At 45.1% G+C, this 71,735-nt stretch overlaps 1 protein-coding gene across 1 annotated transcript; it reads left to right on the forward strand.

Annotated features, from left to right (window-relative positions):
• The first annotated feature begins 1,631 nt into the window (after positions 1 to 1,631).
• On the forward strand, positions 1,632 to 47,194 carry SETD7 (SET domain containing 7, histone lysine methyltransferase). The gene is made up of 8 exons (XM_044268055.1): positions 1,632 to 1,750; positions 9,444 to 9,573; positions 21,365 to 21,566; positions 26,075 to 26,264; positions 30,381 to 30,462; positions 33,325 to 33,442; positions 36,927 to 37,084; positions 41,429 to 47,194. The coding sequence occupies exons 1-8, from the start codon at positions 1,711 to 1,713 to the stop codon at positions 41,607 to 41,609; spliced, it is 1,101 nt and encodes a 366-aa protein (XP_044123990.1). The 5' UTR covers positions 1,632 to 1,710; the 3' UTR covers positions 41,610 to 47,194.
• The last annotated feature ends 24,541 nt before the right edge of the window (positions 47,195 to 71,735 follow it).

The raw sequence follows: 71,735 nt of genomic DNA on the forward strand, positions 1-71,735 counted from the left end.
CCCAGGGCCCCGCTGCAGGTGAGCTGCACCAGGACCCAAGTGTCCTAACTTCTGGTCCAGGACCCTTCCCTCTGTTTCTAAAGCAGTGAAAAGGGATTGAAATTCCTGGCAGTGTGTGGTACGACTGTCCCTTGCATTGTTCTTTTTTCCACAAAGGGAACATGAATTTAAGGAGAAACTCACAATACTCGGTAAAAATATCTAGCATTTAAGCACAAAGCCAAAAACAAGGCGTGGTCGCCCGGGTGCTGGAAGTACGCTGAAATCCTGAAAGTCTCATTTGTTGTTCAGGAAACAAAATGGAGCAACTTTTCTCTGCTCGCTCCTGTCCCCTCCTCCCGTGGCTGTTCCTGGCAGATGCCCAGAGCAGCACCCTGTAATTCCACGGGACATTGTGTACATTTGCATCCGCTCAACCAGCTATTTACAGCCGCCCTTTACCGCCACCTGTAAGAGGCAATGCCATAACGAGTCTAAGTGGCTGGGCCGGGAACTGGGTGCCCCGTGACTTTCTCCACTTGAAGAGCCCGAATCTATGGAGTGGTTGGCCCTTGGAGGAACAAGGAGACAGCTGGGGCGTCACACGTACAGGGCGGAAGGCGCGAGAAGGAGGCGCGCCAGACGAAGGGTCCTTCCTCGTTAGCTCCGCTCGGCGGCTCCTTTTCCATTACCGCAGCCGCGAGGGGGAACCTGCCGGGCCTTCCGCACGGCGTGTTTCCTGCCTCATAGCGAGCCCTCTGCCGTGTGGATTTGCTGTATTTCTGAATCACACGAGCCGCCCGACAGTCCCGAGGAGGGTGGGGACTCGGTGCGCTGGGGTGGGAGCCCCAGTTCGGCGGAATCGGGGCTGGATGTCACCCCCTGGAGTCCAGGAAACCTGTTCACGGATGTGATGCCGCGACGCAGGGACACCTGCGCTCCCCTGCGTGCCGCACTCGTGCAGCTCCGGGTGGCAAACGGGGTGAAGTGGGGGCGAGGGCGAGAGGAAGTTGCGGTGCTGGAGCGTCAGAAACGCTGCCTTGGCTTCCCCTGCTCTTCGGAGGCTGTCCCGAGGCGGGGCTGGAGGGCTCTGCACGGCGGACTTCCAAGTTGCCCCCGCACAGCTGGAGGTCGGGAGTTCTAAGCCCCCCGAGGGCGGTGCCCCAGCGGTCCCAAGTACCCGCGAGAAGCCCGGTGCACCCGACCGCGTGCCGCGCTCGGAGCGCACCAAGCCGAGCAGAAGCAAAAGATAAACCCCGCTGGGCCCGGGGTCTGGCCGGCTGCGGCGCAGAGTCAGCGCGGACCCGGAGCGCCTTTCGTTTTAAGGAGCCTTACTTCTGGGAAGGGACAGGGAACTGTCAATCAGCGAGGGAGGGAGCGCACCGGCGCTGGGTGATGTCAGCGGATCATCTGCTCGATAACAAAGAGGGGGTATTACAGGAGAAAGTTGCAGCGGCGGCGGCGGTCACGGCGGCACCCCGGAGCCTCCGAGGCGAGGGGCCAGCGGGCGAAGGGAGGGGGGGTAACGGCTGCTGCCGCAGCAGCTCAAGACCAAGGAATTGAAAGGGCTGTAGGGGGAGGCAGTGCGAACCAGCCCCGACTGCCCCTCCTCTTCCTCCTCCTCCTCCAAACTCGCAGGGTTCAGCCCCAGCGCTCGCTCAGCCGCCGGGAGCACCCGGACGGACGGGAGGCAGCCGCGCGGCCCCGAGCTGGGCACGGTCCCCAGCCGCCATGGATAGCGACGACGAGATGGTAGAGGAAGCGGTGGAAGGTACAGCGTTTCTCTGGGGCTGGGGGAGGAGGCGCCGAGGGTTTGGAACGCGGAAGGAGTGGCTGGCTGCGACCGGCGCGGCGCCGGGGCCCGCGGCCCCCACTGTCCCCTAAGCGGGTGGCCCGCTGCCCAGCTCGGGCACGGGCCGGGCGGCCACGGCCACGCCGCCGGGAGCGCGCACTGCGCGGCGGAGCGCAGGCCGGGAACTGGGTTCCGCCGGGCCGGGGCCCCCGGCAGGGTACGGCCGCTCCAGCCTTCCCGGCCAGCGCCCGCATTCGCCTTCGGAGTTGCGAAGCTGCCCCGCACTCTGGCCTCCCCGCTTTCGGGGATGGAAGGTGGGGGTGCGCGGGAGGATAGCCCCCTGAGACCCGCAGCCTCGCGGAGCGCTCCGTTCCGCCCGGCTTTGGCAACCCGAGCCCCTCTCCGGCTGCCAGCCCTTTCCTTCCGCTCGCCGCTGCGACCTGCGGTGACCGCGGCCGCGTCCGGGTTCGTCCCCCCGCGCAGCGCACGGGGCCGACCCAGGCACGTGGCAGCCGCGGCCGGGGCGGCCGGTCTTCCGAAAAGATGAAATCATTGCAGGGCAACCACCACGCTCCGGACCCGGGGCCTGAACGCACGGCGACCGGGAAGGCCCTCCCCTCCTCTGCCCCCGAGCGAACTCAGGCAAACCGCCCCTCCCCCTTCCTGCTTCCAAGCTCGGGTGCCGCCGCCGCCGCCGCCACGCTGTGCAAGCGCGCCGCAAGCCCTGACCGAAATTGCTGGGTGACACTTAACTTTCTGAATTCCATGCCGTTGGCTGTGGGTGATATCACCGCCTCGGTGTCGTGTTTCTCCGCCCCTTCTCTTCTAGCGCCCCTCCCCCGACTTTTCTCGCCACTTTGTTTTGCTGAGTTTCTCCACCTCTTTTTTTTTTTTTTTGCTAGTTCTAAAAAGCGAGGTGGGGACGTTATACAATCTAGTTGTTTGTATCAGGAGATGTTATGATTTTGTAACAGTGAGTACTGGAAAATACTCTTTAGCATGTTTACTTTTTTGGTTCCACCCCAGACAGCACGTCGTGATGTTTTGCAATGTTGTGCGATATTATTCCAGAATATTTTAAACCAAGCGTCCAAGTAAATAACGTTAAGATTTTGGTTGAATCTGATTTCTATCTAATTTGTATAAACAAGTTGTCACAAAAGGTAATGAAAAAGAAAGTAGCAACAATGTACAAATGCATAAGGATATATAGTTATTGCTACACTGGGAGAAGAAATCAATTTTTATGTTTTCATAAAACATAATTGATTCCTCTTGCAGTGATCTCGAGGTCTTACGGTGAGATTAAGTATAATAATAATTCTGAATTCTCTGGAAGATATCCATCCTGATGTAACTGTTAAAACTTCTTATTTCTCTAACCAGCTTCGAAGAGTGTTAGTTGTTGTTGTTTTAATTTCACAATGTTGTGAATTCTCAGAACTCTTTATCTAATAATCAAATTCGATGTTGGGGGCTTCTGGCCCCAGAGACGGTGACTGAGAGGGTCCACTGGAAGCCTTCATTTAATTTAAATTATTGACTTCTTGTGCCTTCATGTTTCGAAAGATAAACAAAAAATGTGCTCTCTTCAAATTGTTAGGGCTTGTTCTCATTCTTCAAAGCTTACTTTTATTTGTAAAAATTTAATGCAAACCTCTGATCACAGGCAGTGCTCCCCAGGTTAAAAACCACATTCCTTTTTGAAGCTGTTTAGAAACATAAGGCCCAGTTGTTCATGGTCCCTGGGTTCCTTGCAGAAGGTGACCAAGCAGATCTAGAAATGTGTCTATTGGTTAGTCCTTTATTTAAACAAGGAAGAATCTGTTACATAGGACCAACTGTATGCCTTACTGTCCTAAATCAAGAATATGCTTGAGGGCGAGGGGCTCACTAGTAATACTCACGCTGGCACAACTAGTTCAAGCCTTGAATGTTTGGGAGCAATCCAGGACACATGGTCACTCGTTGTACCTGACAGTAAACAATGAGAGTAGGACAGAATCTTTTAGAGTCCTTAGAAGCATTTAAGGCTCAAACTCTGCCTAGCGGGTGTGTGTGTATACATGAAGTGAACTGTACCAGTGGGCTTTTCTCCAGCCAGTGTTGGCCTTTCTAGTGCCATCGGTAACAGTCTTTGCTTACCATCTAACATGTCCTTGGGAGACTGGTAAAAGGCTGCATAAACAGAGTCTTTGGTCTCCACAGTTCCTTTGACTTCCCTATTATGATCATTGCTATAATTGTTTAGTTCTTACTGTGTTCAGACTTTGTGCTAAATGTTTCACACACATGTTATCCACTCAGTCTTATGAAGTGGGCACTAATAGTATCCTAATTTTACAGGGGAGGGAACTGAGGTACAGAAGAGTTCAGAACTAATCCAGGGATACTCAGCAAGGTAGGAGATAGGCTTAGACCTCCAGAATCTCACTCCACCATACCAGACTGTCTCCCCACATTTTTCCTTTTTTTTTCTTTTTTTTTAAGTTTTTAGTGAGCCAGTCAAATATATGCAATACTCAGTAACTAGGTTTGGAAGCACTATTAGCACTAGTTAAGTACTATGTCAGTATCAGTTTTTATCACTGGAGAGCTTGGTTCTGACAGAGTTCAGTTACTTTCAGAAAAATGTATTTGGGGGAAGAGAATTTAGCTGACAGCCTCTCCAACGGACATCGTTATTCCTCTTTTTCCTCTTCCTTAGCAATTTATACTGGGGAAGAAATTGGTCTTTGCAGGAGTAGAGTTGAAATGCAGGAGTAGAGTTGAAATGTTGGTTCTGTCAGGGTGGAACGGTAGCCTGGGTGAAGTTCTAGGCTCTGAGTGGATGAATCCCAAGGGGAGGTGGCCAGTGGAGGGAGTAGCTGTTTATTGCTGCTGGGTAGGCAGCAAGCCCGGGCCTCAGAGGGCCCAAGAAAGCCACCTGAGATCCTGCCGTGGCTTTTTAAAAACTCTTCCAGGCTCATTAGTTCAGTAGGAAGTAGTGTTTATTACTAGATTTATTTCTTTGTCTACCCGTAGATAACAAAGATGAATACATTGTGGTCTCTAATAGAATTTTAAATACATCTATCCTATCCAAACAGATGAATTATGGTGGTTGAGAGGAAGTAAAAATTACTTCCAGCTTGGGGAGGGAGATGGAGAAAGATTTCCCAGAAGAGGTGGTATGGAGTTGATTCTAGTTGAAAGGGGCCTCAGTGAGCGAACACAGAGGTTGGTACCTTGTCATTATGGAGGCACATTCAGAGACTAAACATTTGGTTCTGCCAGAACAGAGAGCCTGGGAGAAAAGTGGACAGTAAGACAGGGGAAGAGGCTGTGTATCAGAGGCTGAAAATGTGGATTGTGTGCTGAAAGCCATAGGAGGCCATGGGGGCTTCATAGAGCTGGGAATGACAGGAGCAGAGTTCTGCTCTGGGAAGGCAAACCAGCAATGGTGAGCAGGATAAGGAATCACCTAGAAGATTCTTTGAAATAATCCAGATATGTGGTTAAGCAGGGGAAAAAAAATGGAAAGGCTTGGATCAATATAGGAGATGCTGAGGAAAAATACTCAAAAAAAAAGGAAGTATCAGAATGTCTGAAAGTCAGGAGCCAGGATGAAAACAAGCAAGCCAGTATTCCACTGCCCGCAGCTTCTCATCCTGTCTCTTAACAAGGCAGCCTGTCTCTAACAGCCTGTCTCTAACAGGCTCATGCTCTGTATTTGGAGAAAATGCATGCCAAGTGCACCGGTAGCACCCTTTCCCCATGGGCCACGCACTAAAATTATGACCCTCACAACTAATAACTGAGCTCTCATGAAGAATTACTCTCAAAAACCAAAGTATGCTTTTAACACCCAGTGTAAATGGATCAGCGTGAGGGGCCTGTTCTTTGCACTAAACAGAATCAGTTTGCCTTTTATTATTATTACTTTTTTAAGCAGCTCTATTCTACAAAACCACAAACAAAATCTTGTTCTGAAGGAAACACACGAGACTCAGGCGTGTGCACATGCGCACACGCTCACACCGCACACACGCGCACACACACACACACATACACACACACAAGCCCTACTCAGATCTCCTGTGGGTAAGCCTGAGGCAGTCAACAGCGGTGTGTCTGACCCAGAGGGAATTTCCTTTGCGGAGATGGACCATCACCTCCCAGAAGACAGGCCTGGCTCTCATCAGATTAAGAAAAAAGCTCAGAGGTTACTGGAGGGGGAATTTTTAACTTCCTAACTGTTCAGTAGATAATGATCTTTAGGACAAAGTGAAAAAGTAAAAGTATGAGACTGTTACATTTTTTCCTTCTCTAACCTCTATAAATGTTTAAAATCACTGCTGTGGTTGGATGTACAGCACGTGGGCTGGGATGGTATTATCAACGCAGAATAGTCATTCCAGTGAATTTTCCTGTTGTTTGAGTCTGGTGTTCAGCCTCTGTTTATCAGAAACTGGCCCAGAAGGCTATTGGCTGACTTGGAGCATTTTTACAAATTGACCTCAATCAGAGCAAGGAGGACTAGTGTTTCTCTTTGAGTTAGGTAATGCTTGGAAGTGGTAGGAATTTGCAAGCAGGACATGCTGTTGGAGATACTGGTGTTTTTGTTTTGTTTTGTTTTTTTGGGAGAAATATCGTAATTCCATGGGCTTCTTCCACTTCTCTTCCTGGGTCCCAAGAATACCTACCTCTTTAGGGATACCTTCTTCCACCAGCAGTAGGAAAGAAAGGGTATGCTGCTAGTTTGCTCTTATCTGGAGAGAAAAAGATGGAAAGAATTGGGGAAGGGGCTTTCAGTATTCATTAGCACCGTTCAGAGTGATTAATATGTTTCTCAGGTGCAAGGCATGGGCTTCCTCAGATGAGGGGATAAGCTTAGAATGTGTGGTCTTGTGGTGAGGTGTACTTGAGATAACAGGAAAGGATGCCCTCCATTGCCAGATGCCTAATAGGCAATGCAGACTTTTTTCTTCTCTGTAGAGCAGCAGTATTGACTAATACTGACCAGACAGCTATTCCATGATGCTGTTATCCATGTGGTGTTTGAACAAGAGCTATACCAGATCATCTACAGAAGCTCTAATGTTGAACAGAGGTGGGAGGGCCAAACAACCAAATCTCTTCTCTTCCCTACGTTACTTTCTTCGGAACATCTCTTTGTTGCTGTTAACTGTTGGGGTTGTTTCAGATACCAGGTTCTACTGCTAGGAAAACCACTCCAGGCTATAAAATATTCAGGGTGGAATTCTCGAATGATCACAGGACTTAATTTCTAGCTCTTTTGAATTGATCCTGTTCATTGATAACATCGTCCTCCTTTTGGAAAGATGAGAGGAAAACAAAACAAGCCAACAACTGGGGCCTGCTGTGCACTGATAGAGGGAGAGGGGAAATATCATGCATCTGCATCTTCCCAAACACACTGTGTTACCCAAGAAATGGCTTGTTTTCTGTCCCTATCTTAGCTAGGGGCTAAGAAGGTGTTGGGATGACTTTTCACGGGCCTGTTGAAAGACACACTGACATAAGCATCCTTCATGGGATGGGATTGAATGTTTTTGCTTTCATCTCCATTGGGATCAGTACTGCCCCTCAGGTGCTTTTAGCATGTTCCATGTGAAGTGTCCACATGACACTTTAAATTTTCTCTAATTTTCCACCGCTGGGGATGTACCTGCAGTGTTTTATTCAGAAATAGGACAGGACTGTCATGAATGAGGGAAGGTGGAAATGAAATTTTTACACTGGTTTTTTCCTCCTTAGTGTTCATGTTTACTATAATAGATCTCTTCATCTAAAGTACCATAAAAATTTTCATCAAACATTAACATTTTAAAGTCTAAAATATATGAACTTTTTTCTGTGGGGAAAACACTTTCAACTAATTAGTGACCACTTCAATATAAGGCTAAAATGATTATTCTGATATACCTAAATCATAAGTAGAATGCTAAATCCATAGAAATGTTAATCCCAGCATTTCATAGAAGCAAGCTTTCAGCTATACTTGGAGTGTGTTTTTTAATGCAAAGGAAAAAAGTATATTTAATTTATTTTAATGAGAGAAATGTCACCAGTACATATTTAGAAAATAATTGTCCAAATTATATCATATGACTTGAGTATCATTGAACATGCCGTGTATAGTTAATTTTTGAGTGAGAAGAAAGCAATTATGGCCTGGTTGCTTTCAAACCATTAATTTCCTGGCCTTTTGTAGAAAAAAATTTGTGCTAAGAGGAAAGGAACCATATCAATTTTGATTTAAGTAGTCACGTTTTATTGTAATATTCTAGATAATTCATTCTATACAGAGTCAAGTGTAGCAATAAAACAGTGTATTTGTTCATTGTTATTTTATGTTTATAATCAATAACACAAATAGAGAGCTTTTTTGTTGTTCATAATAACGCTTACTTAACCTCTCTTCTAAGGGGTGATTTTTTTTTTTAATCATGTTGGAAGAAACCATTTTAGGAGACTAAAGCATTCACTGTGGTGGTATAGTTTGTGTTTTCCTTTATGTCTATGAGCCATCTAGAAGCCTCATTTAAGTGTTTAATGTCCCTGTGTTGCACACCATGCTTAATGCTTTCATACTTTTTTCATTCATGACCCAGGTCATTAACCCAGGAAAAAGCCAGGAGATTAACTACTGCCTTCATTTTCACCCACCTCCATAAAATTAGCTCTCCAGAATAATTGGGGAGATACCAATGAGGTGACTTCTGGGTTTTGTGAAATATGTACATAATAATAAAAACCTAAACATTGACTGTAAACTTAAATATTGGAATATACGAGTCTGTGACCCAGGAAGAACCAGCAATTTAAAGATCACAGTATAATAAGAGCTGTTGATGTTCAAAATCACTATTGAAATGACCACATGGATACTTGCAGCTGCATTTAAAGCGCAAACCCTCTGAACGTAATGGGAGAGGGTAAATGACAAGGTTATTACTAAACATTCAAAGCTGAAAGACATTGTAAAGGAAAGCAGTAAGTTCAAGTTTAAGCTGAAGTTCAGGCTTAGAAGGACTCTGAGTTCTTGTGTTAGTACAATGTTAGGTGTATAAATATTAGGGCAGTTTCAGAGACATGGCTGTGTCCCTTGTTGTGTGACAGAGCAAGCAGTATGGTTTTCGAAAGACACCGGTTAGCGGTCCTCCTCATCTTCCTACATAATGATCTGTAAAATTATATCGTATACTGAGTTCTACAACTAGATAACTTATTGCAAAGCAAAGTACCTTATAATAGACGATAAAATGGGGCTATCTCAATCTCATTTCTGTTAAGCAAGAGAGTTTGGGGGCATTGATTCCAAATATGAGCAGTGCCATGTAGGGAAGTACTTGGTAATTGCAACATGCAGATGTTATTATTGGGAATAACTTGTAGTCCCCAGTAAAATGCCAGCTCGTTTGTGCTTCCTAGTCTGAAATCTGTTTAAGTCCCTCTGCTGTAGCCCCCACCTGTTCACAACGTGTACGTAACAGATCAGTTGATACTGCTGATGCAGGCGCAGAACGCTTGGTAGGTGCTCTCCCCCAGGAGGCAGGCAGGGGGCCCTCCGGCTGCTCAGGGAACGAGCTGGCAGGATCTGAGTGCAGACACGGCGGTGGGAGCGCACTAAGATGTTAAGCTTTGCTGTGTGCTTCCCTTTCTCCAGGGCACCTGGATGATGATGGATTACCACACGGGTTCTGCACGGTGACCTACTCCTCCACAGACAGATTTGAGGGGAACTTTGTTCACGGAGAAAAGAACGGCCGAGGGAAGTTCTTCTTCTTTGATGGCAGGTAGCCCTCACGGTTTTGTTGAGTTCCGTCTTGTTGTGGGGGTGGAGGGGGGTGTGTGTTACCAAATTACTGTACTTGAAGGAATGATACAAATGACAGAATTTAAGTGGATGTTTTGGTGCCACTTACAGAAGAGGCAGAAGTCACCCCAACAGCTGTACACTGCTTGGGGGACCCAGGGAGTCGTTCGTGCTCCTCTGGGGAATCAGCCTGAGGCTTAGGTCCCTCATCGCTGCCTCCTAGGCTGTGCTTGCCACAGCTCCTCTGTCGTGCCCGAGTCAGGGAGCTCCCATCACGCACACATAAGTTATGGGGCTCACGCAGTTCTTCGATAGATTTCACCTGCTTGTCCACATAATGAATCCCTGTGAAGTCACACAGATGGGGGTTGTTTTTGTCAGGGCCCAGTTTGGGCAGCTTAGGTAGCGACTGATTCTTACTTCTTTTCAAGGACAACACACACTCCAGTGCACACAGCCCTCCCTCTCTCTCTGCTGTCACGGTCTGGTTCCTTCAAACACTTTGAAGGATGATGCGGCCCCCTTATGGGTTCCGCAGCTTCGTAATTTTCTCAGCATATGCCCTGTCCTCATGAGACGGGTCAAGAAAACATTTAGCAAAGCTCTTCAAAGCTGCCTCATCGCAGGTCAACCAGGGAGACACGGGACAGTTGACACTGGTGTTCAACTCCAGACTCCTGGTGTTTGACAGGCTGCCCTTTGGGATGACCGTCATTAGGTGTGGTCCTTCCGTGGGGATGTCACAATTGCTACCTTTGATGCTCTGCCTCTAGCTAATATATGGTCCATAGCAGGGTTCTTGTTATTTTGCTTTCACCTCCCATCTGAGAATGCCATGAGGCAGAAGCTCCTTACCCTCTTGAAATAGGTGGGAATGACCACAGGAATGACTTTCTCTTTCAAGAAAAGATGGAATTGTAGGGGCATAGTTTTCCTACCGTGACACTTAAACCATGTCAGTTTCAGAAACAGAATGACCATGTGAATTTCTCAAGCACTGAGAGGAATTCAGAGACACGGGAAGGCCAGCTCTCTTTCTGCCCGCTTGATTGAGGAATAGGGAAATGGATTTAGCTAAGGCAGATTCTAAGATTCTGCAGGGTACAGCGCTGCTTCTAAGCTCTGGACATTAGTAATAAACCAAAGCTTCCTATGCCCGGGAATTCCTCTGGGAAAGGAAATGTCGAAGCTGACAGTTCAAGGGTGACAGAGGGACTGGCTTGTGACCAGAATGCCTTTTCTGTAGATGGAGTGGGTTGTTTTTAAAGTTTTCAACAGTTCTTCAGGCCCTCCGTTATCTGATACCATGAGGAAAGTAGCAAAAACCTATCACAGAACGTTTGTACAATTTCATTTTCCATATTGATCCCAACCTTCTCTTTCCTGTGCTCCCCAACCACACACCACATCTCTTTTCAGTGAGCTTTGCTTACAGACTGCACTTTTTTTTTTTTTTAAGATTTTACTTTTATGTAATCTCTATACCCAAAGTGGGGCTTGAACTCACAACCCTGAAATCAAGAGTTGCATGCTCCACTGACTGAGGCGGACAGGCACCCCACAAACTGTACCTTTTAAATGGCCGGATGCTTCACTCTCTTTCCTTTGCCCCCCTGCGGATGCCTGATGGACACCCGAATCCCACACAGGACTCTTCCGAGATCCGGTATCAGTGCTTGCTTCTCTCACGATTCCTTTAGCCTGTCCAGAGGGAAGCTGCTCCTGCTCGTTCTCACAGCAGCTTAGTTATACCTCTTTTCTGGAAAAGTGTTACTTCTCTCATGTGGCAGTTATTCTTTTATTCATTCAACAAATGTGTATTTGTGCAAATGTCTTACTTCCCCTAGAGGACAAAGGTTTCCTTAAGGACAGAAGCTGTTTGACCTGCTACGCTTCATGGCACTTTCCCTTAATTTGATACTTAAAGAAAAAAAAAAGAGAGAGAGAGAGAGAGTCTTGCTAAATGAGTCTGGAAGTGGAAAGAAAAGGTAGTATTCACCCAGAACACCCACTCCGCCCCCACCACACACACACACACACACACACACTCACACACACTCACACTCTATCTCTCCATCTCTCTCTCTCATGCTTTCTGGTAGCTGATGTCTGGTAAGCTGATGATCCCACCTGGTCATTGACTCTGGGGAGACAGTGCAGCAGGGTCAGCTGATGGGAATGTTGCTGACTTGCTTGCTCCCCAGACCTGACATGCAGTGTTGAAGGGCTAGACTTCTCTTCCGCACCAGTGTACCAGGAATAAGCTGTGTTGGCTCCAAGATACTGATCCTGTTGGCTGTGGGAGGAGCTGAGTGAGGCCGGACCCTTCCCGAGCCCTTCCCTCCCTCCCTCTCTCCCTCTGTCAGGCGGGTCACTTCTAGCTGCAGCTCAATTTACCACGTACCCTTGCAGCCCTGCGCATGCGTGTCCCAGCGTGAAAAAGCTGAAACCCTAGGTCCCATTGAACCATGAGGCCAGTACCTATCAATGGAATAGAAATTGATTGCCCTTTTTTTTTTTCCTTTTTGAGGCACTAATTCACTAGTTTTTATATGTGCCAGTCAAACATCTGGAGAGACTTAGGTTAGATAGAATCAAAGATGATTGTATTAGCACAGACCTCAAGAGGTTACTGTTGGTGCCCTTCTTTGGATAGATTGGGGCTAACACTGGGAGGGGAGAGAGTTGTACCACTGCTTTTGTGATGTAGCAGTATGGTGACAGGTGCTCAGAAGGTCACCATCACCTCCTTTCTTCAACTAATACTGAGCATATTATGAGACATCTGTTACAAGGATATGCCATAAACATGAGTGAGATAATCTTATGACTGAAAAAAAGGCCGTGGAATCTACAGGGCCTTTTTTAAGGAGGGTGCAGGATGTGGTCATAGAGAAGTCAGCTGTTTCTCCATGAAATGGTACCCTAATTTAGGTTTGTCTATTAATTTTTCTCCCTATTAACTGCTCCTGATTTTTAGGGTCTGATGTATTGAGTAAAACAAAGCAGGGACCCTGTGCTTTCACTGCCAGTCAGGAGCTTTAGTCTGAAAAAATTCCCCCCAAAAAGGCTGAAATCAAGGTTTTAAAATAGCAAGTGAGGAAACAGAAAGTTTCTGTGAGAGTTTTTAAAAGCTGTCCAAACCTGTAATGCAGGCTTATGTTCCCATCAGAGGATTTGGTTGCAATTGCCAGAACCTGTCTGGAAAATTGCAAAGTGTCGTGACAAAAGATTTGGCCTTGGTGTGTTCTAATCTTATGTGACACCTGAACAGGGCTGTGGGATTTCTGTAAGCAAGCTCACTTACAGTACAACTCACATATAAATGCACTTGGAGGTAAGTATATCTTCATGAAACCATTACCACAGTCTATGCCATAAGCGGCATACATGATTTATGAGAGGGTTACAAACAAACACAGATTTATAGCTGGGAGATTCTAGAATCACTTTTCTATTTTATATAGACTATGATAATCCTGAATAAGAATTTTAAATATTAAGATCACGAGGAAAAATGGCCCTGTTAAATTTTTTAGGCAAGTTCCTAGATAGAAGCAGAATATTTTTCAATTGCACATAGAGCAAATACTTGGTAGAATAACAGGCTTTAAGAAATACACCAATGTGGGGTTTCTGGGTGGCTCAGTCAGTTACATATCTGACTCTTGGTTTCAGCTCTGGTCGTGATCTCGGGGGTCCTGAGCTTGAGCCCAGAATGGAGGCCTGCATTGGTCTCTGCACTCAGCAGGGAGTCTGCTTGTCCCTCTCCCTCTGTCCCCCGTGCCCCCATGCGCATGCATGCTCTCTTTCAGAAGGAAGGAAGGAAGAGAGGGAGGGAGAGAGAAAGGAAGGAAGGAAGTCTTTAAACAAACAAAAGAAGAAATACACCAATGTAAAAAGTGAATATGCCTCCCCTTTTTCTGTGCCCTCATCCCCCACATCACAGGGGTAACCACTATTGGCAGAGAATTTAAGCATATTAATTAAACATATTCAAGGTAAAATAAGGAAGTAGCTATTTATTTCTAAATCAGTTTAAATAGCTAAAATGTGCATTGTACCTTATTGTTATCTTAGCCTGAGAATGTTTGCTAGTTTTGAGATCTTCGACGGTGGGTCTCTTCGTTTATTATATGACAAAATGTAGAACAGAAAAACATTAAAACTGGCTTACGTCAGACCAGTCATTCTTTAACAGATAAGTTATCCCAACAATTAGGAATGAATGGAAAAATCGACCTTATTTTTTAAATTGTCTTTTCAAGCAGTTAGTGTTTTCCATTTTCTTCCCCTTTGTAAAGAAATGAAGAAAATGTCCTGAGACTAAGATTAGGTCATTGGGACTTAACATCTGCTCTGGTCCTGAGATGAAGGCATTAATGCGGTGAGACGAAGGGGATCTAGAAGCTTCATTGCTGTGGTTCTGGGGTCTCTCTGGCACCACTGGACTGTGGTGGGGTAGGGAGCATATTGGGAAAGTATTCAGCGTGCGGAGTACTTTGAGGTACACATCTCAAATTTTTATACTAATCCCAGTTCTGGATGTCCATTTCAGTGCATCTTTTTTCTGAATTGTTCTCATTTCAACCAAGATTTATAGATACAAAGGTAATTTTGCAGAACTACTTGAAATTTTAGGATGATAACAAGAAAGAGGTATTTCAGCTTGCTTTGGGCTGGGTAATATTAGGGAATTTATGTGGTTTTTAGTCTGATTATGAGATAAAGGTGAGGTAATTCACTTAATTACATATTTTTTACATTATTGATTCTTCCCCTTAACGTACCAGTTAGATTTCAAAGTATTATTTACTTCTTCTAGTGTTGATTGCTACGTTCATGTGTCCAGCTGAGAGGGCCTTTTTTCATTTATCATTGGCCAAATAATGTAAGCGAAGCTGTCCATTCTATGAGCCACTGAGAAAGGCTGACATTTTCCCGGTGACAAGCCCATGCGTGATTCCTTGTGTTTGGATTTTGGAAGGTACTTGGTCACATTTCAGGAAAATTGGAGCCGAAATGGACTTCTGAAGTCATGTATTCCTGCCTCCCGCACAAGTCACAGTTCTTTCTATATTCCTGACAGTCATCCAGCTTTTGCCGGAACCAGGCTCAACAAATACATTTGTCTGTATTCTAATGAACTGTTCTGATTAAGGCAGAATTTTTTGTGACATACAGAAGGAAAGGGAATGGGGGAAAATGGATAACTTTGAATACCTATCATCTGTTCAACACTGGACACGTTCCCTTAGGGACAAGCTGTATAGTAGGCTTAAAATCCTATTCTGCATAAGAAACTGAGACACAGGGGCGCCTGAGTGGCTCAGTGGTTTAAAGCCTCTGCCCTCGGCTCAGGTCATGATTCCAGGGTCCTGGGATCAAGCCCCACATGGGGCTCTCTGCTTAGCAGGGAGCCTGCTTCCTCCTCTCTCTCTGCCTGTCTTTCTGCCTCCTTGTGATCTCTGTCTGTCAAATAAATAAATAAAATCTTCAAAAGAAAAAAAAAAAACTGAGACAAAGAGTGGTTAAATAACTTGCCCAGTCACCCATCAGTGAGTGTTGGAGCTAAGATTCAAGCCAAAGTGAGCTCAATCCCAGAGCCCTCCTTTCCTCACTACAGCCATCTCTGTCCTCCAGCGAGGAGCCAGGAAATAGCCCTGACCCCGACTGCCTTGCTTGCTTGCTTTAAGTTTTCTTGAAGTCACTCATGAGCTGTCATTTGTGAAAAGTTCAAAAGAGTGCTGGGGTGAATTTATTTACTTCCTTGTGAGGCTTGACCAACTTTGGTAGGAGCTTGGCAGATTGATGGGAAGTTTGCTTAAAGAAGCAGCTCAGAAGAACTCTGATCTGTGAGCTTGTTGCCTCATCTGTAAAGTGGGGATAATTAGACTGACTTCTCCAAGCTGTTGTGAATGAAGATTGAGTGAGAACACCCGTAAAGACCTTGCAGCAGAGGAGGGGACCTAGGAGGTACATATGGGAAAACATGGGTTTGTTTCCTGTTGCTCTGTATCTACATTTTTCCAGCTTCATTGAGATATTATCAACATATGATATGTGTAAATGTAAGGTATACAACATGGTGATTTGATACATTTTATATGGTGAAGTGATGACCACAATAAGATTGGTTAACACCTCCATCCTAAAAGGTCATATAATGACCTTTTTATTAATGGTGATATTATTGAAAGATCTACTCTCTTAACAACTTTGGAGTACGTGATACAGTATTGTTAATTATAGTCATCATGCTGTACATTAGATCCCCAGAACTTATTCATCTTATAGTCTGAAGTTTGTCTCCTTTGATGAATGCCTCCCCTTTGCCCCCAGCCCCCAGTCCCTGGCCACAACTGTTCTGCTCTGTTTCTATATGAGTTAGGCTTTTTTAGATCCCACACGTAAGTCAGGACATACAATATTTGTCTTTGTCTGACTAATTTCTCTTAACACGATGCCCTCAAGATCAAGGATGGATTTTTATTATTATTTCTCACTATTACTGTTACTATTATTTGTCAATAACAATAGCTGGCAGAGTTTTCTTAAAATTATTCATTTGTTTATTTTTAGGCGAGGGGAGAGAAGGGAGAGGCAGAGGGTGAAGGAGGGAGAGAATCCCAAGCAGACTCCCCGCTGAGCACAGAGTCAGACGAGGGGCTCAATCTCACAACCCTGCGATAACGACCTGAGCCAAAATCAAGAGTCCAGTGCTTAACTGACTGAGCCACCCAGGTGCCCCTTAGGATTTATTTTTAGAGAGCAAAGCTCAGTTTCACTAATTGCTCTTCAGAAATGTTACTGTCATCTTGAGCCTTTATAAAAATCAGATCCTGCAGACTCACAGATCTTCTACTAAAGGATAAAAAAAACTTTCAAGATAGACAACACACTCGATCACAGGGAAGGCGTGGTAGGGCTCCATTCAGCTTGCTTATCACACCTTGTAAGTAGTTGACGTTTTTCTCAGAGAGAGCCCGAGCAGATGGTTTGGGTTTGTGGGGGATGTTCTTTATCTTTACTTACTGTTCAATATTTTAAGAGCTAATGTATAATATAATACTGTATGTCAATTATATCTCAGTTTTTTAAAAAAGGTAATATATATTGTCACAAAATAATTGTTCAATGTTTTAATACTAGGAGTCACAATTTAATCTGGTTCGAAGTGGGAATTTAAAGTAGAATTATGATTCATTTAAAATTTCCCTCTTGATCGCTTCTCGGCCTTTTGGCTAAGATCAAGTGTAAAATTTCCCTCTTGATTCTTATACAGCTGATGACAGGAAGGGAACAGAGTTTATGCCTCACAAGAACAGAGTTTATGCCTCACAAGGTGGAAAGCCTGGTCCCCAGAATACCAAGGAAAGGCCAAAGCTGTCACATCTCCTAAGAGCACTTTTGTGTATTCAGATATTAAAGAGAATTTTAAAAAGAAAATTTAATAATATTTGAGTAAAATGCAGATGTGTTAGCCTAGATAAATAATTATAAAATTTCCCTTCTTTTTAAGCTAGATTTCCTAATTTAATTTATTACAGACATTTAATTTCAAGAGCTTTGATAAAACAGGTAACAATGGTCTGTGTGTATATGTACAGAGAGAAATTTAATTAAAGTTGATGTTTTAATTTTCTCCACATTTTCTGGTTACTTGATTCGATGCTGGTGCCAGAAAAATCTAACAGTCGAAAGACCATTTTTGAAGTTTCTTAACATACTAAAGAATCTGCCAAGATGTTGAAAGAGACTTCAGGAAATAACAGTCAAGAACACTATATATAATATGATCCCATTTTCATTAAAACAGAAACAACAAAGGTGGGAAAGTGCATGATATATAAATGGGGACAAAGCCTTCAGTGGCATATGGCAAACTGAGCAAGGGGAGTGGGAATTCCTACTTTCTACATCTTTGTGGTACTTGGTTTGGTTTGGTTTGTTTTACAATGAATACATGTTACTTTTTTCACTTAAGCATCTATTTCATCCTTCTGCCATGTAATGGGTCACTTATAAATTATTCCAGACAGAGGATACTTTCTTGCCCGTTTGTTGGTTTGTTTTTGTTTGTTTTTTGTTTTCAGTAGATTTAAAGCAGTTTTGGTCAATGTCTTTGACTACTCCAGTATCTCATAACTATTTCTCTGATGCTGTTTAAAGCCCAGTTTCTCAGGAGAAAGCTCATTAGCATACCCATGAGTGTGCACGCTTAATAGGAATAGCTATTACTTATTTGGGCAATCACTACGTCCCAGATCATCTCCTAAATACTTAATATCTATTAACCCTGTTAGTAGCTGCAATTTACAAATGAAGAAAGGAAGTAGGGAGAGTTCAAGAGACTTCCTGACGAGCAGAAAGAGTACTCCCTGCCCTTGAGTAACATTGTTATGTTCCCTCTCAGTCGTCTCTTCTCAAAGCAAAATTAGCCCCGTTTGCGTTTCCATTCTTTCATTTAGGAAGTACCGCTTGAAGATAGGTTGTGTGCCCGTGTCCGGGAGGGATGTGTGCGTGGGTCATGACTAATTTGTTCCTACAAAGGGCTTACAATCTAGTTAGAGAAGTGGGGCACTAAGGTGACCACCAGTGAACACCCGGGACGTAGTGCGATGGTTCATGATGAGGCTCCAGTGAGAAGTGAGGCCTGGGCGGGGTGCTCAGGGTGGACTCTGGGGGAAGCAGGGTTCCACAGGGAGGGTGGGCAGGCTCCGGTTAAGCCAGGATGAGCAGACGTCCTCCAAAACGCAACTGTCCATCCAATTTCAGCATGAAGGATGAGGAAGCCACTTGTATGTAGTTTCCTCTCTGATATTCTCTGATATTAACAATTTAGTGGCCACAAAACAGTGCCATTGTCTCAGCATATTTCTTTTTTGAATAGAAAAATGCCAGAGGCTTGAGAATAGTCACTATTACCCCCAAGGTTATTTTTGTTTTGAACGGAAAAAAAAAAAAAGGAGAATGTGACCGTGGCTGATTTCCTTCAGGGATTTAAAACGTTTGGTTGCCTGTGTTTTAAAGGCAGAAGCAAGGGTACCATGGTATGGGAGGTAAGATATAGACAGGTGTGTGTGCTTGGGGCCAGTGAATAAACTTATGTGAGCAGGGATTCTAGAACGAGAGTCAGCGAACTTTTCCGATATGGGGTGAGTTGTTAAACACTGTCCACTTTTTGGACCACCTACAGTGCCTGGTGCGACTCTGCTGTTGTGCCTTTGCAGGAGGAAAGCAGCCTCGGAGGACACAGGGAAGAAACATGCATGACTATAAACTGCATTTACAGAAACACGCAGTGGGCCATGCTTTGCCAACCTCCCCTGGAAGAAAAAGTTGGAACGGCAGGACCCTTGACCCCAGACCCAGAAGCTTTTATTTTGTTTCCTCCGTGACAGAGGATGTCAGAGCCTCATCATTTTTCTGGCCCTGGAGGCCCCAGTTCATGAGATCACGTGCTTCTGTGGTCATCAGATTTCATCCAAGCTATCCTATAGACCCGCTAAGAGAGCTGAGCTGTTTGCTCAAGCTGTGCTGAAAAACATTGCAATCAGTTTTGCTCTCCAGTGCCTTAAGAGTTTACATTTGTGCGCCTTTGTCATTTGGGCTCAGAGGGAAATAGCTGTGATTCTTAGTGTTAGGAGACTAGCAAGGATGGGCTCCAGTATAAGGGAGGATGGGACAAGCTACTTAGGGGGAAAGATGTGCAAGTCCATATTACTGTTAAGTGATTTCCAAGACCTGTGCTTTGTGGATTTGACCATGACCTGAGAAACATTGGCAGACTAGTATGTCAGGGGAGAATTCTGCTCAAACACTCGCAGGCATGTTCTAAATGCTCCTGAGAACTTGGCCAATAGGGTTGCTAGGCTGAGCAAATAAGAATCCAGGACAGTCGCTTAAAATGGCCTTTCAGATAAGCAACAAAAAATATTTTAGGATAAGTGTTCTGCTCAATCTTAGGGACCTATTTATAATAAAAAATGATCTGTTGTTTATCAGAAATTCCAACCTATCTGAGCCTCTTATATTTTATCTGGCCAACCTAAGTGGGGAGATAGGTGAGTAAGTAATTTTTTGCACTCTTCTATCATTATGTGAGTTGATGAGCTATCCTTCCCCAAGGTTGTTACATATACATATATATATATAGAGAGAGAGAAAGAGGCCATGGGGGGGGAGCCTAATGGCTATATATATATATATATATAGCCATGGGGGGAGTCTAATGGCCATGGGGGAGTCGGATCTCATTAATTCCAGCTGAAATAGAATTTTGATTATTTATGCAAGGGCTATGCTAAAGCGCACTCTCTTCTCTTCATGAATTTACTCAGCCTATTTATCATTGGTAGTACAAACAAAACTGAAACAATGATTTCTCTCCTTGGGAGACTACCCATAGTGTAATTACAGTGTGATCAGAGGCTATGGTTATTTAGCGTGTGCTTTTCATTTAACGATCATAGATCATCTGTCATTCAGTAAGCAAGACCAGGCACAGCCAGGTGCAGCCACCTCAGTCCCTGTGGCCCCTTGGCATGCCGTCTATTCGCATGACACAGTTTGTGCCTGCCAGCTTCTGCTGTCATGTTCCTTGTGCTCTCTAGAACCTCCCACAATGCTTGCTACTTACAAGGCACCCTATATATGTTTGTTAGTTGAATTAGTGGGTGAGTGCTATCTGCAGATGTTAAAATAAACCATCTTACATGTTAAACATCTTACATGTTGAATTAACATCTTACATGTTAAACTTAAATAAATAAATAAAATTAAAAAATTTAAAATAAAATAAACATCTTATATGTTAAATTTAAAAAATTATTTGAGCTGCTCTTTCCCTTATTGCAAGTGTCAGTACAGAGAAGAAATTTTTGGTCAAGTTAGTTTCATGGTATAATGGCCTTTGAGAAGCTAATCCTGAAAACATATTGAAATGCCAAAAGTGTTCTTTAGGAGGGGAGAGACAGGGAGGTTCTTATAAATTCACCATGAGCCGTACCCTTGTGAATTTCTTCTGTTGTGGAAGGAGGGCTCTCAACACCATGAGGTTGCTAATGATACTAACAAGGTTCAGCTTGAGGTCTTCCTTACTTGCCCCCATTTGCCTTGATCATGTACACACACACATACACACACACACACGTGTGCACATGCCTACACTTAAGTAAATCCCCATCCATCATCCAAATAAATGGAAGGGATTCTTTTGACTGGATATCAATTACGGTTGTCACACGTAAGTAATACATTAATGACTTCAATAAATATGTAGATATTTACATTCTAAACCACGACTGTATTATAAAAAAACCACTGTATACAGGCCATCTGAAAGAGCCTGAGAACCCAGTGATGTCTGGACCACTCTTGAGGGAATTAAACATGGGTGTTTTATTTATGAAAAGGGTACTGCCGCCATTCCTCTTGCCCGGTATTGGTCTGCATCTTAGCCTTGAAAACATATTCAGATGAGGCTTGGTCTCTCAGTTTCCACCTGTGGCTTTGTTCTTCTCTATTTCTGCTAGCAGAGAAAAAACATGAATGGGAACTGTGAAGTTAAGAATGAAATCCCCCCATCCCTAATCCCACCCACATCTCTGGAGTATTTTTCCTCGAGATGTGGGGAATTCAGGAGGTGCACTGAATACGGGTTAGCAGCGAGACAGAGCTGGGCATGCAGTTCCTTGCACGTGATCCTTTCTTTTAAGAGAGTGGAGTCATGGTCTGACTGTTCCCTTTTGTTCTCCCTTCTCTCACAGCACCCTGGAGGGGTATTATGTGGACGATGCCCTGCAGGGCCAGGGAGTGTACACTTATGAGGACGGGGGCGTGCTGCAGGGCACATATGTAGACGGAGAGCTGAATGGGCCCGCCCAGGAGTATGACACGGATGGGAGATTGATCTTCAAGGGGCAGTACAAGGATAACATTCGGCATGGAGTCTGCTGGATATACTACCCAGTAAGCCTGGTGACTGTTCATTTTGCTGGAATGTAACATGGGTTAAACCGATGCTTGGGCTCCTGGCAATAAAGAGTAAAATGTATCCTCTGTGTTAGAAAACGTGAAGCTGTGAGACTGGAGAGTCGCAGGAGCCGAAGCCCCCAGCTGCTGCCGAGGTGTGCCCCTCCCTGTTACTCGCTGTCCTCCTAGACTGTGGATCCTCACAGCCACTATTCATTCCTCCTCGGTGTTCTTCTGGAAAGGAATGAATAGTCATGATTCAAATAAATTGGAACTAAATGGCTTTATTGTTCCACTAATAAAGATAAAAATATATATGCTTTTTAGAAATATTCTTTTGGGGGAGCGCCTGGGTGGCTCAGTCAGTTAAGTGTCTGCCTTCAGCTCATGTCATGATCCCAGGGTCCTGCGATCGAGTCCCACATGGGGCTCTCTGCTCAGCGGGGAGTCTGCTTCTCCCTCTCCCCCTGCCTGCCACTCACCCTGCTTATGCTCTCTCTTTCTAAAAATAAATTAAAAATAAATAAATAAAATATTTTAAAATATATAAAAATATTCTTTTGGTATATAGAAAGATATGGTGGAATAGTTCATTGTTGCTATTAATTTTATTCTGGTTCTCATGCAGGAGACCTGGCCCAGCAATTTCCCATCTTTGGGGATGTACTGCACTATTATTACTTGCTCTTACAACCCTACTCCCGACTTTATAAGTGATTTTTGGCTTATGTTGCTTAAATTAGGGTGATTAAAACTAACTTGCCTTTGAGTATTTGATAACATTTTCCAATACTTTTGGAGTTTACTAAAGCAAAATGATGTGGCACAACCCATGGGGTTGGGAATTAATGTTCTAATTGTTTGCATCTCAAATAACCCATCTGTTATTAGTGAATTTTCAAAAAATGTGCCAGGAAATAGACCTTAGAAAATATTTTGTCTACTGTTTTATTTTGTCCACGGCATCTCGCTGATTTGAGTCAGTAGAGCATGCAACTCTTGATCTTGGGGTTATCAGTTCAAGCCCTGTGTGGGATATAGAGCTTACTTAAATAATAATAATAATAATAATAGTAATATTTTATTTTCTCCAGAGCTTCAGTCAAAATACAAAAGCATTTTTCTTACTCTGAGCCCTATCTTCTTATGCTTAAAAAAAGTTAATAAAAGCAAATGATCCATTACATGTGTAATAGGAAAATCAGCCCCAGCTAAATCTCCTTACACATTATTGTTCTTTAAAAACAGGTTCTACTCTAGGGGGGGCACCTGGGTGGCTCAGTGGGTTAAAGCCTCTACCTTCAGCTCAGGTCATGATCTCAGGTTCCTGGGATGGAGCCCCGCATCGGGCTCTCTGCGAGGCATGGAGCCAGCTTCCCTCTCACTCTCTGCCAGCCTCTCTGCCTACTTGTGATCTCTGTCTGTCAAATAAATAAATAAAATCTTTTAAAAAAAAAAACAGGTTATACTCTAGGGAACAGGCCTTAAGGAAAGAAGACTGTAAAACATGTTTAAAATAATGCCCAAAGCAATGACATATCTTCTTGGTAGGCTCTGCAATAGATCCAAAGTTCTTTCAGTTACTGCCTCTAAGGCAGGAAGAAAGACACTGTGGTGGTACTTACCAGCTTAGGAAGACTGAAACTTTTGTTGCCTTGTGAGGAGGCCGGGGGAGCATTTGCTGCCTGGCACCGGGGATCTGCTGACATGACAGTGAATCATGAAGTCAGAGAATGTGGAACCCTCTGTGGGAGCCTGGATAGAGGAAAGAGGCAAAATGGGGATTACCAGAGCCTCCTCCCACTTGCCATCTTATTTATGACGATGATCAATTAAAATCTCTTGAAGAGATCAAAGATGCACCAAGATGAATGGATCCATTCCACTCAGTGTAGTTGCATCTTGACGCCTAAATGGTGCGCCTACATTTTAGCCTTTGGTGTTAATGATTATCTTATTAAAGGCCAAAAGGAGACTCTGCCTTAGGAAAGAAGCACTAGGGAGTTAGGGGCATCCAAAATTAACTTGGAATAACACTTGCTTTATATATGGTATCTGTTGGCAGTGAGGGAGCTAATCACCCCCCCTTTTCTCCCTGGATTCAGATTCAACCGAGACACATGTGTCTCTCGGTGTCAGAGATCAAGGTGGGTTTATTCTAATGGCAGTGGCGGATTGGAGATGGGGTATGGACCTGAAGTCAAAACGGGCTTCTCTGCTTTCCCCCCATGAACTAAACAGTTGGACCAGCAGCAGATAGAGCTCTAGAAAGTTGCAGGTCTCCCCCGGGGGGAGTAGGGCCTGCCTGAGGGAGCTTCCCCAGGGAGAGGACAGGACGGTAGAGGGGGACAGGTGTAGCCTGCAGGCACCGGCAGCTGCCAGGACAGCGTGAATGAAAATGTAGCAGGACCTCTGGGAGTAGCTGGCTTTATCCTGTTAACCCGCACCCAATAAAGAGATGGGTGTCACTGGGTGTCAGACCCTGCCTGTTCACTGATCAAATGAATGATTCCTTCTCCCGTGAAGAGGAGCCACTGAGCAGAGGACAGAAGGCAGCGGCTTCCTCCTCGACGCTCCCCGACATAGCAAACAAGGACGTTTTTGTGATCTGGAGTCAGAGCAGGCAGGGAAAACCGTGATTGGCCCTGCAGTATTTATAAGCTTACTCTCAGGACAGCTTATGTCCTTCAAATTTTTACCTTGGAACAGTGATGTCGCTTGGGTGGCTCAGTCAGTTAAGCATCTGCCTTCGGCTCAGGTCGTGATCCCAGGGTTATGATCGGGCCCCACATCTGCTCAGCAGAGAGCCTGCTTCTCCCTCTGCCTGCAGCTCCCACTGCTTGTGCTCTATCTCTGTCCCTCTCAAAAAAATGAATAATCTGTATTTAAAACGTATAGCTTCTTTTCAAAATAAAAGAAGAATCTCTGCTTTATCTTACTAGACAAATACATTCACCACCTCCCTGACCAGAAGTTTAAAGTACTTAAGGAAAAAAAAAAAATATGAGAGCCGAGAAAGACAGAATTCTGCACTAATAAGGAGTGACAGTGGCTTACGTTAGTTACGGCGTGTTCGGAGCACAAGTGTGCTAACACCCTTCAGCTCAGTAATCACCACTGAAAGCCTGAAGGCAGATCTTACAGAAAGTATCATCCCATTTATGCTGGCTTATTAAGAATTAACTCTGGGAAGAGAGCAATTAGATAGCTCTAATGCACTTTCTATGCGTTAAAAATGCTGCCAAATGTTTTTCTTTCTATGAAAGTGCTGTGGTTCATTTTAAAATTCATGACCCTTTTCCTCCAAAGAGCAATTAGACTGTGGTGAGCTGTAGAAATCATGGACCTGGTGTTATTTATTCCTGTCCTCTCTCGGTAAGCAGCGTTTGAGATCACTCAGAAGCCATCCTACACCACTGACTTTGAGTAGCTGTTTCTAGAAATTTGAGTTGGAGAAATAACCAAGCTTTTAGAAGATGTCGTGGCATTACTGTTGTTCTATTGAACCCACATAGGTCTCAGATTTTCAGTTACACCATAAAGACCCTCTGCACGGGGAGGAAAAAAGGAAATGTCACTTGGACCCTAGATTCAATAATTTTTTGATAATGTATTAGCTTATTAACTGGTAATCCCAGTTCAGTTCAAAAAACATTTATGGGTCACCTACTGTGTCCCTAGCACTTACCAGGATGCACAGTTATATCAGAGCCTGTGCCCTAAAGTATTTAATGACTCTTAGGAATGCAAGCAAGCGACAGTTAAGCAGAAAATACAGCTGGCTTCTCTCCTGGAAGGAGACAGAAGGGGGCAGTAAAGAAAAGAAAGTGGGAAGAAAGAGGTGATGGGGGAGGGAATCAAATTTAGTTGATTTTTTTTTTCCCCTTTTCCTTGTAATGCCATAGAAAGTGACAGTGTAGGATTCTCAAAACAGCAGTGACCACAGTCCTTTTGTTTATCTCCTAGGATATGCAGACAACACTCTTTACTCACATTCACTAAATTAACTCTTAGATACATTTGAATTAAAGATTTTCCTAATGACCTGAAATCCAAAAATTCTGCATGGAGAAATGAGATGGTACGAACAGCAGGTAAAACCACCTTGCTCTAGCTCCTCATGGTGTTGGGTGTGGGTCCACAGTTTAACACATAGTTACACCTCCTTTAATATTTTGTAACTAATATTACAAGTAAAATGCACTTGCTTCTTAGATAATGAACCAAAATAGAGTGTTGATAACTTGTCAGGATTAAAAAGTGGGGCTCGGTCTCTGACTCCCTAAGTCGGGCTTCTGTGCTTCTGTGTGTGTAACTTCTAGCAGTTTATTTGTATAGGGCTGGCTGGGGAGGTATGCATCATGTTTTTCTCACTCACTTTGAGCTCTTCAGCTGTCATGTTAGCACTATCAATGATGGCAGTACGCAAGAAAAATTCCTTGAAGTCATGTCCTGTGGATAAATACTACATATAATGTTTTCTGGCTTTTGGTTTCTCCTGTCAGGATGGAGGCAGCCTTGTGGGAGAAGTAAATGAAGATGGGGAGATGACTGGAGAGAAGATAGCCTATGTGTACCCTGATGAGAGGACAGCCCTTTATGGAAAATTCATTGATGGAGAGATGATAGAGGGAAAACTGGCTACCCTTATGTCCACTGAAGAAGGAAGACCTCACTTTGAGCTGGTGCCGGGAAGTAAGTCGGATCTGCTTCAGATGAGTTACTCTAATTCCAAAGCAGGTTGTTAGGGCATATTTGAGAGAAATGAATTTCTTTGTCTAGACCACTTGAATCGTGTATTAATCAGCCTTGCTGCATAACAGACATGTCAATACCTCACATACAGGTCAGCTGGCAAGCTGTGCTATAGCTGGTCTAGGCTGGGCTGGGCTGGGCTGGACATGGCTGGACTTGAGGCTTCTTATCTTATTATGCCTTATACATCTTAATTTGGGGGCCCAGTCTGAAGGGACTTTGGTGACCTGGGTCAAGATTTTCCCAGGTGGGTCCCAGGAAGCCAGTGCATGAGTAGACACCTGTGCTGCTTCTGAAAGCTTAGCTTGAAATGGACACCATGTCACGTTCACCTACGTTTCACTACACAAAGCAGATCACACAGCCAAGCCAAATATCAATGAGATGGGGAAATAGATGCCATGCCTTTCAGTAGCAGGTGCTAAAAAGTCAGGATAAAGGCATAGCTATATAATTCTGAGACCGGGAAGAAGCAAGAGATGATAGCAAAAATTTGGTGAATTTCAAAAGGTTAGATCTCAGAAAAAACTGAAATACAGCTTAATGATATTAAAGAATCAAATTAGATAAATCTCTGGGTTGTTACAAATTATAAAACTGATTCACCCTGATTGGGAAAGATAAATCCATGTTGGTATCCCCTGCCTCCTTCAGAGCCTAGTATCTCCACGGGGCACATGATGGATACACGAGTGAGTCTGGTGGAATCCATATTAGAAAAAAATCCTATTTCCTTTTAGAAATACTGTATGGTATACTAAGCATTTTTTTTCTGAGTATAAAATTATTTACTGTAGAAAGTCTGGGAGAGAAAAAACAAGGAGAAAAACCAGGATTTTGTATTTTGGGTAGCATAACAAACAAAATCTGTTTAAATTGGTCTGATTCCTTGAAAGCAAGATAAGCCTGTGTGTCTAATCCTAAGTTAGGTTATACGGAGAAAAGAAGGAGAGAAGAGAATAAATGTATGCATTAATCGTTCTAAATAATATTTAGCTCTTTGTGATCCAAAGGAGAATCTCCAGAGGAGAATGTCCAAAAATAGGAAATCTAGCATTTACACTTAGGTCCAACTTGGTTGTTTTAAATGTCTCGGGTTTTGTTTTTTTGAAGTTAAAAATTGAGGCAGCCTAAATGCAGTGAGGGATTTTGGATTGGATCCTGGAACGGAAAGAAGGCATTAGTGGAAAAACTGGTAAAATCCGAAAAAAGTCTGAAGCTTAGTTAATAGTAACATAGCTATGTTGGTTTCTTAATTTGGACAAACATACCATGTAACTTAAGGAGTTACCATTATAAGAAACTGTGAGGAGTATTGGGGTGCCCTGTACTATCTTTTCAACTTCTCTATAAGTTTAAAAGCCTTCCAAAATGAAAAGATTTTTTTAAAAAGTGGAACAGTAATCTTCACACTTCAAATTCTACTCTCTGTGCTCTTCACATGAGTTCTGAACGGAAACAGTGCTACCGTGTTTAGAAGTGAGGGGCTCTGGGCCAGGGGAGGATCCCAATGGGTGATGCCCATTTTAAAACTTCACAAGTGGTAGCGTGTTTTAGCAGTAAGAGCCGTGAATTTGAGAGTCACCTGGTTTGGGTTTCAGTGTTAACATTTACCATAGTAAGGTCTTGGGCAAGTTATGTATCCCTTTGGAATCTGTTTCTTCATTATAAAACACAGCTATTGGCACCAAGTATACAACAGCATAAGAGAAGTTATTGTTCTCTTTGCATTCCTCTTGGTGTGAGTAAGCAACAGATTTTGGAAAGTGAGGGTGATAATCTCAGAGAGTTATTTTCCTGAGAACTGGTCGTGGTGGGCTCACACTGGGTTTTCTTCTTGCCTCATCTCTTTACCTTTTCCACAAAGGAACTCCTTTCTCTGGTAATTCCTGTGCCGTCCTAAGGCTTGGCTTGCCCCTTAGAATTAATGTCGGTCAAGGGAATGAATGGATTCTGGGCAAAGGGTGTGGTGTAAATTACAGAGGAGAAGAGGAAACGTAAAGGGTATGCTCCATTGGCCCGGAGCATTGGCCAGTGGCAGAAAAACAGGAAGGGACAGGGTGTGTTGGAAAAGACAGCATCAGCCCCTTGAAAGCAGCTGGGGATGCTTTTCCCGTTTGCCTCTGCCCCATCCCTAACGTGGGGCTTTCCGTATAGCTGGCACATGGACCTCAGCTTTAGTTTAAGGAAGGGAAGGGGGAGTTCAGAGATTTTCTGCACAATAGAACAAGTATTTCACAGAAAAGTTTCATTTAAAAATATGGGTTGTTTCTTTTGTCACTGACTTCCTTTAATGGATTGTGCGTTGGTCCGTTACCAGTTGGCCCCCAATGCATTTCTCAGCCTTCTGCTGCCCTGCTTTTATGGCGGGGGGCTTCTGCCCCTTGCAGGCCACATTTCCTAGACTCTTATGCGTTAGCTTCTGTCTGGGTTTGGCCACAAGGAGGCACTGGCCAGGGGCACGGAGAGGGAAGGCATCAGGGAGAAGCTGTCTCTGTGTCCAGCAGGGTCTCCAAGCAGGGGCCTGTCTCCTGATTCCATGTGCCACCAGGAAGGTTCCCCCCAACATCCCAGCTTCCTTGGCCAGGTATACCCCAGCTCTCCAGAACCAGGCACACCACCTCCACCTTTGTCCCTCCAGCTTAGGGTTACCTGGCTGCAAGCTCCTGCCAGTTTCTGGGTTCCTCACTGGTGCTTTTGGCTTCTCAATTCCTCTGTGCTCCGTAGAACCAATTCCCTGAGTGAAATCCTCTCTTCGAAATATGCAAATTGTCTGTTTCCTAGCTAGACACTGACTGATCTGGATTGCTTTTTTTGTTTTGTTTTGTTTTAAGATTTTATTTATTTGTTTGACAGAGAGAGAGAGATCACAAGTAGGCACAGCAGCAGGCAGAGAGAGGAAGGAAAAGCAGGCTCCCCATTGAGCAGAGAGCCCGATGCAGGGCTCAATCCCAGGACCCTGAGATCATGACTTGAAACGAAGGCAGAGGCTTAACCCACTGAGCCACCCAGGTGCCCCTGATCTGGCTCGCTTTTTCAACTTTTAGTTTGAGGCATTGATTTGGGTTTTGTGATTGTACCAAACAAACAAACAAACAAACAAAAACCAGAAGAGGGACCTGGTAACTTCGGAGGAGTTGCTTAATGGGATGATTCGTGATGCCTTAGTGCCTAAAAGGAGTAAACCTTTGGTTCTAAAATGTGTTTCTTAGGAGGGATTAGAGCACGGATATCTTCATTGTGCTCTGGGAAGATTCTCGGAGGCTAATCCTTTGCAGAGAACCAGTGTTAATTCTAGAACTGTTGTGTGCCTTAGTTTCTGGAATAAATTACTGATTGGCTTCTGAACTACCTTTATAGAAATAAGAAGACTTTGTTTTTGCCTTATCAAAAGCAGTTCTGTTCTTAATTCTGGGGAGGTGAATGTTTATTTTTAGTGAAGGGGACAATTGCCAGGGCTGGGTGGTTGGAGTCTACAGAAGGGTGTCTAGTAGGAAGAAAACCAAAGAAAACTCCAAAACCATCATCCAACCCGATCTGACCAGAGAGGTCTCAAAATTTCATGACAAAGCAGGTTCTTGATTAAAAATTTTTAATCGTGGGGCGCCTGGGTGGCTCAGTGGGTTGGGCCTCTGCCTTCAGCTCGGGCCATGATCTCAGGGTCCTGGGATCGAGCCCCACATCGGGCTCTCTGCCTGGTAGGGGGCCTGCTTCTCCCTTCTGTCTGCCTGCCTCTCTGCCCACTTGTGATCTCTCTCTCTGTCAAATAAATATATAAAAAATTTAAAAAAATGTTTAATTGCATAAGCACTTTGTAAACCATGTGAAGAAAGAAAATTTAAAGGCCAAAAATGGGATTTTAAGAGATAAGTCTGAGGGCTGTTCACTAAGACCTAAAAATAAACTCAAATGCAAATCTCAAGACCGTGCGTTTATATTGAAGAGTTTATCCTAGTCGGTGTAACTTGAATAACAGTTTTCGTTATTTAACTCCTGCTTTGAAAGCTCTTCCCTAACTTGGTAATCTCTAGATTGAGATTTTCACTTGCTTTTCAGGTTCGGTGTACCACTTTGACAAATCGACGTCATCCTGCATTTCTACCCGTGCTCTTCTTCCAGATCCATATGAATCAGAGAGGTAACTTTTTTCCTTGTGGTTTGAACGGCATTGTTTACAGGAAGTTAAATAACCCTCGTGGTGGGAACCAACCCTCCTTTGTAGCCCTCTGAGCAGAAGAAAATATTCATAGAGTCCAAGGAAGAGTGTTTTTATGCTTATATGGAATCCTGTGAGAGAGTTTCTCCACCCAGAAAGCACGGAACAGCCGTGGGTCAGTCCCAGAGGAAACATCTACGTCTAGAGAGCCCTCTAGGCCTGATGTCCCCTTTCTTGGGGCCGTGGTACAGTTGATGCTGCAGCCACATGCTGGCCTCTAGGGGAGCATTTCAGACTCCTTAAACCTCTGACCTGGGCAGGAACCAGAATGCCTCCTTTGCTCAGCCCAGCCACAGGGGATCTTGAACGCTAGACAATTTCTTGATTTATGAAGGGAGAACAGCAGTGAAGGAAAGACTATAAGAAACCTAACAAGCGAAGAATTCCTGGCCCTTGGCTCTACCTGTGTAACTCATTCTTCCAGTGGAAGGCAATGGCGGTAAATTAAAACTCAATCATGTAAAAAAAAAACAAAACAAAAACAAAAAAAAAGAAACCTAACAAGCTTCCAGCTTACAAATGACGGGCTTCTGATTCGATAAGCTTACTCCTCAAGCGTCAAGTCCCGCTCCATTCCATCTTCTCTAAACTCCAGCTGGCCGTTGTGGGTGTGGCTTTCCCTAGTACTCAGCCCAAGATTCTTACCTCCAGCAACTGGCCTGTTCATGAGGAAGAGAGCCCTCAGCAGATAGTTCTCTCTTTGCCTTGCTCTTCGTAAGCATGGCTTACAAAGCGTGACTTCATTCACGTCCTGTCCTGTTCCCATCTGAAAAATGGGCCTCTTCCCTGGTCGAACTGACAGGGCTCACACCACAAAGTCACAATGAATGAATGGCCTCTTTCTTGATACAGAGCCCTGGTCCGTTTACAAAGGGAAAGGTTTGAGCTCTTGTTAGCCCTAAAACACAGTAGCACAACCATCCTGTGTGTCGGTCCTTTTTGTTACTGTCGTCGTGATGAGGATATATAAGGATGCCCTCAAAACTCACAGTGGTTTATGAATGCGCACATTTTATTTTACACTCACGGTTCTATAGGTTAGCTGAGCTTCGGCTCCTTCTGACTGGGCTCAACTTGACTCCTCTTGGCTCAGCTCAACAAGGCTAGACTCCAGATTTCAAGTTGGGTTCAGGTCTGTTTCACACGTCTGTGTTCCAAGACTCCAGCTAAAGGAGCAACAGCCCCCCTGGGGCATCTTCTGCCCTTGGAGATGAATAGAAACTCAAGGAAGCTGGCAGAAATTCACCATGCGTCTTACCACCTGAGTCCTGGCATGTAGTCCTCCTGCCCATGTTCAAGTAGCAAAGTAGATCCTACGGCCAAGGCCAGAGGGATCCAGGCAAGGATACATCGTCTCCCCACTCCAAAGGAGCACCGCAAGGTCTAGCAGCAAAGTACCGGGACGTATAATTCTACCATAGGGAAGGAGGAAAGAGTCCGAAACAATAATGCAGTCCCCTGTAGTCCACAAGAGAAGCAGACAATCCATGTAACACAAATTAGGGATGACCAGTTCCACCAAAGTGATTATAGCCCAGCGCCCAGAGAACTAATGTAGCTGTTGACGAGGCACACACGTACTCTCCTATTAAATGTGGTTCAGTAGTCATGAGCGCTGTCTTCCTGTGAATCCAGGGATTTGCAGGCTCCTTCTGTACAGAGCCACACTTCCTATATTTGAGGCTTTGTGGGTCTCTGTTGCAACTGCTCGGCTCCGCTTCTGTCTCCCCAAAGCAGCAACAGACAACACTAACTAAATAGGGGTGGCTGTGTTCCATGAAACTTCATTTACAAAAAGGCGCAGCTGCCATATGTGGGTCTGGGGCTATAGTTGCTAGACCCGTGATAAACTCTTCTGTTGGAAAGTGCTTATTGGATATGTTTTATTAACTTTCGTGTGAAAGATTCATCTTGGGGCTAAGTTGAAACAGTCTTTCCCTCCTGTTTGGCATTGGCAAAATTGAGTACAGCTTTAATTACTTTGGAAATGGTTTACTTATCCAGGAAGACAGTAAAAATACTCAGTCCCTAAAAATGTAAGTTAAAAAAAAAACAAACCTTATATCAAGCACTTTCTGAATACAGTGAGACCTTGAACAACACAGGGGTTGGGGCACCATCCCCTGCCCCTCCCCTGTGCAGTTGAAAATGCACGTGTAACTTTGGAGTCCCCAAATACTTAGCTACCAAGAGCCTGCTGTTGACTGGAAGGCTTGCCGATATCATAAACAGTTGAGTTGCATGTATTTTGTATGTGATACGTGTTATACACCGTAAAGTCAGAGAGACAAAAGAAAATATTAAGAATATCATAAGGGGGGAGGTGTGTCTGTCCAGCTCAGTCAGCAGAGCATGCAGCCCTTAATCTTGGGGTTGTGAGTTGGAACCCCATGTGGTGGAGAGATTACTTAAAAATAAAACCTTAAAAAAAAAAAAAAAAAGAAAAGTCATAAGGAAACAAGACAAGACATTTTCAGTACTGTAAGTAATCCGCATGTAAGTGGCCTGCAGCTCACACCCGTGTTTTTCAAGGGCCGGCTGTGTAGAATAATACCCATATTGGAGAGAGGATTTTAAACACACTCTTAAAGATACAGGAGTACGAGTTCTTCAGTTTCCAGTGCCAAATACTGTGGTTTAACGTCTCATGCTCCCTCCCTCCCTTCCTCACTGGATTTCTGTGAACCGATGCTTCAGATTCATTAGCGATACTGATATTTTGGTGATTGATATAGTGACATATCAAATGAAAAGGACCGTGATTTGGCCCTTTTTTCTATTTAGGGTTTATGTTGCTGAATCGCTCATTTCCAGTGCTGGAGAAGGACTGTTTTCAAAGGTAGCGGTGGGACCTAACACTGTTATGTCTTTTTATAATGGAGTCCGGATTACACACCAAGAGGTGAGTGGGGTCGAAGTGGAGAATCAACTTGATTGGTTATAGGGCTTGGTTTCAAACACCCTTAATTTTCCTGTTAGCCCCTTTTAGTATTTGCTAGAAGTATGAAGGAATACACAGTCTTTTTTTGTAAAATTGATGAGATATTGTCTACAGCAGTTGTCTTTGCTATAGCAAAAATAGCACACACTGGGGTGCCTGGGTGGCTCAGTTGGTTGAGCGCCTGCCTTCAGCTCAGGTCATGATCCCAGGGTCCCACGATCGAGACCCACGTCAGGCTTCCTGCCGGAGGGCAAGGGGGAATCTGCTTCTCCTTCTCCCTCTACCTGCTGCTCCCCCTGCATACTCTCTCTCTCTCTCTCAGTCCGCCTCTCTCTCAAATAAATAAATAAAATCTCTTTTTTTTTTTTAAAATACCATACACTGGGTGGCTTGTAAACAACAGAAATTTATTTCTCACAGTTCTGGAGGCTGGACATCAAGATCAGTGTGTCTGCAGATGTGGTGTCTGGTCAGAAACCACTTCCTGGTTCACGAATGGCTCTCTCCTCACTGCAGCCTCATACGGCAGGAGGGACACGGGAACTCTCTGGGGTCTCTTTTAAGTTTCACAGCTATTTTCTAGAAAGTGGGATGGCGCCCATCAAGAAGACAGCAATTGCTTTGTACTGTACTACACCCAGGGTCTGAAAAATTGAGATCCAGTTGGATTCTATCAGTAATTAATTTATGATCTTGCATAGAGGGCTTTATAAGAAGGCCCCCTACTTCTGTATTTGCAAAAGTTATACAGTAACCTGTATCCAGGCAGGAAAGAGTCTATTGCCCAAAAAGCCGAAAATAAGAATAATCACCTCTTGCTTTTATTTTTTTTTAAAGATTTTATTTATTTAGACAGAGACCACAAGTAGGCAGAGAGGCGGAGAGAGGGGGAAGCATGTTCCCTGCTGAGCAGAGCGCCCGATGCAGGGCTCGATCCCAGGACCCTGAGATCATGACCTGAGCCGAAGGCAGAGGCTTAACCCACTGAGCCACCAAGGCGCCCCTCACCTCTTGCTTTTAAAATACAATCTTTGCTGTATTTTCCAGAATTCTGAGATGTTTTTGTTTTTGCTTCTTCGCGTCACAATAAACTGCCTTACATGTCCACTCAAGGGCAAAAAGTCGGCTGCTTGAGACGGCTTGTAGTCTCCTTCTGGTCCCACTTGCATTAAACAAATGGGACGTGGACTTATTGCTCATATCCCTCATTCATGTACTTCCCCTTTTCACTTACTGCTGTGGAATACTACAGGGGAAATGCCGTGAAATAATCAAGTTTTTGCCCGTTCACAGCCATTGTACAAAGAGGCCCTCAGACTGAGCCATGGTCTGGCACACAATACAGTAGTACCCCCTGGTGATGGCCAGACCTCTGGGTCTGCCGCGCTGCTGGTCCAGGAAGCGGGGTGAGCTCTTTGTCCGAGGTCACAAGTACAGTAACCAGCAGAGTGCAAGCGGGCTGGCAAATAGCAGAATCTGTCTCCCGGCGAGACTCACTATGCTGTGCCGTGGACACGAATGGGGCCCCCTCCTTGCCTTCCAAGAAATTGAGATCCTGTCGGGGAGGGGTGCCGGGGTAGTGCAGCCAGCTAGACTCTTGGTTTCAGCTCGGGGTTGTCAGGGTCATGGGACATAGCCCTGCATCAGGCTCCGAGCTCAGTGGGGAGTCTGCTGGAGAGTCTCCCTCCCTTGCCCTCTGCTCTTCCTCCCTTTCGCTCCAAAGTAATAAACAAATCTTTAGATTCTGTTGGGGAGATAAGAGAAATACACAACTAATGGCAACATAAGGTAGATGGTACCGGGGTACCTGGGTGGCTCAGTGGGTTAAGCCTCTGCCTTTGGCTCAGGTCATGATCTCAAGCCCTGCATCAGGCTCTCTGCTCTGCAGGGAGCCTGCTTCCCTCTCACTCTCTGCCTGCTTCTATGCCTACTTGTGATCGCTGTCAAATAAATAAAATCTAAAAAAAAAAAAAATGTAGATGATACCAAGTACCATATATCAGTATCATATGACAGGGCTGGAATATTAAGATCTGTGAAGATTTTTTTCACTTTCATCTCTGCTGTATCCCCTACACCTAAAATAGTGCCTGACATATGAGAGGCAATCAGTAAGTATTTATTGAATGAAAATCAGATACAAATAATAGCGTAATTGTGATTTAGGGGCAAGAGAGGCAGTACACTTCTGAGAGTCAACAGTTCTGTATAAAAATGTGATCCTAGGGGCTCCTGGTGGCTCAGTCAGTTAAACCTCCGACTCTTGGTTTCAGCTCAGGTCATGATCTCAGGGTTGTAGGATTGAGCCCCATGTGGGGCTCCCTGTTCAGCAGGGGTCTGCTTGTCCCTCTCCCTCTGCTGCTCCGCATGCGCTCTCTAAAATAATATTTTTTTAAATGTTTAACATAATCCTATTTGCTCCCAAAAAACCCCTGCTGTGCTGACATCAGCAGATGCTGGGCTATTGGTTGGAGTGGGGCAGTGGCTTGAATCTGTTGGTGCCTGCAGAGAGTGAGTGCTATTGTAGATGAGAGCACACACTGGGAGTTGGGGACACTGTCCCTATGGATCCCCACTTGTCACAAAGGTGAGGGACTCTGCTTGAAGCACAGTTTTGCATTCCTCATGGTTCCGGTTCCAAATGATGTTCTTCCTTGTGTGTTTCTTTTGCCTCGCCTTCTTCACCGTAGGGCTTCCGGGAACCTGGGGATTGGTCAGAGCCTAGATCCCACCACAGGAGGCAGTCACACACAGCAGGCTTCCCTGACACAGGGCAGGGCTTGAACAGGGAGGTGAGAGAGGGGAGGCTCTCCCAGCCTGAGATGGTCCAGCAGCTTGTGGCCCAGGGGCCACTGTCTGGAGCAGGAGAGGGGCAAAGGACTCCCAGGAAAGAGCAGGCTGGAGAGGGGGCTGACGTGTCTAGGTGATGTAGGGTGAGGAGTCTCTGGGCCACAGAGCTCTGAAGGACGAGACAGTCTGGGGGCTTTGTGGCGCTGGGCTGGGTCTAATCTGCTAGCAGACATGGGGTCACGTGTCCCAGCAAGAGTCCCAACAAAGTGGCTAAAACTCCACTTTGGGCTATTGAAGAAACAACTGGATGTGTAAAAACTTGAGTTTGGTGCTGGAGGGCTTTAGAGGTAACAGGTCGTAGCCTGCAGTGAAGAAAAAAACCGCCTAGGGACATCTGGTTATATTTTTGCGTGTCTTTGTCAGGGACTTTTTAGGTCCTTTTTTTCACCTAAGAGGAGGAAAGGTAAGTAGGGAGTAAGTTGAGCTGCCCGCAGACGGTTCGTGCACCGTCGATGGGGAGGGGCGCCTTGGGTTCTTCTCACGCATATGGTGCTCACACCACACAACGTAAGGGGGAGTGAGTGAATGTTGCTGATGTGCTCTGAGATTGGGGGAGAAAGGCCCTCTCTAACGTTCGCTTTCTTGTTTCCTGCAGGTGGACAGCAGAGACTGGGCCCTTAATGGGAATACCCTCTCCCTGGACGAAGAAACGGTCATTGATGTGCCTGAGCCCTACAACCACGTGTCCAAGTACTGTGCCTCCTTGGGACACAAGGCCAATCACTCCTTCACTCCAAACTGCATCTATGATATGTGAGTATGACAGTGAGTGCCAGGGTGGGTCCGGGCCCACTCTAAAGGGGCCATGCAACCGGGCAGGGGCGTGTCACGGGGAAGGCCACTCCCTCCGGGCTCCTGAGGCTCCTCCCCCAGAGGCCTCGAGGTTGGGACTTGACACTCCGAATTTAAACAACCTCTTCCCTGACCTTGGTAGGCTCTGAGATGGCAAAGCGCTTGGAAGGAGGAAAGCGCTTGGAAGCGCTCTGGAAACCACACTTCCTGGCTGCTGTTCATGGATGCTTTTTTGTCCTTAGGTGGTCTCACTCTGGAAAATTAAAGATAGTGTTATTTGAAAGATTAGAAACATTAAAATTATTCTGCACTGTGGAGACTCGGGAACTTTTTGATGTTTGTGAAAGGAAAGAAGAAAAGAAAATGCTAAGCCTAGAGCACAAGTTCTTGGTGTTGGAAAAGACTGATTAAATCAGAGTCCCCATGACTTGACAATAAAGAGGAAAAAAATACTGAGGCATGTTACAGTGTGGATGGGCCTTGCACTGTGCTAAGTGCGAGAAGCCAGTCACATAAGACCCCATAGTGGGTGAGTCTAGTGAGATGACTTGCCTGTTACAGCGAAATTCTTAGAGACAGAATACTGATCAGTGGTTGCCCTGGGCTGGGGGTGGGGTAGTGGAGGGAAATGGAGCTGATGGCCAATGAGCATGGGGTTTCTTTTGAGGGTAGCTCAGTGTACTAAAATTAGATAATGTGATGGTTGTCCACCTGAAACCCCCTGAATTGTATGCTTCATGTGGGTGAATTTTAGGGTATACATTTGTTGAGTTGCATCTCAACAAAGCTGTCTTTCGAAGACTTTTAAAAAGTCAAATAGTCCTACCTCTCAGAATTTGAGCCTCCCCTTCCAGTGGCTCACTGACCTCTTGTAGACCTCCACTGATGGGGAGGTTACTGTTATCCACGAAGGCAGCTATCTGGAAAGACTGACATAGATATTATGAAATTAGCTCTCAGGCTCTGATGATTAAAATGTTCTTTTTAAAGCCCAAATGGGTTTCCCTGTGACATCTAGCCCTTTGCCCTAAATATCTCCCTATGCACTACCCCAGTCTCTCTTCGACATAGTAGCCCTACAAATATTTCAGGAGCTTTCCTATGCCCCCTGAATGTTCTTCTTCCAAAGTCAAGCATCCCTGACTATTCCTTGAAGAGTACAGTTGGCATTCCTTGGACCATTGTCATTGATCCCCTTAGCTTGGCCAGAAAATGCCTGTTTCCCTGGGAGCCAGGTGGCTGTGTTGCCACCTTTTCTGCTCAGTTATAAGCTCACAGTCCCCCCACCCCCAACCGTCTCTTGCTTGTTAACAGGAGCATGATCCAATCATGTGCATTTAATCTGTAGGAAAATTGCCAGGATTTGAATGTCCCTCCTCGCATCCCTGAGGTGGCTTGGAAATGGTCCTGGCAGTGCCTTGCTCTCCTTGGCAGCCAGCGCCGAGTACTGCAGCTCCGACTTCTATCGAAAGGGCAGGTAGAGATGGCAAAGGACATGTGTCATGTGAAATGAAACTGACACTGTTATTAAATCCAAGGCTTTTGTGCCCAGTGTGAATTAGGTCAAAGCATCGTTCCAGGCTTGCACACAGCTTCCCAATGGTCTTTTAAAACGGTGGTAACTAACAGTAATACATGCTACTTAAAAACTACTCTTTTAAAACAAACGAGTTCTGTGATTTTGCTGCAAGGACATGGTTTTTCTCACCAAAAAGAAGGATGCGTGGGAGCAAGGGAGGGAATCAGTTGTGCAAAATCAGGTCCCCAGGCTCCTCGGGGTTATTTCCTTCCAGCCCATTGCAAACAGTTGGTTATATGGGGTAGTGAGAAGACTCCCTGAAAAGCAAAATATAAAAATCAGATACTGATCCATGACATTCATTTGCTTCTCGAATTATTGGTATCATTCTGCACACTTTAACATCGGCAAAATGATATCCCGGTATGAGCAGTAGTCTGCTACAAAATCCAATGGACAAGCAGACACGAACTACTGCCCTCATCGTCCATAGCGGTGATATGTCACAAGGGCCCAAAGCACTGGGGGGCAGAGGTTTGCTTTGACCCCTCATCGTGCTCCTGGCATGCACTGGGACCTTTAGGCCTGTGTCTGACTAATGGCTTCTCCTGAGTTCTCTCACTCAGGCCTCCCAGGATCTCCGCGGGGCAGCCTCTGGTCCTGTCCTCCCTGCCCCCGATCACAGACCGGAACCGCGGAGCTCCCAGCCACAGCGACTAAGTGTCCCTAAGCACTGTGCCCCCGTGCCGCCTGGGAGAATCGGCACCTGAAATGGAGTGCCTTCTTTTCAGTCTGTCCTTTTTCTACCCTCTGAAAATGATAGTAAGCGGAAAAATGAAAGTAAAAGAGGATTATACCAGAAGTCTTGGGCTTCTCATGGAATTCTGTCAGTGCGCAAGAAGTTTAGCTGGAGCTCCGCTTCAAGGATATTATTTTTTAATGCAATATTTTAATTTAGAGACAGAGTTGTGATTGTATTATTATTTTTTTGAAGAGTTTATTTATTTGACAGACAGAGATTCCAAGTAGGCAGAGAGGCAGGCAGAGAGAGAGAGGAAGGGAAGCAGGCTCCCTGCTGAGCAGAGACCTGGGATCATGACCTGAGCCAAAGGCAGAGGCTTAACCCACTGAGCCACCCAGGCACCCCATGATTGTATTATTTCTTTAAAGATATATTTATTTATTGGAAAGAGAGAGCACGAGCTGGGAAAGAGGGAGAGACAAGCAGTCCCTCCGCTGTGCGGGGAGCCCCATATGGGGCGCGATCCCAGGTCCCCGAGATCTCATGATATGAGCCAAAACCAAGAGCCAGATGTCCAACCAACTGAGCCACCTGGGTGCCCCAAGTTTTAATAAGGACTTCCCGGATCCCTGGTGCAGGGGTGTCTGTGATGAGCACAGTATGAGAATTCTGCACCTGTGCGCACACACACAGTGACGTGCTCACCCTGTCCCTGGCAGCAGCTCACTTTGTGCCCGGCCCCTGTGAGGTGCTGCGTATAGGGAACCCTGTTTTGCCACCCTGACAACTCTTACACCATTAGGATTGCTAGTATTAGTGAATCTGTAGATGAGGAAGGTGAGTCAGAGATACAGAAGTGGGCTTTCTGAGAGGGGGCAGGAATAATGTGCGGAACCGGGACTCAGGCCAAGGTCTCTGACCCCAGGTCAAGTGTGCTTTCCAGGAAAGATGACACCCAAGGGGGGTGGACATGGAGGCCTCTTGGAGTGGGGGGTGAGCTTGTTCCTTCGTCTTCCACATAGAAGGTGTTCCTAAACCACAGGCACACTCTTTCCCCACCACCCATAGAGGGAACCAGCCAGGTACTTCCTGTCACGCCCTGTGTGCCGATCTCACCTAGGGCCTGGAAGCTTCTTCCTGTGGCGTCTCAATATCCTTTGCTCAAAATGTGACTATAAATGAATGAGACTGATTTGACCAGATGCATATAAAGATAAAGTGAATTTCTTTTCTGGCCATGTCTTACGTATTTCCCTTCTGGGTTTCAGAAGCTGTTAGGTGAGCTAAATCTATTCCTTACCTGTGTCCTCATCTCCTAAAGGGGCTGGAGGGGTGAACCAGATTGGGAGCCTCTGGCATAGGAACACAGTGGGGAGCGTTAGCCCTGCCTCGGGTTCCAAGATGCTCCCTTCACAAGATGCTTCATGGGGAAATAGTTAGAAAGCAGGTTGGCAGAGAGGTCTAGGCTTCGCTCCTGGAAAGAAGTTTTCATCTACTTTGGTGCTAGAAAATAATACTTCCTCTGTCTGTACAGGGTGGAATCCAGTTTTTCGCCACAGGAAAGCCCACGGGGCCCTTCCTTACACCTCGCACAGTGCCCAAGTGAAGCCTTGTCCACAAGGCGCCGCCAGTAACCTGAGGCCACCACCGGCCAGGGGGACCGAAACGCCTCCTGGCCGGGCTACATCCAATTTCTTGTTAAGTCCAGGTTTTTTGTTGTTGCCCGTGTTGTTGGTTTATAAATAGAGTGCCAGATATGCTCAAAGAGGAAGATGGAGCCGTGCTTTTTAAACTTGAACGTGCGTGTGAATCACCTGGGAGAGTTGTTAGAATGCAGACACTGAGTCAGCAGGTCTAGCGGCATAGCGTGTCTAGCAGCAGGAAGACGAAGCTGCTGCTGGCCACGCTTGCGAACCTACCCGGGGTGGCCAGGGGAGAGCTCCTGGGCGATTCCTGCCCCCTCACCACCCCGCAACCCCCCGCAGGCTTTGCTTCTAAGCTCCCGATCTGCCCCAGGAATGACCGTGTGCATCTTGATGTCCAGGTTCGTCCACCCCCGTTTCGGGCCCATCAAATGCATCCGCACGCTCCGAGCCGTGGAGGCCGAGGAGGAGCTCACCGTGGCCTACGGCTACGACCACAGCCCCCCGGGCAAGAGCGGGCCTGAAGCCCCGGAGTGGTACCAGGTGGAGCTGAAGGCCTTCCAGGCCGCCCAGCAGAAGTGAAAGGCTGAGCCCTGAGCTTCCGAGACCTGGAATAGAAACTTGGATCTATGCACTACGTTTTCCGACAACGGGACAACCAGGGACTGCTCATGCTGTGACATCACATCCTCTCACTCCGCGTTAGCAACGACTTTCTCGCATACTAACTAGGTTTGACTGTATTACTCATACCAGATTTAAAATTAGCTAGCCTTGCAACAACGTCCTACTGAGAGGTATTGTCGCACACTTGACACAGACAGCATGATGCTCTTGGGTGGTTCAAGCCTAAATCTGGACCACATTCAGAGATGCCAAATGATTAGACTGGAAAAGGGAAAGGGGGCTTTTCAGTCATTCGTAGTCTGTGGTTTTTCCATGAGGTTTTTTCCTATGGCCAACATAAAGTGTGTATTCGCACTTGCATACGGGCCGTAGGGAGGATAGAGAATTACTACATTTTTATTCTCTAAATGTAGTATAATTTGCCTTTTAACCTTTGATCTGTATCTTGCAATAGAATGGCTTTGGTTTTTTTTCCCCCCCCAGCGAAAGAATCCCACTTTTTTGAGTCATTTCACCCGTCAGTCCCCTTCTCTATCTTAGATATCTTTTACAAGAGAAAAAACTTCCAAATGGATTTCGTGTCAGTGCCAGTGCGTAGGTCTCTCTGGTTCTTTCTATATCATTGTTTCATTATCACATCCTAATATAAAGAACTGGCTCATAGGGCCAGGGTATTATTCTAGAACTATTACTCTCGCATGTAAACAAAGATACCTTTGCTTTAAGATGTGAGAAAAATGAATTTACTTCGTTCGCATTCAGTTATGGGAGAGTTGTAATATATACTTTAAGAAAGGAGAGATGGAAATTAGTATTTCTAAGCAGTAACTGTGGCAATTTTGCAATCTCTTCAATAGTGCTAGTAATTTCTTCTCCTCGGGTACACATTAAATGTACATAACATAGAGCAGTCTGGCTTGTGGCGCAGTGCATTGAATTCAGAAGTCAAACAACAACCTAGAATTCTAATGTGGAATTCTAAAGCTGAGGTGTTTTTTTTTTTTAATTGCTACTGTTAGGAGAGACATACCGATCACTAGGTGCAAATCAAACCTTAATGCTACAACTCTTCATTGTTGTATTTTCAAAGCACTTACCTGCTTCAAAGCATTGTGAATTAAGAGTAACACCTGTATAGTTTCAAAGCAACGATATCAATAGCATTTCAGCCATTTTGCAAGCCACGTGTAATCACAACTGCAGAATTAAGGCAAGAACCCCTGTTTTTTAGTTTAGCTGGTTAGGTGTATAATGGACCCGGGATGGCTCTGAGTGAATTCTGCGAGTTTGGGGCTTTAGTTAGTGCCCTCACCCCCAGGCGATAGCTGTGTCGTCTTTGGAGGCCTCGACAAGGCTGCCGGAAGTGGTGGAGAGCGGCCGCTGCCCTGGAGGCACCTGTTGCCTGAGCCAGTCTGGGCTTGAAAGCGAAAAGCTTCCAAGCCACAGCCGATTGGGAGCTCTGGCCGAGCAGAGGTCGCTGGCTGGCAGCGAGAAGAGTAAAGAAATGGGCAGGAAGGAAGTTTTTGCTGTTTCTTGGCCGGTACGCATTGCTCTTAGAAAGAATTCCACAAAAGTGCTTGACCCAGGGCTGCTCACAGTTCTCCATTCAGGCGGCGCCTGAGCACGGGGTTCAGCCCTTGAAGACCGTGACGGAAGGGGCCCTTCCGTCCTCTGCAGGGCCAGGCTTCCCGGAGCTCCCGTCCTCCCCTGGTGGTGCCAGTGCACATGGCCAGTGCAAGGTGTACGGCTAGCCAGCAGGGGTCTCCGGGGCCTGGGGTGGGGGTAAGCCGATGTTCCCCACGTGAGAAGTTGTCAGGGCTGCCAGAAGGATCTCCCGCAAGGGGAACACAAGTAGGGTTTTTAGATGATAATGCCCCAGGATAGGATAGCTTCTATTCTGTAGAAAGAGACCGTTCTGCAAACTGTGACCGATGGGCAGTCTCGGGACTTGTATTCTGGTGGGTGCTTTAATTCAAATGCGTCCCAAAGTGAGCGACTGTCTTCAGGAGAAAGATGGCTTGAAGTAGCCCCGGGCATTTGGGTGTCCAGAGCCAGGTCCCCGAGCAAGGTCAGGGTGGAGCCGGCCACACTTCCAACACAGTTTCGCTTTGAAGGATTTCATTCCTGGTGGTGATAAGCATTCTTGTTGAGGCTGCAGGACGGGTGTAATTTCTGTCCTCATGGGTTACTCTGATTATTCCCCACTCAAATGGAATCTTTCTTTTTTCCTTTCTTTCTTTTGATGTAAGGGATTGAAGAGTCGTAAGTAGTAATTAACCATCGAATCCATTTTTCAAATTAGGTATTGAATGACAGCACTGGGTTTAAAACCCAGCATTGTGTCTGTGACCTTCAGACAAATCAGAGGAAACACCACACCCACGCTGAGCCTGTCTGTCTGTCTCCCTCCTCTCTTCCTGCATCTTCTGGGCCTTCTCTCTCCTGTTCCAGCTCTTCCCATCCTGTGGGAATGCCTGGATGTCCCGTTCCCCCGGTCTCTTGCTCTTTTCCATCCTCTCCCTCCCCATTTTGAGTGTCTCTCCTCTCCTGCTCGGCCCTCCGTGTGTACCTCTGTGCCTTCACTCCTGTCTCTGCCCGGCTTTGTGGCTCCTGCTCCCCTCCCCGCCCCTCCCCCACTCCCAAATGGAAGACTTTGTCACAGAGTAGAATCCCGAGGGGGCCTTGCCATTCACTGTGTTCCGCAGGTGGGTGAAGAAGTCGCGGTGGGGTGAGGTTCCATAAGGAATTTACTGGTGAGGAAGGAAGGGTTTCTCCTTGTTTTATTTCTCTACCGAATCTTTACATCCACCGTGAAAGGAAACGTGTCAGGAAGCAGCCGAACCTGGCAGTTTTATGGGCGCGGTGATCACTGCAGAACTGCGAAAGATTCCATGTGGTGGGGAATAAAGAAGTAACCTCATGCTCTCCCAAAACACGCCTGGCCCCTGCGCGTGACGCCATGGTCTCGAGGAGGTTCACTCAGAGCTGTCTCCTCCCCACCCCTGCATGACTAGGTCTTTCCTTAGCAGCTTCTCTGTGACAAAATATTCTCTTGTGTTAGAGTTAGGAATAGGAACTAATCTGGAGGAGTATGTCCCCACGTGGACATTCGGACGGCCGGACAGAATCGCTGTGAGGACTGAATTTCTGATCCAAAGCAAAGAGGAGACGAAGAGGCAACAGGCAGGGAAGACTTGAGTTCCGTAGTACCTATTCTTGTTTTATCCTGCTTCATCCCTGGTCTTCCTGAGAAACGAAGAAGGAAATTCGCTTTTCTAGACCTCTTTGAACCTGTCTGGGGCATATCGTTAAATGTACTTGCCTCCCAGGGGTTTTTCCCACTTGAAAAAGGATTTCCTTATCGCCAACAGCCTGGAGAGGCCAACGTGGAGGCAAGTGTCACCATTGACAACGTTTAATTGTAACCATTAAGATGGGAGTCAACTGTGAACAGTGAATTCAAGGGTTGCCTTCTCAGTGAGACAGTATGTGGCACTTTAGAAACTTTCCTTTAATATATAAAATTTTAAATCACTCATTGCAAAGTGCATTTAAGATCTTCCAAGAAGGTAGAGTTTTCTGTTTCGCCTTGTTTTAAAAACCGTTGCCTCAAGTTTCTGTCTTAAGAGTAGTGATTTAGAATCCAGACATCTTTTCTTTTAGAAAAACAAGCAAAACTATGTTGCAAGACTGATAGGTGTAATGTTTATTTGCCGCAGATCAAAGGTTCACAAAATACTTTAAATTTACATCTACTTGAGGTACTTGATAGGTGGGGTTTTTTGTTTTTGTTTTTTTTTTCTTTGCTCTTTCCCTTCAGGAATTTGGAGCCTTGGTGTCACTTTTTTATTTTAAAAAAAGAAATACTAAATTGTGATAGTTTTATTTTGCCAAATGTGTGCATACATATTCAAAGCAATGAAACTATTTCAAGCCATACAACCACAGGGGTGGAAAGAAACCCTTTTCACAAATTTTAATGTGTTTGTATGTAAATAGATGTTTGTATGAAATATTTTCATGGTAGAATGAATATATTTAAATGAAGTCGAATTATTCCAGTGCTATTTAAACAAATTACAAAATTTTTGGTGAGAATCCTCTGAGTCTATCGAGATACAATGCAGATCAATTTTGATTTTTAAAAAATCAAAAGCCTACAAATAACTCTGACTCACAGCAACTTCCCTGTGTGGTTGCGCCTGACATGGAGAGAGCTCGTAGGCTTCCCCAGTGCCTCAGCCGCTTCCTGGTGTAAGTTAGGTGCTCATGGAGGTGTGTCTACCTTTAAGTGACGTCACTCCTGGCCTCCGAGGGCCTGCGAGTGAATTAGAGGCATTAGAGACACTGGTGCAGTTATCCAGAGCACAATTTCTTTGCAGGGCAGCAGAATCCGAAGCCAGATATGGCCACGTGAACCTCAGAGCTGGGTTTTCTGGCCACCATCAACCGCCACCCTTACTGCCTAGTCACACATGTCAGGGAGGCTGCCCTCAGTGGAGTTGGGGTTCCAGCCCCAGGATGGAACTTCACGGTTTTGCCAGCCATCCCCGCCTCCTGGCCTCCACCTCACAGAGGGGAAGGAGGAGGGGGCAGCTGGCAAGGGGCCCATTTCTCAGCACAGTCCATTTCCTGTCTCGGCTCTGGGAGACTATGCACCCAAGCACCAAACTTCCATCCAGAGAGAGACGTCCTCGGATAACGCAAATCCTTGCTTCCTCTGTCTGTGACTTTACACACTGTTGTTAGAAGTCGTTTTACTATCAAGACCAATCACATCTCTGGGACATACCTCCCAACTCTCCTGACTCTTACGTTACTAGAACACTCCTTTATAATGGTATTCAACTTGAGTGGGTTGTTTTTGTGGTTTTTTTCCCCCTCTGCTTTGGTCCTGGATATACGAAATGATAAATATGACAAAATTTTCACTGTGTCTACTAGCAATATGTACACACATGCCAATGTATCTTATCATAGCGACTTGGTTATATTTTGGGTTACTGTAATTAACCTTGATTCTTGTGTTGGGAAACCACAGGGATGTGTGATGCCCGCTTATCATGGAAGAAGTTAGGTTCATGGTCTGAGCTCCCTCCTTCAAAAGTTTTCCTCCTGGGTTTTCTATGTTCTCTTTTTATCCTAAAACGTGTTCATTAGGTTGTGAGGTATGTTTAAGGATTGGAACCTAGGGGTATGCTTTCATCATTTATTGAGAGCAAAAGTTAACCCCATCACAGTTAACAAAAGATTGGTCTTTGTGGAATTTGAACTAAATCTATGAGCCTTATTCAAATATCTATAATTCTATGATTTTTTTAAATTATGGGAAATTAATGAAAGATGTTTACATGAATAATGTTTGCCCTTACTGTGTTATGAATGAGTTTTTTTGTAGTGTGTCTGGGTGCATGTGCAAGAGAGTAGGAAAAATGTTTCTGAAACAAAACTTGACAAATATTTGTAATGAAAAGTAAATTTAAAGATTGCTATAATTGCGCTATAGAAACAATGCAAGTATTAAACAAAATATACAATCATCTCTCATTGTCTTCCTTTGGTCACTGAGGGCAGAAAGATAGTAACTTTCTTCTTTTTCTTTTTTTTAATATATTTTTTTAAAGATTTATTTATTTATTTATTTGAGAGAGACAGGGAGCAAGAGCGGGGGTGGGAGGAGGTAGGAGGAGAAGCAGACTCCTGGCTGAGAGGGGAACCTGACTTGGGGCTCCATTCCAGAACCCTCAGATCGTGACCTGAGCCTAAGCCGGGCACTTAACCACCTAGGAACCCCATTATGACATGCCTACCTACGTGTTTAAATTACTAAGCCAGCCTTCATTTTGAGTTGTTTTAGAATGTTATCAGCCATTTACCGTTTTCAAAGCACAAGAAGAGAGGAGAAGAGAGGAGGGGTGTGGAATGGCTAGGAGGTTTATTTATTTAGCTTGACTTCACATACACCTACGAATCCAGAAGAATCCTCAACATCAACCCAAAGTCTAGTTAATTACATTAATATTAAGGGCATTAAATATAGATGAAATGATCGGGAAATCGCTGAAGGACGGGACTCTTCAGTGCACGGTTTAAGGAAAATAATAGGAATTTTATTAGCTGTGGTAGACTTGGGCCCTCTTAGGACAGCTTTGAGGTCAGGAAACCAGGAATCCCTTGTTCCTCCCCACATCACAGCTCACATTCCCAAACTCACTACTATGACACTCCTAAAGAACAAAAGCCAATGACGCACACATAAAAATAGTGCTTTGTATCAGCGGTCCCTTGTGCCCAGGGACCCAAAACAGTGGTTTCTGGTAAGTGGGGCATTACTAAGGGAGATGCAGTTAGGCATCAAACCGAAGTGGGCTGTGAGACCTCCAGCTTTATCTTCCCTCCCTCCGTTGAGCAGTCTTTGCTCATACGTCCTTCCACCCAAGGAAGGAAAGGGAAGCAGGTAAGAGAACTAAATCCAGACTCACCCTGGTCAGCTTCATCACCCGGACAGGGACACATTGTGTCTGGATCTTTAAGACAGAGTTTCACCCACTGACCCATAATATTAGTAGTCTTCCTCCTTGCGGAAGAAACGGGGACGAGATTAAAATTCTAATGCAAATTGGGTAAGTCTGAGAAGCTAAAATCTCAAAAGTGAAGGATCAGGCAACTTTCTGGGTATTAAACTTGGTGTGGAGTCAAGGGTGGTAGAATAAGGTAAGGGGAGGAAGATGGAGACCAAAGTATTTTAGTCTCGGTGGTCGTCCCAAATATACTTCTCACTAAATGTCTGCCTTGAGGTTTTAATGTTCCAGATTATTCTGCCTGCTGGTTCATATTACACTTGAAATTACTTCAGTGGCCATATCCAGAATTAGGTAAGTCATTCAGAAGGATTTTATGCTATGCTTGACATTTATTCTTTTTTAAAAATCTTATTTATTTGAGAGAGAGACAGCAAGAAAGCACCAGCAGGGGCGCAGCAGAATGAGAGGGAGAAGCAGGCTCCCCACTGAGCAGGGAGCCCGATGATATGGAGTGGGGCTCCATCCCAGGACCCTGGGATCATGACCAGAGCGGAAGGCAGATGGTTAACCGACTTAGCCACCCAGACACCCCTGTGCTCAACATTTCACTTTAGCTCAGCATTTGGGGTGGTTCAATAAGAAAGTTTTGCCCCAAAATGATTTTAGAAAACTGTTGCCTTTTATGTAAAAACATAATGCTAACTCTACAACAGTATATTGGTATATGTTTTTCTTAAAATTTGGTTTCTTTGTGAAAACCAGAAACCATGGTTTTGAAATTAGAGCTTCGCTTCTTATAGTATACATAGAAAAAAGATGAATGGATTTATCTAGCTTGCTACTAAATTTTTACTTCAAGTATCAGAATGCTTCCAGCTTCAAGACACATAAAAACCCAACTCAGTATGGCTTAAGCGATAAAGGAGACTTATTACCTCACGTAATAAGACCCTCATATAATGAGATGCTGTTGGGTGACCCTGGAGGTGTTAATTCAGCAGCTCAGCCAGGTCCTTTCTATCTTTCCACTCTGTAATTCTCAGCTTGTCAGACTTACCCTCAGGGGCCCACCCACCTCACAGTCACAGCATGGCTGTGCAGTTCCAGACATCACAGCCAGCATCTGGTGGGTGAAAAGGAAAGTCTCTTCTCTCTACCACTGAGATAACCTAAACAAACCACTTGCAAGGGCTATGGGGATGCCATGATTGTCTGAGGGAAGCATAGGGCTGAGAGGAGTGAGTGGCCCAAACAAAGATGGGGTTTCCCAGCAGGAAAGAAAGGAGAAATGACATTTGGGCTGTCCACCCACAGTATCTGCCTCATCTGCAACACAGGTTTTGTTTATTTTCTTTGGAGAAGAAAGGAGGTCAGTTTCTTTAAGTAAATAAATTAATTTTTAATTTGCATGAATTTAGAGTATTCTCAAGTGGTGGGTATGGGAAAAGTTCTATAGAGATACATTCATGTAGAGTTTATAAGGCAGTTTTAAATGTTTAGATGCTAATTCTTCAGCCATATGATATGAGTACTGCTATTAATCTTTTTTTTTTTAAAGATTTTATTTATTTATTTGAGAGAGAGAGACAGTGAGAGAGAGCATGAGCGAGGAGAAGGTCAGAGAGCGAAGCAGACTCCCCATGGAGCTGGGAGCCTGATGTGGGACTCGATCCCGGGACTCCAAGATCACGCCCTGAGCTGAAGGCAGTCATCCAACCAACTGAGCCACCCAGGCGTCCCCTGCTATTAATCTTTTACAGAAGGGAAAACTGAGGCACAGGGATGTTAAGTAACTTGCAATTAAGTAGTAGTCATGGAAGTAGTAGAGGCACAGTATAGGTTCGGCTCTAGGCTGTTCTCTTAACCACGATGGTGGGCGCTCCTCTCTCCTCCTGCCCTTCACGTGCTAAGGCCATCGTTAACATTTTTAATCTTCCTCTCCCTTGATCATTTGCTTAGCCAACCAATCAACGGATCTCACAGATTGTGGTCTCTCCTTAAGCCAATGCATGGGACACCCAGACCAGCTGCCACCAAATTCTCACCAAATTCTGCCCGGATCCAGAGCTCCCAGCCTCCTCTGCCTGGATCTCATTTCCCAGTCCTCACCCCGACCACATGAAGCTCCCTCAGTGACGAGGCTTCACAGTTCCTGTGAGTCCTTGGTGGCCCTGGGACGGCCATGTGCTGGAGAGGAGCTGGGCTCTACAGGCAGACTGGTTTTTTGCTTTGCATTTTTGTTTTTTCCTATTTTCCCCATCCCCTACTCTCTCCTTTCTGGCAAAGACCAGTTTGTTCTCTGTATTTATGAATTTGTTTCTGTTTTGTTTTTTGGGTGTGGGTGTGTTTAGATTCTGTACATAAGTGAAATGAAATGGTATTTGTCTTTCTCTGTCTGACTGATTTCACCTCACACAATAGGCCCTTGGTCCATCCCTGCTGTCCCGAGTACCAGGATTCCGTTCTTCTTGATGGCTGAGTAGCGTCCCACAGTGTCTACACACCACCTCCTCTTTATCCATTCTACAATCTGTAAACCCTGAGGTTGTTTCCATATCTTGGCTATGGTAAATAATGCTGGAATGAACAGAGGGGCGCATGTGTCTTTTCAAGTTAGTGTTTTGGTTTTCTGCAGATACATACTCAGAAGTAGAATTGCGAGATCATTGGGTATTTCTAGTGTTAATTGTTGGAGGAATGTCTAAACTCTATTCCATAATGGCTGCACCAATGTACACTCCCACCATACATGAGGGTTTTTTTTCTCCCCATCTTTGCCAACAGTTATTTTTGTTCTCATCTTTTCGATCCTAGCCCTTCTGATAGGTGCAAGGTGACCGTTCAGTGTGGTTTTATTTGCATTTCCATGATGCTTAGTGATGTTGAGCATTGTCTCATGTGTCTGTTGGCCATGTGGATGTCTTCTTTGGAAAAATGTCTATTTAAGTCCTCTGCCCATTTTTTAATCAGATTGTTTGCTTTTGAGTCAGCCTGGCTTTAATCAGCTTTGCCACTGTCTACGTGACATTAGGCTTTAGGTTGCACTCCAGCAAATGGGGATAAACCCTGCTGCACAGGGGTGCTTTGGGATTGAAGACACTGAGTGATGCGTGCTGTGCCCCCTCCCTCCCCTTCCTCCAGGGCAGTCACCTGTACCTCCTTGTGTTTTTTGAAATGCTGGGTTCTTGCCCTTCTAGGGACCTGGGCATGTCTTCCTCCCCGGTAGCTGCCTGCCTGCCTCCCACCTTCAAGTCCTCACTGAAATAGGTCTACCTTGCCCACGCCACATAAACTGTAACCCCTTGACTTCCAGAATCCCCAAACCAATTTGCCTTCCTTCCTTGTTCTCCATATCACCCATCACCTTCTAACTACTCTCTCATTTAGTGATCGATCACGTTTGTTTATGGTCTCTTCCCACTGGACTGTCGGCTGCGGGCGGGTGTGGATTTCAGTCTGTTTGATTCACTGATGGATCTGTAACAGCTGGTGCTCCATAAGCAGTCACTAAATCCCACGAAGGATGGGGACAGAGCGGGTCGTAACAGTTAAGAGAGCTTGGGCAATCACCCTGGGTTGAAAAACCCAGCTCTGTCGTGCCCTAACTGTGCGACATAACTTCCTTGTGCCTCTGTTTCTTTATTCATAAATTTGTAAATTTTACAATTTTTGTAAAATTGCTCTAATAATGTCACCTGGAGAAAAAAAAAGAAAGAAAAAGTTTGTGTCTGACCCATGGCTCGGGCTCACTAACCATGGCTCTACTGCTTCGGAATGCCACGTTCTGGGCAGAGCCAAAGCCTGCCTCCTTCTGAGAAGTCCCCAGTGAAGACTCCTTGCCCGGGGCAGCTCGCCTGGCTCTCAGGACCCACCCTAACTGGTCCCCCTTCTCTGCACCCCGCAGAGGCCGAGAGGCCATGCCAAAGTGTGTGCTGCGTATTCTAGACTGCTGAATGAGTGAAATCTCCAGCTCGCTTCCCACTTACACGACAGGCTTTTGGGAACCAGCAGTGTATCTTACTGGATACGTACAAAACAGTCTCCAAATATTTGAGATGAGAATGACTAGGCCAGAGAGTCTTTATTTTAAAATTGTGTTCTCAGTTTACTTATCTGTTCAACATCGATTTCTTTTTTTTTTTTTTAAGATTTGATTGATTTGGGGTGACTGGGTGGCCTCAACATCGATTTCTTAAGCTTTGCCATCGAACGGCCACTATTACAGCACATGAACAACCCAGCAGTGAACAAGAACAAAGTCCCTACCTGGTGGGGACACTGGCCAGGGAAATACTGCGGGACAGGGAAGGGGGAAGGAGTGTCGGAAGAGGTGTGCAGTGGCAAAATCGGGGAGCCCTCACTGAGGAAAGGAGAGCACAAATCGGGGGGCCTGGGGAAAATTTCCAGACTCAGGAGGGGCTGCAAGGAGCCAAGCCCTGGGATGGGCACTTGCTTGGAGGGTCCAAGGACAGCAAGAGGACAGGGTGGCTGGCGAGGACAGGGTTGGGTGATGTGCTCAAAGGGAGAGCAGGAATCCAGACTGATGGGGCCCCTCAAAGCCATTGTAAGGACTTTGGGATTAACTCAGAGTGTCATGGGAAATCAAGAGATGATATAAAATACTTCAGTCTGTTTTTCAAAACAAACCAGCATTGTCTAACTTTGTTTACTATAGGTTCCAAAAACATTGTAAAAATTGTAATTGCTGTGAGCCCACCGCTGGAGCGCTCTGAACAGAAGAGGAGGAAGAGCTGCTCTCCTCCTATCGCGGGGTCACTGTCACTCTGGCCCTTAACCGGCGGAGAACAGACAGCAGTGAGGGCGGGGCCAGGTGTCAGCACGAAGGACAAGACGATGGTGGAGGCAAACAGAAGGGACAAAGAAGTGGCTGACTCTCAGACATACCGTAAAGCCGAAGACAATAGAATTTGTAGAGACGAGATATGGTGTTCTTTTCAAAGCCGTATTTTATTCTTATCTGGATATGGTGAGGCCAGCACACCAGGAGACACGTGCCACTGGAGAACAGTTGGCTCCTTAGAACTCACCGTTCCCAAAGGAGAGGGCACCACCGTGGAGCTGGCACGGGGCTTGGGGGCCAGGGGGGGGGGGGGGTGCAGCGAGGAGGCCACACGAGGAAGGCTGACTATTGGTCATAAGGGAACAGGGGAGAAGGTGTCCAGGAACCTTTATTATGATCTGGGCAGGGAAGGAACAGGCAAGGCAGGATAAGCAGGGTTAGGATTGACTACTCTGAATAATTTCAGCAGGCTGTGGGGTGCAGGGGGCCCTCAGCTGCCCGGTGCGCGGCCTGGGTGATACTGGCCCAGCGAGTGAGAGCCTGGAAGACCGTGTACAAAGCAGCCAGCTGTGGTGTGGACTCCGCGGTGCTCGCTGGGCGTGTAGAAATCAGATGTTTGCTCCCTCTGAGAACTGGTAATCCAGGGCCCGTCAAAGTAACAGAGAAAAGGAACAAGCTTAATACGTTGGGAAGTTAGAAAAGTCAAGGCTGACTCTGAATTTTGGTGTAAACAACTGCAAGAATGGGCTATCACTTGAGGAATAACTTCTGTCTCCATGGCTGATCTTATCTCACTTGCACTCACCCTGTTTTTATCTCCAGCTCCGAAGCAACCTATTAATTCTTCATGGTCCTGCTCCCTCTTGTGGTAAGGATCTGGTACTGTTTCTGACCTGAAACTAAAAGAACTTGAGCAAAAAGATTTAATAACACTGCAAAGACGAACATAAACCCTGTGCTGGAGTTTATCCCCGTCATCACGTGGGACTTTGATGAACCAACTGAAGACATCACTTTCAGGACTCTCTCACTTTTCAAATAAGCCCAACTTTCAGAAGAGCCAGTAACCCTTTTGAAGCCTGCAGTAAACTAAGTTGAACAAAACTTTGTTTATTTTAATTTTTTTTAATAACATGTAATGTATTATTTGCCCCAGGGCTACAGGTCTGTGAATCATGAGGTTTACACTTCACAGCATAGCACATACCTTCCCCAATGTCCATAACCCAACCACCCTCTCCCTACCCCCCACCCCCCAGCAACTCTCAGTTTGTTTTGAGAAATTGAGTCTCCTTTGGTTTATCTCCCTCCTAATCCCATCTTGTTTCATTTTTTCCTTCCCTGACCCCAAACCCCCCACTCTGCCTCTCACATTCCTCATATCAGAGAGATCATATGATAATTGTCTTTCTCTGATTGACTTATTTTGCTCACCATAATACCCTCTATCCTCTATCCATACCTTTCCATCCACGTTGTCACAAATGGCAAGATTTCCTTTCTTTTGATGGCTGCATAGTATTCCATTGTATATATATATATATATACCACCTCTTCTTTACCCATTCATCTGTTGATGGACATCTAGGTTCTTTCCATAGTTTGGATTTTGTAGACATTGCTGCTACAAACATTCAGGTGCACGTGCCCCTTCAGATCACTACATTTGTATCTTTAGGGTAAATACCTAGTAGTGCAATTGCTGGGTCATAGGGTAGCTCTATTTCCAACTTTTTGAGGAACCTCCATGCTGTTTTCCAGAGTGGCCGCACCAGCTTGCATTCCCACCAACAGTGTAGGAAGTGCCCCATTCTCCACATCCTCGCCAACATCTGTCATTTCCTGACTTGTTAATTTTGGCCATTCTGACTGGTGTGAGGTGGTATATCATTGTGGTTTTGATTTGTGTTTCCCTGATGCCGAGTGATATGGAGCACTTTTTCATGTGTCTGTTGGCCATCTGGATGTCTTCTTTGCAGAAATGACTGTTCATGTCTTCTGCCCATTTCTTGATTGGATTATTTGTTCTTTGGGTGTTGAGTTTGATAAATTCTTTATAGATTTTGGATAGTAGCCCTTTATCTTATAATGTCATTTGCAAATGTCTTCTCCCATTCTGTGAGTTGTCTTTTGGTTTTGTTGACTGTTTCATTTGCTGTTCAAAAGCTTTTGATCTTGATGAAGTCCCAATAGTTCATTTTTGCCCTTGCTTCCCTTGTCTTTGGCGATGTTCCTAGGAAGAAGTTGTTGTGGCTGAGGTCAGAGAGATTGCTGCCTATAGAACTTGTTTATTTTTTAAAACAAAACAAAGCATTTCATGTCATGTAGCTCTTTAAAATCTCTACCTAGCTAGAGCACAGTTTTCTGCAAAATATGGATTATAAACTCATTAGTCCTGAGTTAATCTAATCTTGTATTTCCCTAACCTATCACTTCTTTCTTTCTCTTTCTCTTTCTTCCTTCCTCTGTCCCTCTCTTTCTCTCTCCTTTCTTTCTTTTTTTCATGAGTCAACCATGAGTTGTGAGAGAGTCATGGATCACCAGGGAACATGACCTCCTAGGAAACCATATGCACAAGGTATGCAGAAGCAAATCCAAGTGTTTAAGATACTTTGACAAAGGAGCAGCTTCCCGAGTTTCTTCTAACCTCTAGAATCTATCTCGTAGTTGCAGCATAAGGATACAGTTTCTCCAAAACAAGAGAATCTTAAGTAGCTTAAAATAAATGGAGTTGGGGCACCTGGGTGGCTCAGTCGGTTAAGCAGCTGCCTTTGGCTCGAGTTATGATTCTGAGGTTCTGCGATCGAGCCTCACATTGGGCTCCCTGCTCTTCATCTCCCTCTGCAGGCCTCTCTGCCTACTTGTGCTCTCTCTCTATTTCTCTGTCAAATAAATACAAAAAACCTTTTTTAAAAAATTTAAAAAATAAAAAAGGGAGTCATATTCAAGCTCACCATGTGAGCAGAATATATACTGGGGGCAGATTTGTCCATCCATACTACCAAAATTGGTCCTTAAATGGAAAATATCCAGTAGGATGGAAGTACCAGACAAATTTCTCAAAATTTCTTCACCTAATAGAGCTATCCAAAATTTAGCAGGTGGCCTGTGTGTGTGCATGCACGTGTGCATGGGTGTGGGTGCGTGTGTATCCATATGTGCGTGCACATGAGTGTGCGCGTATGCATGTGTGTACATGCGGGATGTGTGTATGTGTTTGTGTGTGTACTGGAACACCACTTATGTATGGAAGACTTACAGCCCCATGGCTATGTGGAACACACAGCCAGAAATCCGAAAGCAAGTGTCTTCTGAGCCGCCAATAGCTATTTCAAAGTTCGTGCCCTTTGTTCTCTAGAACCTCCCTGACCCAGCCACTGTGGAACATCAACCTTCCAGCCTCAGAGCCTCTGAGCGGTGAGAGGTGGGAGCCAGCAAGAGAGAGCATAGGGAGAAGCATTAGAAAGTGTGGCTGGTTTTTCCAGCACCGTGGCTGGAAAACCTACGTACTTCAACATCCTCTGACAGCACGCTCCGCCATTGCTTTTCCGACTGAGTGGGCAGTCAGTCACCTGAGAATTTGCTAACCGTGCAGACTCTCAGACCCTAGTGGCAGAGATCCGGCATGTGGGTCAAGTCCCTGGGAGGAACCCAGAAAGCCTGACATTTCTGCATCACTGTGCAGTCTTGTCGGGGATCTGAAAATGATACTCCTGTGTAATTAAGGAAAGATAAAAGAAGTGGAATGTACTCTGCATAATGATCATGGTAATTGTTGTCAGAACAGAGGCTTCCTCCAAGAACTCAGAAATGGCTCTCTGGAAGCCATCTTAAGATCAGAGCAGAGACATGTACAGACACCAGAGAAAGGAAAAAACGACTATCAAACCAGCAGGACTTGATTCCATAAAATATCTTAAGAAACCATCAGGATTTCCGCGTCTACTTCAAATTCCAATACAAGAAGTAGAGAAAGGGGCTGGGGAGGTAGGAAAAACCAGACTGACCTGTGTGAATAACAATTGAAATTGGGTGATGGGTACACAGTGGGGGTGGGGGGCGGGGAGGTCATTCTTGTATACTGTGTATTTTTATATGTTTCCACATCTCCACAATAAAAACATAAAGGAAAAAGGAGATTTTTAAAAAGTGAAAGTTGGGGTGCCTGGGTGGCTCAGTGGGTTAAAGCCTCTTCCTTCGGCTCGGGTCATGATCCCAGGGTCCCATCAGGCTTTCTGCGCAGCGGGGAGCCTGCTTCCTCCTCTCTCTCTGCCTGCCTCTCTCCCTACTTGTGATCTCTGCATGTCAAATAAATAAACAAAATCTTTAAAAAAAAAAAAAAGTGAAAGTTAGTGACCATAAACATATCAAAAAATGAGTGTCCCAGAGGCCAACATTACCCACCCTAATGTCTGTCCAGCTCTGCCTTCCTTGAATTTCCTGGTCCCACTGGCCCAGTGATCACTGTTATGAATGGTACTCACATTAGCATTAAACATTACATGGATATGTGAACACTCCCCTCGTTCTGAGTCCTTGTGCACCAAAGCGATCTCTGACTGTCGATCTGCCCTCAGGGAGATAGTGCTCTGATTGTGTTAGCACAAATCCCCAACCCACATGCTAGTCTGCATACCCTTCATTAGCTGTGACTAATCTGGGATTCTGGTTATCCGTTCCTTGTCTGACTAGTTATCCATTAGTTACGTCACTGAATTTTCATGATAGAAAACATGAGGCTAGGTCATTGCTTGGAAGAGATTACCATCCTAACTAGTTGAAGGTGAGGGATGACCCAAAAGAATACATGGACGAGATCTTTCTTTAATCTGGAAAAAAAAAAAAATGTACCTGTGTTAAATACTCATTGAATACACTCTATAATGCTATATTCTGGCTACGAGGCCATGTGAAGAAATAGATGTATGGTTATTAGCTGTTGTTTTTCTTTTTTTAAAGATTTTATTTATTTGTCAGAGAAAGACAGAGAGCACAAGCAGGCAAAGGCAGAGAGAGAAACAGGCTGCCCACTGAGCAAGGAGTCTGATGTGGGACTCGATCCCGGGATCCTGGGATCATGATCTGAGCCCAAGGCAGCGGCTTAATCGACTGAGCCACCCAGGTGTCTGTAGTAGAATTTCACTGACCCTCTCCACCTCATCAAAGAATTATAGTTTTTTGTTTAAGATACTATTACTGGTAAAATCCCCTTAAGCAGGCACTCATGCGCACATATTGTCACAATCCACTGAAAGGAACACACAGTGAAGGAGCTTCCGTGCCAGACCTCTCGTGTCAATTCACATATTAAATATTAGTAATGCTAAACCTGCACCGCTCTGTCATCCAGAGCCGCACAAAGACGAGATGTAAGTATCCGTCCCACCCTCCATCGGACTGTCTTCCACATCCCTTTGGGTGTCTCTACCTTATCCTTCTGTTCGGTGGAACAGTATTTCCGAGTATAACCCAAGAGAGTATTTTTTCTCTTCATTTTTGAAAGGCTCCGGTTCCCATTCAGCCGTGAAAACTGCTCAGGGACGCTGGACGTTGAACACAGAATTGGAAGAATTGTTCGCCTGTAGACACAGCAGGACCTGTGTGACCAGGGTCGGCCTTTTGCAGGGCCCAGAAAAATGAAAGGTGGTGAGAGGAGCACCCTGTACTGGAGGTCAGAAGGCTGGGACTCAAGCCCTGTGAGCTCTGTGTGTTTTAAAACTGTTTCCCCTTTTGGGGCGCCTGGGTGGCTCAGTGGGTTAGGCCGCTGCCTTCAGCTCAGGTCATGATCTCAGGGTCCTGGGGTTAGGCCGCTGCCTTCAGCTCAGGTCATGATCTCAGGGTCCTGGGATCGAGTCCCGCATCGGGCTCTCTGCTCAGCAGGGAGCCTGCTTCCTCCTCTCTCTCTCTGCCTGCCTCTCTGCCTACTTGTGATCTCTCTCTGTCAAATAAATAAATAAAATCTTTAAAAAAAATTAAAAAATAAAACTGTTTCCCCTTTAGAAACGAGCCCCGCCCCCCCCCAAACGGCCCCACCCATGCTGGAGGCTTAGCGGGCAGACACTGGATGGGCTACCCAAAAGCCATTCACAAACCTTTGCCTTCCTCTGCCTAAAATAGTCACGTTTCTACAAATCTCCTGCAGCTGGGGCTTCTACACCTTCTACAAATCTCCTGCACCTAACCAATGAGATGTCGGGGGAGGGCGGAGGGTCCCTGAGCAGAGCCTCTAGGAAAACCATGTAAAAAACAAAAGAAAGACAAAAAACACTCCCCAGGCATGCTGCCTTCATCTCTTACTCTCCGACCCACTTTTCACACGGGGCCCAAGTGATCTTTCAAAACAGTTAAGCAGATCCTGCTGTTGGCCTTGCTGAAGCCCTGCGTTGACTTTTCCCTGCAGTTAGAATAAAATACAAACGACTTGCCATGACCGGCCTCCCCCTCCCTCTCTATGTCATTTAGTCCATTCTCCCATTCACTGTACTTCAGCCAGACCTTCTGTTTCTCAAACTTGCCAAGCATTTTCCTGGCTGCAGGCGTGTGCACCTGCTGATTCTTCTGCCCAGAGCTCCCTTCCCGCTCTTCACAGGGCATGCTGTCTCTTTTAAATGTCAGCTCTTAACTCCTCGGGCATGAGCTGGAGATGCCTTCCTTGACTGTTCGTCTCAGAAGTCCTGCCCACTTAGCCTCCGGCTCATTACCCAGTTTGTTGCATGGTTATCTCTTATTCCAATCCACAGTTTATTATATTTGTTGATTAGCTTGGTGCCTGTCTTCTGTCTCTCGAATACAGGCATCAGTGCGGTTTGCCAGTCTTGTTCGTTGCTATACCCTGAGCCCCTTGCATGGTGCCTGAGACACATGAGTCACTCATTCGGTATTTGCGGAGCAAATGAATGCATCTTCCCTGTGGATCTCCATCTCCTGTTATTACTTCTCCGTCAAAGGAAATGAGAGGTTAACCAAGAGGTTGTAGCAGGAATAACAAACGCTTAACACAGGATACGTAGGATGGTGAGATGATTTCCAGGAAGCAGTGTTCGGGGAGCCAACCTGGGAGCAACAGAACAAAACCAAAGTAAGGGAGCACTTGTGATGGGCTTGAGAGAGGCGCGCAGTGGGAAATACCTGTGGCCCTCGTCGGACCGGAACTACCCGGATTGCCATGGCTACAGACATCCGAGGGAGTCTTGAGAGAAGGCATTTGGATGTGAAGGTGAGCCAGTCAGTCAAGAGGAAATGACTACTTCCCACACATTCGGCATCACATGTCGGGGGAGGGGGCTCTCACTGTCCATTGAAGTTCTCGTTTCTGTTCCCTTCCTCTCCTCACAGGCTCCTCTGTCCAAATCAACTTCTCTGATTCATCCCCACAGAGTTCCCTATATTGGAATAGATCTCTTTTTTTCTTTCTTTCTTTTTTTTTTAAGAAAATCTTTTTTTCTTTTTTAAGATTTTATTTATTTATTTGACAGACAGAGATCACAAGTAGGCAGAGAGGCAGGCAGAGAGAGAGGGAGAAGCAGGCTTCCTGCTGAGCAGAGAGCCTGATGTGGGGCTCGATCCCAGGACCCTGGGATCATGACCTGAGCTGAAGGCAGAGGCTTTAACCCACTGAGCCACCCAGGCGCCCCTTGGAATAGATTTCAACCCGAGGAGAAGGCAGCAAAGATTTCGGGGGAAAGCAGAGCTTGCAGAGTTGGACAAACCTTGCTCAATCCCTTTCCAGCAATACTATTCTAGAAGTTACTTAGGGGCGCATGGGTGGTTCAGTTGGTTAAGCGTCTGCCTTCAGCTCAGGCCATGATCCTGGTGTCCTGGGATCGAGCCCCACATCGGGCTCCTTGCTCAGCAGAGAGTCTGCTTCTCTGTCTCCGTCTGTGCTCACTTGCTCCCTCTCAAATAAATAAATAAGATCTTAAAAAAAAAAAGTTACTTAATTTCTCTAAGAGAAGCAATAATACCTGCTTCATAAGGGTTATTGTAAAGATTAAATGAGATAAGGTATAAGGCACCTGGTCCAGTATAGAAGAGAGTAATAAAGTTATAATTTTAAAACAAGCAGGGTGGACTTGGAGGGGATTTAAGGAGGAAAGGGTGTGTATGTTTGATATTGTGGTTTATAATCAGAAATATGTATTGGGGGGCGCCTGGGTGGCTCAGTGGGTTGAGCCGCTGCCTTAGGCTCAGGTCATGATCTCAGGGTCCTGGGATGGAGTCCTGCATCGGGCTCTCTGCTCAGCAGGGAGCCTGCTTCCCTATCTCTCTCTCTCTCTGGCTGCCTCTCCGTCTACTTGTGATTTCTCTCTGTCAAGTTAATAAATAAAATCTTAAAAAAAAAAATAAAGAAATATGTATTGGTCTTGGAACCAATAAATACAATACAAAACCCTTGGAATTTCCTACTAAGAGCAAAGGGAGAATAATATCTGATCTTTTGCCCTTAGCTCTTGAAGTAGCTTCAGAACAATAAAGGTAAAATGGGGGGGGTCTTGTTATTAAAAACAGCCCCTTACAATCACCCCTCACTAAGTTAATGAGGTTACTCTTGGAAAGCGCCTCGGTAACCTGAGGATAGAGGCTGGAAGCCCACAGGACCAACCAGGTGATTAGAGGGTTGAAACTTTCAACCCCACCTCCAACCTCTAAGGCGGATAGAGGGGCTGGAGACTGAGTTCCATTGCCAATAGTCAATGATTTAGCCAATTACGTAATGACTTAATGGAGCCCCTGTAAAAATCCCTGACGTATGGGGTTTGGAAAGTTTCAAGGTTGGCACATGAGAACATAATGTAAGCACGTGCCCAGAGGGTGACCAACCCTAAAGTCCAGAGGGACAGAAGCCCCTGGGTTCAGGACCCTTCTGGACCTCATTTTACACATCTCTTTATCCAACTCTTCACTCGTATCCTTTAATATCCTATGATGATATATTAACACCCGAGTGAGTAGACTGGTTTTCCTGAGTTCTGTGAGCTGCTCCAGCAAGTTAGTTAAACCTGAGGAGGGGGTGGTGGGAACTCCAAATTGTGGTCCGTGACAACTTGTGATTGGCATCTGAAGTGGGGACAATCTTGCGGCCTGAGCCCTAAACCTGTGGGATTTGACAGTTTCTCTAGGTAGAGAGTGTCAGAAATGAGTTAAGTTTGTAGGACACCATTGGGACACCTTGCTGGTTCAGTTGGTGGAATGCATGACTCTTGATCTCAGGGTTGTGGCCTCGAGCCCCACGCTGGGTGTAGAGATTACTTTAAAAAATAAAATCTTAAAAAATAAGTTGGAGAGACACCCAGTCAGTGCCTGCTGAGAAATGGTGGTGTTTGAAACGACGTGTCAGAAAAGGTATCTTTGAAAAACCTACAGCAGACCTCATATTTACCAGTGAAATTTCAGAAGCATTCTCTTTAAGATCAGGAACAAGATATATGTGTCAGCTTCACCTCTTTTATTTAATATTGTGGTGAACATTTTGACTGGTGCAATAAAACTAGATAAAGGTAAAAACTGTATAGGAATTAGAAATAACAGAAAAAGTGTTCTTATTTGCAGGTGATTGATTAGTTACATAGAACACCGAAAAGAGGGACGCCTGGGTGGCTCAGTTGGTTGGACGACTGCCTTCGGCTCAGGTCATGATCCCGGAGTCCCGGGATCGAGTCCCGCATCAGGCTCCCAGCTCCACGGGGAGTCTGCTTCTCCCTCTGACCTTCTCCTTGCTCATGCTCTCACTGTCTCTCTCTCAAATAAATAAATAAAATCTTAAAAAAACAAAAAAAGAACACCGAAAAGAATCTACCAAGAAATAATTAGAATTAATAAGTATTTTACTTGGTTCCTAGGTAAAACCAATATACAAAATCAATATACAGAAATCAAGTATATTTCTATACATCAGCCACAAGGAATTAGAAAATGAAGATTTGTAAAGATATCTTTAAAAGGGAACCAAATGAAAGTTCTTAGAAATAAATCAAGTCCTTCAAGAAGAAAATTATAAAACTGTATTCAAAGACATTAAAGAAAGCCTAAATAAATGGAAAGATTAACCATATTCTTGGGCAGGAAGACTCAACATTTGTTGATAAGTCCATTCTCCTACACTGACTGATAACTTCAAAGTTATCTCAGTTAAAATCCCAGCATGATTTTTCATATAATTTGACAAGTTAAATCTAACACTTGGGTAGAAAAACAATGGTTCAAGAATAAATAAGATTCTGGCTGAAGAGCAAGGTGAGAGACTTTCCTTGTTAAATATCAAGATATAAACTACAGGATATATAGTGTCAATCTGGGAACAGACAAATAAACCCATGGAATGAAATAACCCAAAACATAAATGCATAAATCGTGCCTTTCTTGATAGAGTGGTCCCTACAGATCGGTAGGAAAAGGGAGGGCTACTTAAGAAGTGGTGTCCAAACAATTAGATATTCATATGGAAAAAAAAATACAAAATTGGATCCTTACCTCATATTATACATAACTCAATTCTAGGTGGATTGAAAACTTCAATATGAAAAACACAACCATAAAACATTTAGAATAATATAAATGGGACATCTCTTTTTTACTTCAGGATAAGAAAAAAACTTAAACCAGACACAAAAACACACTTTAAATAAAATTATTGATAAATCCAGCCATATTAAAATGAAGACTGGTGGGCCTGAGTGGCACAGTCATTAAGTGGCTGCCTTTAGCTCAGGTCATGACCCCAGGGTTCTGGGATAGAGCCCTGAGCCCTGCATCAGGTTCCCTGCTTGGCAGGAAGCCTGCTTCTCTCTCTCCCACTCCCCCTGCTTGTGTTCCCTCTCTCGCTGTGTCTTTCTCTGTTAAATAAATAAAATCTTTTAAAAAAGGGTGGGGGGTGCCTGGGTGGCTTGGTGAGTTAAAGCCTCTGCCTTCGGCTCAGGTTGTGATCCCAGGGTCCTGGGATCAAACCCCACATCAAGCTCCCTGCTCAGCAAACAAAATCTTTAAAAAAAGATAAACAAAATCTTTAAAAAAAAAAAGAAGAAAAAGAAGAACACCTGTTTTTACAAAAACACAGTAAAAAGAATGAAAAGACAATCCATAAAAGTGGGAGAAGATATCTGCCGCACATCTAATAGGCAAAGGAGCCATACCCAGAATATATTAATAACTCCTACAGATCAATAAGACAACCCAATAGAAAACTAGACAAAAGACTCGACAAGAATTTCACAAAAAATGAAACACACATAGTAAGTAAATATATGAAAAATAAGAAGGGAAATATAAATTTGGGTCATTAGAGAACGTTCTACTCTCACCAGATTAACAACAATAATTTAGCTGGACAGTATCAAGTTCTATTAAGTCCTGCCTCAGGGCCTTTGCATATGCCTTTCCCATGTCCCTGGAATACTTTTCTTTCAAATCTTTATATATCTTGTTTCTTCACTTCACTCTGATCTGGTTTAGATGTTACTATTCCAAGAGGTTTTTCCTGACCATGCTATCCATCATTCATTATCCTCTTAACCTGGTTTATTATGGTCTTCAAAGCACTTGTTAACATTTTACCACACTGCTTCTCTCCTTTTATGTGTGTGTGTAATATATGTATTATATATGTGTGTGTAGCATGTATATATATATACATATATATTTATACACACACGTGTATTATCATTTACATAATCTTTTGAAAGCAGGGGGCTGGCACACTCAGTGAGTCTCAAATGACAAACATCTAGGGGAAGAGGATGATTTTGTAGGAAACAAATGACATTCAAACATAAGACATTGACCACAAAGATGTGGAAACTATTATCCATAATCAAGGCTACTATGAGCAGAATAAATGAGACCATTACTTCCTCCTTTTCGCCACATAGTTGTTAATATTTTGCAGAACATTTTGAAAGCACATTGCTGACCTCAGGACACCCCTACATACTTCCAGATGTCTCTCCTAGGGTTCTCCCACTTAAGCTCAATACCATCCACACAATTAAGAAAATAACAATCATCGACTAACACCATCTAGCACATGGGCTGTATTCTAATTTCCAAGCACTCTGTCTTTCAAAGGTCTCACTATACATCTTATCAAATACACTAAAATGTACACATAGTACTGGTTTTCTGAAAACTTTTCAAAATGATTTAGCTACAAGTCAACCACTTAATTTATAGTCAGTTTCTTGGCAAGTTCTTTTATAGGGAACTCACCTGGGGCACGTGGGTGGCTTAGTCAGTTAAGTCACCAGCTCTGGTCTTGATATCAAGCCCCGCCTTGGGCTCCACGCTTAGTGGGGAGTCTACTTGGGATTCTCTTCTTTCCCTCTGCTGCACTCTCTTTCTCTAATAAAAGTAAGTAAGTCTTTAAGAAAGATCAAGGGAAATAATCTGACCTACTAATTGTTTTCAAATTTAATTGCCATTTATATGAACATTAACATTTATCAATTAATAATGTCAGCATAATTTTTAGTTTGTAAACATTTAATTAAATGTTTCTCAATTTTGTTTTTATATTTCAAGGTCAATCCTTTCCTTTTGTCAGGTCTCAAAAATGTCCATAACTTTTCATGAAGCTCCTCAGTCCCAGGCACGGTGTAGAAGCTGTCAAATGGATAAAGAGAGCTTGCTGGGGGCTGGGGGCAGGAGAGGGTGACTCAGTGGGCGGCCTCCAAAATAGAACCAGACTTAAGCCCAGAACCTCCTTCTCCCCCAAGCAGCAGCTGTTGACCAAGTTCCAAAAACTGGGCTGAAGTAAGAAGCCTTGAGGCTCAGAGAGGAAGAAAGGGTGAGGAGAGAAGCTGCTTCTAAGAGACATTGGTTTCCTGCCCGGCCTCTTGGTCACCTCTCAAGGAAAGAGCCTTATAAGAAGTAGCAAGAGGGGGGTGCCTATGTGGCTCAGTGGGTTAATCCTCTGCCTTCGGCTCCGGTTATGATCCCAGGGTCCTGGGGTCCCACTCCGCATCGGGCTCTCTGCTCAAGCTGGGAGACTGCTTCCCCCCTAGCTCTCTCTGCCTACTTGTGATCTCTGTCCGTCAAATAAATAAATAAAATCTTAAAAAAAAAAAAGTAGCAAGTCTGAGCAAGCTTCAGATTGGGGCCGCTGTTTGGAAGTTTTTGATTATTTTCTGAAATTAAGGGTATCTAATTTGAGTTCATTTCATAAGGCTAAAAAAGATTCCAGCTGTAGGAAATTGGGGCATGAAGGAAGACACAAGACAAAACAGAGAGAAACTTCTATCAGAAACTGCATTGTCAATAGCAGAACGAGGTCCCACTTAGGCTTCTAAAAAGATTTCCTTAGTTTAAGTCAATCCAGTAATAACTGTTCTAACAAGGCATAAAGGGGGCCGGTTTTACTGACCCTGTTTTGCGGACAGGGAAACGGAGGCCGAGCAGTGTGACAGGGCTTGTAGGCATCTTGCCAAGATTCGGCGGACCCAATGGGACCTTGCTTGCCATCAGGATCCAAGAGAAAGAAAGGAGGACTTCAGTACTTTCGGTTCATGATCATCTTTAAATTAAGAAATGCTGCTTTGTTTCGTTAAGCTTATCAAAGGAGTTAAAAAGCAGAGTGACTTCATTTCTCCTTTCATGAAACAAAACTCCCAGAAGACACATGGTCTCCGCAAATGTAATGTAATGTTACTAGAGCGCGTGCTGGGAATGAATTGCTCATTTCCACGAAGCATGACTCAGCCATCACATCAGGACATTTTTTTCCTCTTGAAAGCCCTTGGAGCCAAATTGTGATAGAATCAAGAGGCATCACTTAAGAACATGAGTGATTTCCAAATGGTGAGTACTTTGGGGGAAGAGGGTGGTTGTGGAGGAAACAAATGACAATTATGGAGACTGACGGCAACGTTGTGGGGACAATCATAAGTAATCAAGGCTGCTATAGGCAGAATTAATGAAACTTGTTCCTCCTCCTTGCCGGGGGTGTAAGGTTCTAGGAAGGGAGGGAGGGGATGATGCTCAGCAGGAACCCAAGGAGCAAGGGCTCCTGACTCTGCCCTTTTCCCCCACAGTGGAGGCGGCACCACGAAGCCACAAAGCTGAGGACACCGGGCCACCTGCTGAGGCCATCTTCCAGCTGACAGAGTGTTCGTGTCAGTGGTCTTCCAGCTCTTTACTCACGACGTCCTTATCAGGAGAAGCACGTGATCGAAAACCTTTTTATTCCGTCACACACACGCAAAGGCCTATTTTGCTAATAATAATAAATGCTTTATTATTTTGAAAATCCTGATTTAACACTTCATGATAAAACAAGGCGAAGGTCCACTTTGTTGATACTTGCATTTAATGACTATGGAAGGGGTTGGGGGGAGACCTCACGAAGAACCTTGGGTCCAAATAGATCATCAACTAGTGGTTTATTAAAGTAAATCCTGATACCGAGTTTTCAGTTCCACCTGTCAACTATGCAAAGGCTTTTACTTGGATTCATTTGCTAGATTTCCATTTCCCTACTTTGTTCTTGTGAACTACCTGGATTTTGCATTTGTATTTTTAACAAATGGACCCACAGTATAGTAGTGTAAGTCAGTCCTAGTTTGGAAGATTTGTTTTTTAAAGATTTTATTTATTTTTTGACAGAGAGAGATCACAAGTAGGCAGAGAGGCAGGCAGAGAGAGAGAGAGGAGGAAGCAGTCTCCTCGCTGAGCAGAGAGCCCGATGCCGGGCTCGATCCCAGGACCCTGAGACCATGACCTGAGCGGAGGCAGAGGCTCAACCCTCTGAGCCATCCAGGCACCCCAGATTTTTTTTTTAAGTGTTTTGTTTTGTTTTAGAGAGAGTGTGAGAGAAAGAGGGCGAGCACCAGAGGGGGGAGGGTCAGAGGGACAGACTCCGCACGGAGGGGGAGCCCGGTATGGGACTGGAGCCGGAAGTAGTTGCCCAACCAACTGAAGCACTCAGACGCCCCCAGGAAGATTCTTAAACTGAATGGAAAATTCTAGCTTTTAAAATGGTTACTGGGCAGAGAATCAGTTCCTAACCCACGGTCAGCTACTGGCCACTCCAAAGCCAATACTCAAAGAGTCCGGTTGATGCAAAGGTATGCTTTTTTAAGAGAAGACGATGGGCTAACGTCCCACAGACCATCTTCCCAGTCCAGGTGAAGCAGAGGGCTTTTAAAGAGGAAGTCACTGGAAAAGGTGAGGGGGCCTCCCGCAAGAGAAGCTGGCGCTCAGCAGTTAATCATTTGGTCTGGCAAGCTTTCCAGATTACTCTGCTCGACAGGGGTTTCTCAGTAAAGGATACCTCCGCAGCCCAACTAGCTGCACCTGGGCGAGGCAGGCCAGACCTCTCCTTTCCCCCAGGAAGCAAGACTCCCTATGGGAGATACCATGGCTAGTGGCAGCTGTTTTGAAGTGCGATCACGCCTTATGTTCCCCAAAGTCTGGCTCTTTCTTCCCCAAAGCCAGCGGTCTGCCGAGTCTCAAGGGAAATAGATCAGTTCTGTGGCGAAGTGTGGGGTTTCGGTCAGCAAGCAAGGAGCGTGTCAGCCCGAAGCCTGCTGACCCTGAAGGCCAGCCGGAAGAGAACGTTCAGAGAGCGTTTTCACAGGTGACACAGACTTTGGAAACCAGAGCACATCAGATGGAAACGTTTCCAAACACCAACCAGAAAGCGAGATTAAGTATGTTTGTTTTCCTAAAAATAGCTCAGGTAGGAAATGTATTCCTTAGTATGACCTGCCCTGCAGATATTTGTGCTATAGAAGTGACCAACAATTTGAACCTTGTCTCTTTGTGAAAGAAAGATGCGCAGCACACCTTTAATTCAGTCTTTTAATCACTCTGCCGTGAAGCTAACCCCTGGAACATTTTTATGCTCACTCACTATAATAGCCTTTTTTAATAAGCCCAGGAGTTTTTCAAGAGGCCTCCATGCACAGTCGGAGTTCGTACCTCCGCCCCGGGACCCCAGGCAGGTCTTTGGGGATCGCTGCTCTCCGTGACTACAGCGGGACGCTTGAACTCAGTTACAAACTCCCTGGGGCTTGTACAGGTTTATCTTGGGCCCGTTGCTCTGGGCATCTCTGGGCATCTCTGGGCAGAGAATCAATGAATAAGAAGTTTGGCTACCTTGAGGGCACCGTGCAGAGATCCCAGAGAGAGGGAGGGGGAGAGGCCTGAGGAGCGCCAGCTGTGCCAGCCCCCGACAGGGCTGTGTGTCCCCCTGTCCCCAGCTCAGCCTTCAGAGAGCGCCCCTGCAGAACTGCCCGGCTGAGCACGCCCGCATTCCCCACCCGCCCAAGCAGCAAGAGGTCGTATCATCAGTGATTGCTGTTCTCTCCGCTCAGTCTCGGAGGAGACGGGTATGCAGCTGCAGACATCGCGCGTGATGAACTCACCTCACCCTCACGGTGACCATTTAATGATTGGCAGCCCCTCACTAAGATGAGAGAACATGACGGCGGTGAGAGGTTTCACCGTTAGAATTTCGGGGACTTGATCCCGACGTTGCTGGACCTCACGGTCTATGTGCAGGGTCCACAGCCTCTCGGGGAGAGGTTTGGAGGAAACACAGGAAGAAGACTAAGTTTAGGGAGGAGGTTTGTGAGTTTGGCCGTGTTTATTAGGTGTGCCACTAGGTACGTCAAAAGGTATTCAGGGGCTGTCAAGGCCCTGGAAAGTAGGCTGGGGAACCAAGTGTTTCCTGAAGATGAGATCACAAAGGAAAAGGCTATTCGGCCAGGGAAAAAAGAGGAAGAAGGCCTAAGGCTCAGGGAGTGACTCCTTGTCCGGATTATGATACACATGACCTTACGTGACTAAGTTCCCAATATTTTCATAATTTAAAAATGTCCACCATACTGTTGGTAGAAGTGCAGACTGGTGCCCACACTCTGGAAAACTGTATGAGAGTCCTTCAAAGAGTTAAAAAGAAAACTACCTCATGATCCAGCAATCTCCCTACTAAGTATTTAAGAATACAAGAATACTATGCACCCCAATGTTTATAGCAGCATTATCTACAATAGCCAAATCACAGAAACAGCCCCAGCGCCCATCAACTAAAGAGTGGATAAAGAAGAGGTGATATATATGTTTAATGGAATATTACTCAGCCATAAAAAAGAATGCAATCTTGCCATTTGCAACAACATGGATGGAGCTAGAAATTATAATGCTAAATAAGTCAGAGAAAGACAAATGCCCTATGATTTCCCTCATATGCGGAATTTAAGAAATAAATAAGCAAAGGGGGATAAAAGAGAGAGGCAAACCAAGAAACAGATTCTCTTTTTTTTTTTTTTAAGATTTTATTTATTGGGGCGCCTGTGTGGCTCAGTTGGGTAAGTGGTTGCCTTCGGCTCAGGTCATGATCCCAGCGTCCTTGGATCGAGTACTGCATTGGGCTCCTTGCTGGGCAGGGAGCCTGCTTCTCCCTCTACCTCTGCCTGCCACTCTGCCTGTGCTCGTGCTCTTTCTCTCTCTCTAACAAATGAATGAATAAAATCTTTTTTTAAAAAAAGATTTTATTTATTTATTTGGCACAGAGAGAGAGATCACAAGCAGGCAGAGAGAGAAGGTGAAGCAGGCTCCCCGCTGAACAGAGAGCCTGATGTGGGGCTCGATCCTAGGACCCTGGGATCATGACCTGAGCTGAATGAAGGCAGAGGCTTTACCCATGGAGCCACCCAGGTGCTCCAAGAAACAGATTCTTAACTATAGAGAAAAAAAAACTGATTACCAAAGGATTACCAATGGGGATTAAGAAGGGCACTTGTGATGAGGGCAGGGTGGTATGTGGAAGTGTTGAATCACTATATTGTACACCTGAAACCAATACTACTCTGTATGTTAACTCACTGGAATTTAAATAAAAACTTTTTAAAACGTGTGCTATGTTGCGTATATAGATGTACAATGGAGTAACAGATCCCCAGGAGCAGGCAACATTTATTAATCTTATATTTGATTTGCGTAAGAAGTTTATGGAAATATAACAAATCACCAAATTAGTGAGGATCTCTTTATTATTCTTTTTTAAAGATTTTATTCCTTTATTTGGCAGAAGGAGACCCAGTGAGAACGGGAACACAAGCAGGGGGAGTAGGAGAAGGAGAAGCTGACTTCCTGCTGAGCAGAGAGCCTGATGCGGGGCTTGATCCCAGAACCCTGGGGTCGGGACCTGAGCCAAAGGCAGATGCTTAACAACTGAGCCATCCAGGTGTCCCTGAGGATTTCATTAGTTCACGCTTCAGACGTACTTCCAAAAGGCACAGCAACAAACAGTATGCTACACTTCCCAGGGCAAAGCTTTCACAGGCATAAGTCAACATCCCTTCCTGCGGGAGATATTATGGCAGGCTCACACAATGCCTCTCAGTCCTGCTCTGGTGGCTCTCCTGTTGCAGAGTCTAGAATGTTCTGCTCTGTAATTTCCAGACTTCTTTGCAGCTTCAGAATTGGGTGTGGTCTGGGTTCGAACCCACAGGCCTACTATTTGGGAAGGGAGGGAACGTGCAGTAAGAGAGTGACGGGGAGAATGGCCCTTCTAACCAGCGTGAGGTTGGAAGTCTAAAGCTCTTCTGGGGCAGCTCTGGGGACACTTTGGTGTCAGATCTTGAGTGTCACAAGTGCTGAGGGGAGGTAGTATCTGGTGAACCTTCTGTCACACACCTGGGTATTTCTCTTGGCTGATGCTTTTCCTGTCTTTGTAGCATCCAAATCTTGGCTCCAGGTCTTGGAGATTCTGTAAGCTACCTAAAACTGTTGAAAAAGTCTTTTTCATCATAAACAAGCTAG

Source organism: Neovison vison, chromosome 11 (genome assembly GCF_020171115.1).
Source record: "Neovison vison isolate M4711 chromosome 11, ASM_NN_V1, whole genome shotgun sequence".
Classification (NCBI taxonomy): Eukaryota; Metazoa; Chordata; class Mammalia; order Carnivora; family Mustelidae; genus Neogale; species Neogale vison.

What these genes read in the sequence shown, in the direction of transcription:
- SETD7 (XM_044268055.1), top strand. Translation starts at nt 1,711, where the DNA reads ATGGATAGCGACGACGAGATGGTAGAGGAAGCGGTGGAAG. An exon ending in GGTAGAGGAAGCGGTGGAAG is followed by an intron (nt 1,751 to 9,443) that starts GTACAGCGTTTC and finishes CCCTTTCTCCAG; the next exon opens with GGCACCTGGATGATGATGGA. An exon ending in CCAAACTGCATCTATGATAT is followed by an intron (nt 37,085 to 41,428) that starts GTGAGTATGACA and finishes CTTGATGTCCAG; the next exon opens with GTTCGTCCACCCCCGTTTCG.